General features: G+C 32.9%; 2 protein-coding genes and 1 pseudogene across 4 annotated transcripts in view; 1 reads left to right on the plus strand and 2 right to left on the minus strand.

Annotated features, from left to right (window-relative positions):
- The first annotated feature begins 42,142 nt into the window (after positions 1 to 42,142).
- On the plus strand, positions 42,143 to 47,569 carry LOC132301415 (protein NLP6-like). The gene is made up of 7 exons (XM_059798667.1): positions 42,143 to 42,164; positions 43,040 to 43,524; positions 43,659 to 43,703; positions 43,831 to 44,572; positions 44,696 to 45,076; positions 46,871 to 46,936; positions 47,523 to 47,569. Exons 1-7 carry the CDS (start codon positions 42,143 to 42,145, stop codon positions 47,567 to 47,569), a joined length of 1,788 nt encoding a protein of 595 aa, XP_059654650.1.
- A 14,784-nt stretch (positions 47,570 to 62,353) lies between these two features.
- Positions 62,354 to 66,100, minus strand: LOC132301416 (disease resistance protein RPV1-like; annotated as a pseudogene).
- Positions 66,101 to 71,340: 5,240 nt separating this feature from the next.
- Positions 71,341 to 72,089, minus strand: part of LOC132300223 (disease resistance protein RPV1-like) — a 12,117-nt gene continuing 11,368 nt past the window's right edge. For all 3 annotated transcript variants that reach the window (XM_059797228.1, XM_059797225.1, XM_059797227.1), the window contains one exon: positions 71,341 to 72,089. This exon is cut by the window's right edge and continues 737 nt beyond it. The gene's annotated coding sequence lies outside the window, so the exon portion shown is untranslated.

The raw sequence follows: 72,089 nt of genomic DNA on the forward strand, positions 1-72,089 counted from the left end.
AATGCTTCTTTTGCTTTGAAAGTGAAGAATTTGGAACATTTCTCACATCCCATGTTGAACAACCATTATGAAGAAGCCATTTCTCCTATAATGAATGTTGAACAACCATTATGAAGAAGCCATTTCTCCTATAATGAATCTTAACCTTGGAGTTGCTCAAGGTGCAAAGCTTCCTTGGTAATCCTTTAATGAAGAGGATGTCATCAAGCAATCCTACAAGACAAATTCAAGTATTCTTCTTTTGGTACCCAAATTTTCTTGGGTCCATAAGAGTTAGATAATGGAACATAAGTTCCTTTTGGAACCCAAATCTTCTTTGTTCTAGCCTTCTTTCTAAAAGGACAACTATAAATTTTATGTCCCAAATTTTTACAATAATTGCATGTAAAAGATTTCTTCACAAATGAATGCTTTTCTTTTGTGAACTTTGCTAAAGTATCATTTTGATCATCAATGATTTTTTTTAAAGACTCATTTTTGGACATAAGATCAATTGATGATGATTCTTTAGAAGATACACATTCATTTTCCTTTTTCAAGGACTCATTCTCAATTTGAATCTTTTCAAGTTTTTGCACTAGATTATGATTTTCCTTTCAAAACTGTTTTTACTAGTACATGATGCAATTCTTTAAAAGAGTCAAGTAATTCATTGTGTGCATCAACTAGTTCATTATAGGAAACATCTTCATCACATAATGAATCAAGGTTAGAGTTTACCTTATCTTCGTTAGCCATGAGACAAAGAGCAACATCTTCATGATAATTAACCATATATTTGATGTCACTTGCTTCTTTGCTAGAACCATGGAGAGTTTTACTCTTCTTTTGAATTGCTTCATTTTCTTCACTATAAGAAGATAAATAAGTTCTAGCAAGATCATTCACATGATTAGTAATATTAGAAGAAGTAAATTGCCTCTCATTAATCGATTCATTTTCATTTATGCTAGAAGATACATTTTTACCAACAAGCATATGCATATTAGAATCCTTACTATGAATTGTTCCAACATAGGCTAATTTAAGTGAGTTCCAAATTTCTTTAGCCGTTTTACAAAAGATAATCTTATTGAACTCATTTTGCTCAATGCACAATAAAGACAGCATATGGCTAAAACATTGCATTCAATTAATCTATGATCATTTTCAGCCCATTCTCCTATTGATTTAGGAATTTCATTTCCTTCAATAACTTTGGTTGTGATATGATCACCATTTTCTATAACTTTCCATACATCAATATCAACACTCTCTAGAAATACCCTCATTCTAATTTTCCAATAGATATAATCATTTCCATCAAAACAAGGAGGCATATAAATGGATTGTCCTACTAAGAGTGTGATACTACCATTATTGGCTATGATCGTACTCTAAGACGGTTAAGTCCTTTTAATTAGAGTTAGGCTCTGATATCAATTGTTGCCCAAGTATTGACTCTAGAGGGGGGTGAATAGAGTCTATGACAAATAATAGCCAATTTTCTGATTTGCAAATTTTACTTAAAACCTTCTAACAATTATGTAATAATCAATATATAGGCATAAGTAATTAATAACATAAATGTAAAGAAGATAAGGGAAGAAAGATTTGCAAACATTCACAAGGCGATTTTAGCGAGGTTCGGAAACTCCTACTTCTTGGCTCAAGATCCATCTTGAGACTTCTTAATCCACTATGGCACCTCCTTACGAGTGGAGAGCAAACCTTGATTAGAAACAACTCCTTGCTTCTCCTTGCTAAGAGACAAGCTCTCTTAGTCTTCTTTTGGGTCACACCAACCCTTACAAATATGAAGCTAGCTTGCTTCTTCTTCCTTGGGCCACACCAGCCCTTACAAATTGAAGATCAAATTTGTTGCATACAAATGTATCTCTCAAAGATTGATATGCAAATAGTAGCTCACAACTTTCAGCTCACTCTAGAGTATATATATGAATAGATTGAAGCTCAATACTCTTCTAATGATATGGGATGTATGAATGGAAGAACAAAAGTTCTTTGGATGCTAGAAGATGTCTCTCAAGTGTAGCACCATTAAATCCCGAAGTCCCCTTACTCTAATTATAGAGTTTCAGCAGCTAATTCAAAAATATAGCTGTTGTGCACACTGCCCGAGAGGAAATAGCAGTTCAGATTCAAATCTGGGCAGGTTCGGTTGACCGAAATGAAACACCATTGTGTTTCAGTCATCCGAAATGGTTAAGGTTGGCCATCATTCTTTGTTTCGGTAGGCCGAAGTAATTTTCCATTTGTTTCGGTCGACCGAAACTCCTTCATCCTTTGTTCCAAACCATTCTGTGAGAATCGGACGAGCTAATGCATTTGGCTTCTTAGTTTTGGTCGTCTGAAACTCCTAGAGTAACTTTTCATTTTCTTAGTTCGGTAGACCGAACTGAGTTGGTCCTGTATTTCGGTAGACCAAAATAGAACTGCTGTTTCTGAATTTTGTTCTAAGTTAACAGATGAAACAGTCTGTGCACAGGACATCTGCACATAATAGATGAAACAGTCCATTTACTTTAAGTTTACAATGTAAATAAGGAAGTATCCCCCATTTGGATTCAATAAAAAATATTAGAAAATTGAAATTCAACTAAATCAAAATGTAGAAATTCAGTTTTAGTTTAAATTTAGATTTCCGACAGTTTTGGTAAAAATGAATCCTTATGTAGACCAATGTAGACTTGGTCAAAAATTTTGATAAAATCAATTTAGGCTAGTTGAAGTATAAAGAGTTATTACCAGGAAAAATTATTTTGAAATAATCATTATTTCAAAAATTCATTTTTCACACTTAGCCAAAAACACAGTTTTTCATGACGTACATTCTGGGGTCCTAATGTCTGTTATTAACTCATGATAATGAAGGCTTCTCATGCCTTAATTATTGACCAATATGAATTATATGATTGATGTGCATGGTCTTAACATTTCTAGCACAAGTGATGAGTTCTTTCAAAACTTATACAAGCTTGAACTAACTCACTCTTTAGCAAAGACTCCATATGTCAATTGTATATGAATGAAGTGCATAGTTTATTGCTAATGGATATAGGAGCATATGAATGATGATATGATATGCATGGTCCTATAGAGATGAGCTTCAAATGGATTCATAAATACTTTGACATTGAATCATAAATACTCACCATCCTATCTACCCATTTCTTCATGCTTTGTCTATGATCGTGTAGGCTTTTAGGTAGACTTGCTTTCTTCATTTCTTTGAGTTGCTTTCTTGCTCATTGTAGTCCAAGTTATCTTTGGATGGACTTTGCATTTGGTTCCTTGCAACTTCATGTCCTTTTGTCCCCTTTGCTTTCCATAGATGTGATCTTAAGTAATGAAATACTTGGAATGATCTTTTGTGCTTCATTGAGGTCATCCTTTGAATGTGAATAATCTATAACACTCAATGTAAACATTAGTCCTTAAACACCATTAATGGTTTGTTATCATCAAAACCTCTAAAGTGTCCTTAGATGGAATCTTTAAAGTCAACAACATGAAATGAAGTAATTGAAGGTGTTGTATTGCTATGTGATTTGAACATGATTAGCAAGTTAAGCCTAAGTGCCCTATTTATAGACTTTTTTCATGCAACAATTTGATGTGAGGCAGTTTCAGCAGCTTCTACATGGCCTTTCCTCAAACTGTTAAGTGTCCCATGATCTTCTAGCCTTCTCTCAATTTGAAAAGTGTAAAATCATATTCTCCCATGATGTACAACTGATAAATAATGCTCTTGGTGGTTGAATGCATGCTTGCAAGCCTTTACCCACATTTTGGAAATGCCTAGAAAGACGACGATTTTCAACAACAGTTGAGAACTTCCATCGGATGGTCCAGATTGTGCCACGTGTCCCATGTCTTCCTTAGTCTTCTCCCTCATGCATGGTCTTCTCCTTTATTTCAAACCATGATTTCATTAATTTAGCCCTGTCATACATCATCTTTAACAACTTCCCTCATTTAGTGGTAGTTACTATATGAAGCTGAACCACTTTCAACTAACTTATTTGTGTTGAGCCAAGTGTCCCATGATCCAAGAAGCCTTTCCATTCACAGAGACCTTCTTCCCACGTTTCCCTTAGCTTTTGGTAACTTCTTTCACGCAGACTTTCATTCCTTTCATGGCATCGCGGCCCCTTCTTTCAGCGATTTCTCTTTTATGGGTAATATCTGATATATAAATATATATACATAAATATATATCCATAAATATAGACTATTCCCCACGTCCCTTTTTCTTCTGTAAATCATGTTTCCCTGACTTTGGTAACTTCCTTCTAAATGGACTTTCTTGTTTGGTCTTGGCTTTCATGGCCCCATGATTTCAGCGACTTCTTCATCATGGGTAATATATATATATGTGTGTGTGTGTATATATATATATATTACTTACCATTTTAAAACATCACCCAACTTCCCTCTTCTTTAGCAAACGTTGTTGACTTAGCAAAAATATATGTTGAAGCCTCCTAAAAATAAGGAGAAAATCCATCCCCACGTTCTCCTTCATCTGACTTGGTCTACTTCAATCTTACCAATTTTGGTAACTCTTCATTTATTTGGAATTTTTTTGGAAGCACAATAACAATTCCTAAAAGAATTGATAAGCCGTGGAAAGTCCCATAGAACTCGCCATGTGTCGAAAAACAATTGGTTGGATGAACCTTGTCTTGGATGATTGCATGAGATTGCATTCATATTAGTATTTTCATGTAATAATTCCTTCATTCCAAATAAGAAAAATGTGGGCCATCACTTTAAAGATGGCAAGTTCTAATAGGACTCACCTCTTCTTTTTAAAATAGAAAACCCCACATGGTAGGATTATACTGCCCACTTGTCTTTGATTTCAATTACTACGTAATATTACATAACTTCCAGTAATAACTTATTAGAGTTGCGATCCATCATGGTAAGTTCCATTGGAACTCGCCACATACTCTTCCTTATTGGTGGACAACACGAAATCAATCTTCAGGAATTTCATACTATGCTTCCTCTTTTGGACATTAAAGTGTTGAATGTGTGCAGCGGAATGGTTGTGGAATATAATATGGATATATAGATAACCTAGAGGATGGTGAATAGATTTAACTTGTTCTCTTATCTAATTTGTACTTATTTTAATTTTACTGAAATAAAACTAAAATCAAATCACAAAGCAAAAATAAAGTGCAAGTAAAGTAAATCGAGTTTGAGAGATGACACCAGGTTTTTAACGAGGAAACCCCAATTGGTTGAATAGACCAATTGTAACAGGAAAAACCTCGTTGGACTTTGTAGTCATGAGATAAACGATCCATTATGTTTAAAGCAAAATATACCAAACTTTGACTCAGTCTCACACCTTATCGTTCTACCAAAAACTAATTGCTGACGATTACTGACTTTGCGACTCCTCGTCCAATAGCTCTCGATCTCAGGCTTACTATTGATCTTCGTAGAAGAGTTGTAGGTAGATCAGACAACACTCCATGAATGCTCTGACCCCTTCAAAGTGTGATCGCTTCACCCCTTTTCTTTTGGATCTGAATTTGACAAAGAACGAATAAATTCTGCTTTTCTGGAATTTCTGAATCTTCAATTATATATGCTTCAATTCCGATGAGATAGAGAACAACACTCCTAAATCACTCTAGAAAATTTTGTCCATAAGATTTGGTACAATTCTAAACCAACTTGGAAATAATTTAGGAAAAGGAAATTGAAGTTGGAACCTGATCAGGACACCTTGAACCGGTTTAGAGGGGCTGAACTGGTTCAAGATTGGCAGAACTTTTTCGAAGCCAATCTTGAGCATCTTGAATCGGTTCAGAGAGGCTGAACCGGTTTAAGTTTGACAGACTTGAGTTGTTTGGTTCATTCAGCCTAAAAACACTATATGGTAAGTTCTGAAATAAATACCAAGTGTAGAATGTGTCCTAACCTGTTTAGAATCCTTCCTAAAGTGTTATTCTTACCTTTCTCAAATGATCTCAGTCATAGTAACTTTAAACAACCTTCCAATTCCGCAGTCGCTGTCGATCCCGATATAGTAACTTGAAATTACAATTCGACTAGGACTTGTTTTGACACCAAAAGTTGTCAATTACAAAATATATATTTTTCATAATCTTCCCAAAAATATATATATATATCTCACAATCTCCCCCTTTGGCAATTTTGTGACAAAACCCTAAAAACAACATGTAATCTACCCAAGCAGAAAAAATAAATTATAATGATTGTCAAAGAAATAAAACAGAACTTTTCTTGAACATCATGAAGCTTCAACACATGTAGCAACCTGTAATCTGCACAGTAGTTCAACAAAACTACCCGTGAAGCTTAATTTAGAAAGATAAACAATCAACATATATCAATATGTAAATATCAATATATATATATATATATATATATCCCCCTTAATTCTAAAAACTCTCCCCCTTCAATATGCACATTTCTCCCCCTTTTCGTTACAAATTGACAAATAAAGCTCAATAAAGAAGGAAAAGAAATAATGTGGGAGAATTAACAAGAAGAGAGATCAAAATTATCATCCATGCATAAGAGATTGCAGTAAGCACAAAAACATGATGATATATAGTAATAGTGGAACCAAAGACAAGTACTCAAGATAACACATGTTCCATCCACAAAATATATAATACCAATCATACTCAAACTCACACACACGATATCTCCATCCAATCAAAAACGAAAATTCCTAATAAAAACTAAAAGGAAAATCTTTTTGGATTTTTTTTCATTTTTCAATTTTTTTTTTTTTCATTTTTCTGATATTTGAACAAAAATAATGATATAGCAATTTCTATGAATTTCAAGCATACATTGTTAGAAATTTATCACTTTAGTGGCCTTTACATGATCATACATATGATATTATGATATACTAGATACTTCATAAAGAGGGTTATAAGAAATTAATTGGAAGGTGATCTAATATTAAGTGCACCTAGTGTATTGAAGACCAAAAGTGTAAAGTTTTGTAAACACTTATGACGCCATTTTTTGAGTTACATACACTTCTATAAACTTAAGTGACACTAATGGAATTAAAGTTAATGTTCACTTAATGAAGAGTTAAGTGAACATAACATTTGGTAACTCTTGAAATTAGTGTTCACTTAATGAATAGTTAATGAAAAGTTAAACTATTTCTTGTAACTCTTGGTGTTCTAATGAAAATATAAAAGTCTTTGATGGGAAGACTAACTTTAATGAACTAATGCTATATAAAAGGGTCCCAAACTATACTATCTCATTACATGATTTGTGAAATGAAACACCACAATTAGGACCCACTAACTATAGAGAGAGAAGTGGTTTGAAAATCTTATAATTTTACATTGATTATTCAGAATAGACAGAACCTAGCTTTTGGCTCAGTTTGAAGTTTAGTCAGTATTAATAACTAAGGTTCAAAATCTCTTACTCATAATGGATCAAGGTAAGATATGTACCACTTCTAAATTTTATAACTCATAGTGTTTTTTTGCATCAAAGTTGAATCCTAATAGACGCCACAAATTATTCAATCAAATCAATTCTCAAGCATGCAATCACAACATGAAATTCAACTTGCAATTTTTATAAAAATTTATAAATTTGTCTAGCAAGTTCACATATGTGTGTGTGCAACCCAATCTCATCAATTTCAATTAAATCACATTAATCAACTGTCCAAACCATATTGATCGAAAAGCATCAAGATAAGATTGTTTTGAGTAAACTTTTCTAAGCAAGGCGGCTTTCACTCTAAAGAGTAGACAACAATTCCTTATTTTGACTTGTCTCCTCCTTTCTTTTTACTCAATTAGCTCATCTTCAAAATCTAGTAAGAGCTTTCGAACTAGTCTCAATAGGTAGTATTTTCCTTAGCAAAGATTTTCAGCATTCTTTTGATTTTTCTTTTCTTTTCATGCTGAAATTTCATCTTTTTTTTTCTTTTTTCTTTTTTCTTTTTTTTTTTTTTTTTTTAAAAAAAAAAAAAAAAAAAAAACAAATACCTTTATAACTTTTATAAGCAATATGACCTAGTCAACTTCACAATAATTTTCAATTAAATTTTCAAAGTTGGACTAGTGTACATGAAAAATATGAACTCAAGAGACTCATCTCTAAAAAGAAATAAATAAAGTAAATTGTCTTTCAACATATAGATTACACATCAAGAATCTTTTTATCAAATAATCATGTGTCCCTAATTTGTATTCAAAAATAATTAATTCAAGAGAAATAATTATCACTCATGCATTGACAAAAAAAAACATGATCATCACTTTCTCATGAAAGAAAAAGAACCTAAATCCTAAATTACAAGATATGGTCCAATGGAAACAAGATATTCATCAAAGCATAGTCCACGACCATAAAACTTCTTTAGGAATTAGTTAAGGGTTTTTGCACCCATAGACCTAATAGGAACAAGTCCCGTAGCATCAACGTGCACATAATTAACCAAGTCTTCCTTTTTGATCCATAGAGTCTTTACATTCAACTTTTGAAAAGACTTTTCAATTCTAACCTTTTTCTTGTTGGAGTAATTTTTAGCATGAGATCGAATTTTTGGGTTGATTCACAAAATTTTGCTTTCTAGCATGAACCCTATTCTTGGCATAAGAACCATAAGCATGAAATTCAGAAAAAGATTATCTTCTCTTCCTAAAACAATAATATTGGCTATATCCATTCCTACCACAATAAGTGCAATACAAAATAGCAGGCACATAAGATATATTAGCATGTGATGAATCAATAACCTTAAATTTATTTTTAGACACATTTAAGTTATTGGGTTTCACAAAAATAGTTTTACCCTCTTTACTACATAAAGCCTCATTAAAACCTAAGTCAGTTTTGTCATTCACATTCTACCAACATTAATCATATCATCAAGTTTAATCTACGCAGAAGTAAATCCAATCAATTTTTCTTATGACTTTTTCAATTCAATTTCAAGAAATTTCAATTTAGAAACAAGAGATTCATTTGCAGAATTAACTTGACTTACCTCACCTTTTAGGAATCTTACCTTTCCATGAAGATTCTGAATCTCCTTCTTTTTCTGTTCACTTTCCTTCTATAGAGCATCTCTTTGCTTCTCAAGTTCTTTCAATTCTCTACCTTGATTATTAAAGTCTTTCTTCGTTTGAACATATGTAATATACAATTCATTGAAGGCTTTATCATAATTCTCCTTTGTTGCTTCCTTATAACAATTTTCATCATTAGGTTTTGTAATATCCTCAAAATCCGAGTCATCTGTATCATATAAAGAAAATCTTTTAGAAGTATCATTATTCATAATAGCAACAAAAGCAAGAGAATTATCAATATCATAAGAAGAATCATCATCAGAAAAAGAAGTATTATTATCCTTAGAAACTTAAACTTTCATTGCATTACCCTTCTTTTTATCTTTGGATTCTTTCCTTGCAACAAAGCTATTTTTAGGACTTAGGCAAACTGTTGATGTATGACCTATACCACCACATGTCCAACATTTAATCTCAGTTCCTTTAGACTTCTTTTCTCTCCTTTTATCTTGTCTCTCACTTCCCCTAGATGAAAACTCTCTATTCCTAAATCTTGACTCTCCCCCTTTCTTAAATGCATTCATCTTTTCAAACTTGATCAAATTTCTGAACTTTCTAGTAATGAGAGCAATTTCTTCATCAGACTCACCATCATACCTAACCTCAGACTTGGAAGAGTTAGACTATGAAGCTTTTAGGGCTAAGACTTTAGGTTTTTGGGAATTTCTATAGTACTTCATCTCATAGTTCTTAATATGACCTACAACATCATCAACTTGCATGGTAGTGATGTTTTGAGTTACTTGCAGTGTTTCAACTTTGATTCTGAACCTTTCAGGTAAAGACCTAAGAATTTTCTTGTTAATCTTCTTATCAGTTACTTTCTTTCCTTGGTTTCGAAGGCCAGACACAATATGATTGAGTTTCATATAAAACTCAAAAAAGGTTTCATCTTCTTCCATCTTAAGATTTTCAAATTGAAACATAAGCATCTCAATTTTTGAAAATTTGACTTCATCTGTACCCTCATGGGTAAGTTGAAGTACATCCCATGCTTCCTTTGCAATTTTACAATGAGCAATACGAGCTAACCAGATTGGATAACAGATTTGAATAAAGAAAACAAAGCTTTGGTGTTTCCTTCTAGAGCATTATTCTCAGCTTGAGTCCACTCAGACTCTTCCTTTTTAATGGTAACACCATCCTTTGTGAATTTTTAATTGCAGCCCAAACATATTTACCGTGAGTCATAAGGAAAACTGTCATGTTAAGTTTCCCAAAAGCATAGTTATAACCATCAAACAAAGGAATACGTTGAATAGATCCACCTTCTTTAAGAACACTATCCATATCAAATTTTGAAAACAAAAATAGGATTTTTTTTTTAAAAAAAAAAATTTCATAAGGAACAACTCAATGTATAGAGGATGGCTCTGATACCACTTGTTGAGTGTGCGCAGCGGAATGGTTGTGAAATATAATATGGATAAATAACCTAGAGGATGGTGAATAGATTTAACTTGCTCTTTTATCTAATTTTTACTTATTTTAATTTTACTGAAATAAAACTAAAATCAAATCACAAAGCAAAAATAAAGTGTAAGTAAAGTAAATAGAGTTTGAGAGAAAATTTCATGCATAGGATTTGGTACAATTCTAGGCCAACTTGGAAACAATTTAGGAAATGGAAACTGAAGTTGGAACCTGATCAGGACAATTTGAACTGGTTCAGAGGGGTTGAACCGTTTCAAGATTAGCAGAACTTTTTCGAAGCCAATCTTGAGCATCTTGAACCGGTTCAAGTTTGACAGACTTGAATTGTTTGGTTCATTCAGCATAAAAACACTTTATGATAAGTTCTGAAATAAATACCAATTGTTGAATGTGTCCTAACCTATTTAGAATTCTTCCTAAAGTGTTGTTCTTACCTTTCTCAAATGATCTCAGTCATAGTAACTTTGAACAACCTTTCAATTCTGCAGTCGCAGTCGATCCCGATATAGTAACTTGAAATTACAGCTCGACTTGGACTTGTTTTGACACCAAAAGTTGCCAATTACAAAATATATATTTTTCATAATCTTCCCAAAAGATATATATCTCACATAAAATACCAATCCAATGTGGCAAGCTCATTGGAACTCGTCACATGTCGCCTTTCCATTAGACCAAAAATAATAGGATAAACATATTTATATATCATATGTAGAACTATGATGACTGCACCATTTATTTTGGTTAGTATAAGCCAATTTAACAAGTCGATCTAAACCTTTTGTATCCATCCCAACTCAACAATTTGTGAAGCTCAGCTAGATTTTTCACAATCATGTCACAAAGTTATTGATCTCAAAAAGTTTAGTGGACTTGTTACCACTTTAGTGACCTGCACCAATATAAATAAAAGTACCATGCATTAGATTATCTTAAAATTTCACTTAGTGATAAATAAAACAATATACACACAAATAAGACATGATTTGCGTGGTTTAATAAATTGCTTACATCACCGGCAAAGAAAGACTATTTTTCTTTTCAATAAAAACTACTCTTTCTCACCCTATAACTGTAACAACTTTCTCCCTTACAACTCTCTCTCTTCCACTTCACTTTTTTATCACACCTTGTTCTCTCAACCTCACCTCTATTTATACTGTCTTCAATTACCAATTTCTTATCCGACAAGAATTCCCACAACTTCCTACCAAGGAGTTATAAAACACAATCTCAAACTCTATAATAGAAGCATCCCAATGAAAAATAATTTCCATTCCACCACAAGTCAGGTCTTTTGAAAAGTCCCAAACTAAAAAAGAAACTAATTCTCATACATATCAAGCAAATGTGACCAGTTGGACTTCTCTAGTATCTCGATCTTCAGCACTTCAACAATAAGAATTTGACCCATGCTCTAAACACCGTAGTCTCACCGAAAGCTCTCAAGATTGGAGGCTTGTGCAATGCTCTCTATCAGGGCGGATCTAGAAGTGGGCTCAAGCCCACCAAAAAAAAAAAAATCTATTAAAACAGCCAATTTTAGCCCAATACGAAAATAAAAAATTATTACTAATATTAGCCCACCCAAATAATAGGCCACCTAAACAAGCTCAAGTCAGCTAAATATATGTTTAGTATTAGTTTACCCCATCGACAATTTATGGATCTGCCCTTGCTCTCTATTACTAAGTGATTGCAGCACACAACCAGTAATCTTAGGCAACTCGTTGAGCTTTAGGCAGACAAAAAGAATGAGTTTTTTTTTTAAAGAGAATTTAACGAACTTGAATTTATTAGCAGCTTTGCAACCTTCTCGATTCGACAAAACAAGTCTATTTCGTTCCCTACTGCATTCATAAACCTAAATAAAATTAGGGATAAATTACACTTACAGTTACCTCACATGGGTGGAGCGTAGAACAACATGACTTATATACACGAAGGGATAGGCATGGTTGTGCAAGACTAAATGACAAAGGGATCCGAATAGAAATCGAGTCTCTTAAGTCTTTTTTTCTCAAAAGTGCATCAACTTATGTACTTTTTAGGCGTCATGGTGACTAGAGTCAGACAACTTTTACAACTAAAACACACGCATAAATTAGTTTGATGCACAAGTATATATATATACTGGAATTGAAAATGTACACGGACATGAGTTTGCTCTATGGACATTTAGCCATTCCTTCCAATTATCATGGTTGCTACCCCAAACTTAAAATGTGAAATCTATACATTATCTTGCAAAATGGCACAAAACATTGGTTGCTTGTAGATGATAATACATAATTGATTTGTGATGATTTGGTTTTTTTTTTTTATTATTATTTTTTTATATATATTTTTTCTTTTAATGTCATTTTTATGTTTCATCATGGGTAGTATAGGAAATTGATGTTACTTGAGTATTTTGGTAATTTGGGAAAAGTTAGATGGGCAATTGGGTCATTGGCCATGGTCATACAATTGATTACTCTTGTTATTACATGACACCTAAGGCCACACTTGGCAGCATATTGAGTAAGTGACTTACTCTTATTTTGCATCTGAAGGAGTCGTACACGAAGTGGGTTTCTACAGAATTTCGTCCTCTTTTTCCCTCTTCTATTATCACTCTCTGTAAATTCTATTTTGAAGCTCTTTTGATGAGAATTTGAAGTTGGTTTATAAATGAAAAATATCCCAGTGATAGAGGGCTTCCTTTTGGTATAGAGTTTACAATTATTTCATCACTACGGGAATTACAAGAAGGGTTTTAAGAAGAGGTTTTGGGTGTACTACAAAGAGGTGTTCTTTAATTTTCCCTTTTTGGTGACTCTGATTCTCCATTTTTGGTGAAGTTCGGTTGTGGGTAGTAAAGTATTCAAGTTTCTTGGAGATAGGATTGTTTAAATTTTACAATCTTTACCCTTGGTGAGTCAATTCTATTGATTTTCTGCTGAAACTTAAATTTTTTAAACTGAAAGTGTGAATTACTTAACTATTAATTTGATGGCTTGCTGGATAATATCAAATTAGCTATGTGTTACTTGTTATGAGTAGACTGGCATGCTGGAATTTAATTTGCATTATATGAAAAATGTTAAGCATGAGATGATGTGCTTTTATGCAAATTATTTCTTCAAATTAAGCATGCTATGATATCCAGAGAAACTACAATAATAATGGTGATGATGTAAAATGTTGAAATTGAAAGCTGATATTTAAATGTGGTTATAGTGTATTATTATTAAAATTATACATTCATCTCGCATGACTTGGGATGAATATGAGACTAAAAGGAAAGGTTGGAAAAGTTGTTGAATGGCTTTTGAGAAAGAGATTTAGAAAGGTGAATAATCTGAAAGTCGGATAATGGGGATTACCTCGTGTCCAAGTCGTTAATGGATCTAGAGAAGACGTAGGAATATACGTACCCTACATATTATTGAGTCACTGGGCCCCAAATGGCGGTGGGGATTACCCTGGGTCAGGGACAGATGATTAGTCTTTTTCTCGTGGTGCTAGGGATTACCCTGGGCCGGATACATTAACCGTTGAGATGTGTGTGGTTGGTTGAGGTTTGGGAAGTGGAAAGTGTAGGTGGCATTGGCATTAGCATTGCATTTCATTTTTATTATCTCACGTAATATTATTTTCTCGAGCCTGTATGATCTCTTATCTTATATCTGTTCTTTGTTTGGATTCACGGGGGTATTAAGGAGTGCACTTTAGGCAACTCCTACTGAGCTATTGTTGCTCATTTCTATTTTATACACATATTTTCAGGTCATGGCATGGATGGTGTTGAGGATGTTCCTCCTTAGTTGTAGATGAGGCTTGTGGTGTTGTGGTGTTTCCTTCTATATAGCAAACAATGTATAATAGTGAGACAATGTGTTGTATAATGTGGTTCAGTACGGTACATCCCTGTTGTGTAATAAACTCTATTACAGACCCTGAGATTTTAAAGTTGTAAATGAATAATGATGTATTTTACTTGTATACTTTCTTGTATGGGACTGTAATGGAATGAATAGGTGGATGTTGTGTATGTAAGACAGGTTACAGGAATGTTAGTATTTGAGATGGTGGTTTATTAGTTTGGTCTGTTCACAATCCGGGATTTAGATCTCGGGGCATGACATGATCCATGTGGATAAATGTTACTAGTGAACTTGTCCATTCTAAGATTTTTTTTTTTTTTTTTTTCCTCGTAGAAATAGAGAGAAAAAACAAGTAACGTGTTAAGAGGGGCATTTTCTGTACACAAATATGGATTATGTAAAGTTTCAAAATAAAAGCGGTATAGAAGCAATCTTAAACGGATTCTAAGTGATAGTGCATTCACTTATCACTCAATGCTGAATAACTAAAATTTAAGAAGGTAAGAAGAAATTCTAATTTTTAATTACCATTTAAAAACTTTCAATGTTTTACCCTAATTTTTTTTTTTTTATTATTATTGAAATTGAAGCTGATAAAGGAGAGGTGGCTTTTTCAGCAAACATGGGGCGAGCGAAGCTGTGTAACAGAGGAATTGAGAGAAGACATCATGGGTTTTATGTGGAGAAAATTAAGGGTTTGCAAGGTTAGGAAGTTCCGTGTATGAACTAGATGGGCTTTTGGAGAGCTCTGAACAAGAGATTGAGAAAGTTAGGGCGAGAGAACGAACCCGATTTAATTGACGAAGGTTGTGGCGTTGATCTCTTGGGCCAACAAACAACGACCAAAACTTTTAGATTGAACAAACACAACATGGATCCCAAAAAAAATTACCTCCTACAAATTAAAGCCTTGAAACATATTGAAGATCCCATGCTCTTCATGCTGAACCAGCCTGGAACTTCACTACCAGGGTGAGAAGTGCTAAATATACCCGATTCATACCGTCCCTACACCATGGAAATCATTAATGTTAACCTCTTACACTTTTCATTACACTTCTCATGAAATCTCTATCTTTTTATCATGATCATGTATAAGTATTTTTTTAATTTTTTTTCAAGGCAAGAAGTGTTAGGAGTTAGATTAGTCGATGCAGAGCCGAAACATATCACTCCAAAATCCACTGGAGGCACTAACTCACTGGATTATTGAGGCATTTGCATTACGTATAAGTATAGAAGGGCGAATCTAACTGTTTAAAAAAGAATTGTATAAGAATTATATAGTCAAAAATTTCATACTAAAATTCATTTACACCATATCATAAGGACAATACTAGGAAGTACATGCTTACCCCTAATGTGACGTAAAAGTAACGTGACAAGTATCCCTAAAATAGAAAATAATAAAAATTAAAAAAATTGAATGCTTACCGGGTCAACCCAAATGGATACAATCAAACCCTAATTTAACTCTCCTTCTTTTTCTCTCTCAAACTATTCCGTTGAAACCCTAATATACTAATAGTGGAAATTTTGACTTTTATCTTCCATGATTTAATGTGTAATCCTTATATATATACTTATCAATTATTTTGATCTAAAGTACACCAAATTACATAAAATCTAGTTCACGTGATTTGATAGATAATTTGTTGATTGCAGAATAGATTGTTATTACTTAAATCTGATTTTTTTTTTTTTCTAGTGGAAAACAAATATCTATGTATCATTCTATTTATAATTATTCTTTCTATTCATCATCCAGAGTTTTGTTTGTATCTTGTAATATTATTTTATTTAAGAATTTTAGTTTAAAATGTTTTTTTTTTTTTTTTTTCCCGATAAGATCCCCTTCTCATTCACTACCTGGACAAAAAGAGTAACGTGAGAGAGGGGAAGAAAGTTAGGTTTAGATCATATTGAGTTTAATCAGAATAACCTCTCAAATCTTTTAATTTTTATTATTTTATATTGTAGGGACACGTGTTCCACTAATTTTGCACCACATCAAGGTAAGCGTATACTTTATACTCACTGGTGAGTAAGCAAGTATTGTCCATCATACAAATCAATCAAAATTTTACACTCTTCCTTTTGATCAATTTATACTATATAATTTTAATATTACTTTAATATTGGTATAGTGATGGTATAATATGTACATTATTTTCTTTGTCTAAAGTATGCTATAATATAAAGGTGAACTCACAATAAGTATCATGAGGTAGACCACATGATAACGTTACTCGGTGAAAATTTCAAAAATGTCTTTAAATATGCAATATATTAATATCAAATAATAATTATTATTATTTATGTTTATTTAAAAATTATATTTCTTGCTTTTGAAATGCAAAAGTAATAATTAAATTATTGTATTTAAGTTTTGCTAAAGTTTTCATTATATATAATATAATTAGTCTAGATAATTAGATGTATATTAAATCATTAACACAATTGTAGGTCGGCCGCAATTCAATTTCTCTTCTAATTTCAATTTTTAAAAGGACATAAAAGTTCTTTCTCTTTCTTTTTTTAGAAGGTGGGATCCCCTTTTTTGGTAACTAATAAAGACTTTTTTTTCCATAAATATTGATTCAGGGCAATCTCACTTTATGCGTGCGTATATGTAGTAGTGGTGTGGTGGGGGAGGTGGCAGTGGAAGGCCACGGTTAATCCAAATTAAAGATATATTTTATTTTATGTCTTTTTAAAAAACTATCTATTATAGTTATTTTATAATTAATATTTAATTAAAAATTAAAAAATTATTCTTTCAATTAACCGTTGGATTGGATCTAAGGTCACTATAAAACAATTATGTTTAATTTTGGTCATCAAAATATAATTTTTCCTAATATTTATATACATAATTTTATAGTATTAACATTGTAAGTTTTAGTAAAATTATGCTTTTAATGTGAATATTTAATATTGTAAGTTTTAATTGAATGTAAAATTATGGTATTAACTATTAAGTTTTAGTAAAATAAAATTGTGAATTGAATTTAGAGATAAGAAAAAAAGGTTATATGTACACATGTGAATACACGTGTGAGAAAAGACTCTAAAGGAGCAAAGTGGATGTGTGAGTGATGTAAAAAAAAAAATCATGTGATAGATTTTAAAAATAAAAAATAAAAATAAAAACCATAGAGATAAGAAAATTTTGAAAGAAAAAAAAAAAAAAAAAAAAAAATCAAGGCCGGAAAGAGAATAGCGTTGTGTTTGGAACTTAGGAATTTAATGGGAATTGGATTTAGTGGGATTTGAAAAGAAAATTTGTAATTAGAAAATTATGTGGAAGTGTGGTAGGATTTGAAGGGATTTGGTATATAATACCAAAATTATCCTTCTTTTGACAATTTTTAGAGGGAAAATTAGATGGTGGTGACCAAACATAAACAAAATTGTTAAAAAGTGACCTTAAAATCAAGAAAAGATGGTTAGTGGCCAATTTTTAAACTTAATTACTAATAACAATTTGGTCAAAAACTACTTGTTTATAAAATATTCTAAAAATAAAATTTAAATGACAAATTTGTGGATTAATTCTACTCTCTCTTTCTTGTTCTATTTTTCCTTTTTTAGTTTGCAACTTACCAATTAAAAAATTAGGATTTCTTTAATAACCTTATATCTTAAATTTAGAATTTCTTTATTAACTTTTTTTTTCCACTGCTCTCCACCATGATCGAAAAACATATTGAGCTCAGAACTAAGAATAGTATATCCATAATTATAATTTATATGAATTTATATACTTTCAAGTTTGATCTAATTACATATATATATATATATATATATATATATATATATATATAGATCTTGTTCACAAAATAAAAGATTAAAAATCACAACACCATTCAAATACACCTCCATTCCCTTCCCTCTTCATCTTATCCTCTGATTGGGACAACAAAAGTGTTTAATGTTGATAATAAATTTGTTCAATTAAAAATATGTATATTACAATAAGGATATTTATGTAATAAACCATCACATGGTCATTTATTAGTAATTAAGTTTCAAAATTGATGACTATCTCTCTTTTCTAGATTTTAAGGTCACTTTACAATAATTTTGTTTAGGTTTGGTCACCAAATTATTATTACAAATTCGTTTTTACAAATTTTAGTGTAAATTACAATTCAATTTGTTTTCTAATATCAATTTTTAAAAGGATATATTTGTCTTTAAAATATACAGTATATTTTTAGTGTCCCGTTTATAAAAGAAATAAGTACGGAGTAATTAACAAGCCTAAAAAGTACTCCGTAACCAAGAAGAACAGCGACTCTAAAAAGAAAGTCGTGTTTCCTTAGTCGTCCTCTCTATTATGTATATCAATATTTATACTATTATTAAATTTAAATCTATATCTATACTATTATTAAATGTGCAAAGTGTTTCAGTATTTCAATATTTCAGTATTTATTTATTTTAATATAAAAAAAGAGTTCTTATAAACAAAAAATTACCTAAAAATTATTTAAATAGTTTAATTCAAGTTACAAATTACCTAATAAAATTTATAAAATTAATTTAAAGAGTTTAATTCAAATTACAAATTATCTAATAAAATTCATATTTATTGTCCGATATTGGTTTAAAGTAAAAAAGATTACATGGAAGCCTCTTATAAAACTATAGACCTAAAGAAATAATAATCACACCTTTCTCGGCCTTTGGGCTAAGATCAAGTGTAGTACTAAATTTTTTTTGGTCGGCCTTTTGGCTAACCTTTCTAAGTCTTTTGACTAACATAAAGTGTAGTACTACTTTCTCGGCCTTTTGGCTTTCAGTATTTATTTATTAATATAAAAATTAACATAAAAAAAGAGTTTGTCCCACATTGGTTTAAAGTAAAAAAATTACATGGAAGCCTCTTATAAAACTATAGACTTAATGAAATAATAATTATACCTTTCTCGGCCTTTGGGCTAAGATCAAGTGTAGTACTAATTTTTTTTTGGTCGTCCTTTTGGCTAACCTTTCTAAGTCTTTTGGCTAAGATCAAGTGTAGTTCCTTTTGGCTAACCTTTCTAAGTCTTTTGGCTAAAATCAAGTGTAGTACCACTTTATCGACCTTTTGGTTTTCAGTATTTATTTATTAATATAAAAATTAATATAAAAAAAAAGTTTTTATAAACAAAAAATTACCTAAAATTATTTAAAGAATTTAATTCAAATTACAAATTACCTAATAAAATTCATATTTCTTGTCCCACATTGGTTTAAAGTAAAAAAGATTTATATGGAAGCCTCTTATAAAACTATAAACCTAAAGAAATAATAATTACACTTTTCTCCGCTTAATAAAATTTATAAAATCAATTTAAAGAGTTTAATTCAAATTACAAATTATCTAATAAAATTCATTTTTCTTTCCCACTCCCTGTTAGTACAGTAATTTATTAATTTTTTATTATATATATACCATCCCATTGATGTCCGCGGCCTGACCACCGTGATTTTGGTAGCAAAGCTTCTTTCTCCACAAATGGATGGGTGGCCACCCCACCACACCATCTTCATCTCCAATATCACATCTGTTCCATAAAATTATTATATTTTAGGAGTTAAATTACTATCAATTTAATTCCATGTACTATTTAATTTACAATATCTATCTTTATATATGCATCAGTTTTCTCAATCATCATATACAAGTGTGTGCGTTAGTATATATATATATTTGATTTGTAATTATAAATTTTATTGTTTTATAATATATATTGCTGACGGTAGTAAAGTAAGAAGTGCCACCACCAGAATTTATAAAAGTTGTAGAACATCTTTCCATAACTATGTTACATAGCAGAGAGTTTCAATATTTATAAAAAAAATTTAATTCAAATTACAAAGTTCCACATTGATTTTATGTAAAAATGATTATATGAAAGACTCTTATAAAACTATAGAGCTAAAAAAATAATAATCACACCTTCTCGGCCTTTTGGCTAACATCAAGTGTAGTACTAAATTTTTTTGGGTTGGTCTTTTGGCTAACCTTTCTTGGTCTTTTGTCTAAGATCAAGTGTAGTACTACTTTATCGGCCTTTGTGCAGAAAGTTTCAGTATTTATTTATTAATTGATGATATAAATTCTATAAAACTCAAAATTACCTAATAAAATTCAAAACTCAAAATTACCTAATAAAATTAAAATTAATTCAAATTAACAAAATATAAAAAGAGTTTAATTCAAATTACAAAGTCCCACATTATTCTAATTAACAAATTATAAAAAGAATTTAATTCTCAATAAAGAACTCTTATTAATTATTCACAATTCAACCCAAAATACAAAAATGCCAAACCAGAGACACATTATTAAATTAAAAATGGATTATCAATCACTATTGTAGCAAAACACTCCCAGGCGATAGAAGCCAATAATTATCACCAATGTTTAAAATAAATCAAATAAACCTTCACTAGAACCCAACGAACTAATAACACAAAATCAGAAACACTTAAATAACTAATAAAGAGCTCTTATTAATTATTCACAATTCACAACCTATTCAAATTATAAAAAGTGTTTAATTCTCAATAAAGGGCTCTTATTAATTATTCACAATTCAAAACCTATTCAAATTAGTTTAATTAACAATTCAAATTATACTATACTACTCTCATTAATTAAATCTATATTTTAATAATAGTATAGATATATACAAGTCTTTTTTTGCCTTCATCTAATCACATTATAAATTCTATAAAACTCAAAATTACCTAATAAAATTAAAATTAATTCAAATTAACAAAATATAAAAAGAGTTTAATTTAAATTACAATTACCTAATAAAATTCAAATGAATTCAAATTAACAAAATATAAAAAGAGTTCAGTTCACGATAAAAAGTTCTATAAAACTCAAAATTACCTAATAAAATTAAAATTAATTCAAATTAACAAAATATAAAAAGAGTTTAATTCAAATTACAAAGTCCCACATTATTCTAATTAACAAATTATAAAAAGAATTTAATTCTCAATAAAGAACTCTTATTAATTATTCACAATTCAACCCAAAATACAAAAATGCCAAACCAGAGACACATTATTAAATTAAAAATGGATTATCAATCACTATTACAGCAAAACACTCCCAGGCTATAGAAGCCAATAATTATCACCAATGATTAAAATAAATAAATAAATCAAATAAACCTTCACCAGAACAACGAACTAATAACACAAAATCAGAAACACTTCAAAACCTATTCAAATTATAAAAAGAGTTTAATTCTCAATAAAGGGCTCTTATTAATTATTCACAATTCAAAACCTATTCAAATTAGTTTAATTAACAATTCAAATTATACTATACTACTCTCATTAATTAAATCTATATTCTCTCTATATATACAAGTCTTTTTTTGCCTTCATCTAATCACATCAATTTTTAAGGTACGTGCATTGTTTTATTATTTGCTCATGCATTGTTTTATTATTAATCTTATGTTTTGATCATGCATTATTTTATTATATATATTGTTACATTTGATGTATAAAAAAATTTTAGAAAAAAAAAAAAAAAAAACCTAATTAATTGTCTTTCTCTTCTTATTAGTCCAAGTTTTACCAAGATCGCAGCCTTTTTTTGCGAGGTACGAGTCACCCCAACTCCCTATTGGTACAGTAATTCATTAATTTTTTATTATATATATACCATCCCATTGATGTCCGCCGCCTGACCACCATGATTTTGGTAGCAAAGCTTCTTTCTCCACGAATGGATGGGTGGCCACCCCACCACACCATCTTCATCTCCAATATCACATCTGTTTCATCAATTTATTATATTTTAGGAGTTAAATTACTACCAATTTAATTCCATGCACTATTTAATTTACAATATGCATGTATCTTTATATATGCATCAGTTTTCTCAATCATCATATACAAGTGTATGCGTTAGTATATATATATATATATATCTGGTTTGTAATTATAAATTTTATTGTTTTATTATATATATTGCTGATGGTAGTAAACTAAGAAGTGCCACCACCAGAATTTATAGAAGTGTGTACATCAATGCAGAGCGGTAGAACGCAGAACCACCAGTGATACTTGAAACATCTTTCCTGCCATGCTGCATAACTATGTTATATCTTAAGGCCTTCCATTACCATAAGCTTTTAATTCACTTATTTGCGTTGGTAATGTGTGGCTTGGTATCTGATATTCCCACTGCTGGTATAATATTTCAAAAAGGAAAGAAAATAAAATGTATGATATGATTATTAGTATAACAAAATATTAATTTATGGTCTTTCTATATATGTAAGTCTTTTTTTTGTCTTGATCTAACCACATCAATTTGCTATGTCCCTTCATTTACACACCAATTTTCTATTTTTTTATACTCTTTCTATATATAAGTCTGTTTTTCCCTTCATCTAATCACATAATCACACCAATTTTCTGTTTTACACCAATTTTTTGTTTTTTTTATACTCTTTCTATATATAAGTCTTTTTTTTCCCTTCATCTAATCACATCAATTTTCTGTCCAGAGATTGCGCTTTGAAATATATATTCTTTCTATATATATGTCTTTTTTTTTTTCCTTCATCTAATCACATAAATTTTTTATTTTTTTCCAAGGTACGTGTCACCTCCACCACCTATTGGTAGGGTAACTCATTAGCTATGTCTTCATCATGCATTGTTTTATTATTTGCTCATGCATTATTTTATTATTAATCTTATGTTTTAATCATGGATTGTTTTATTATATATATTGCTACATTTAATGTATATATAAAAAAAAAAAAATCATAGGATATAAGAATTTTCATTATTAGCTTTTGAATTTTATTAAGTAATGGACTATTTTTATATTTTATGTCTAGCCCTTCCGTGAATTTTAATTACTAGGTTTTGAAGTCTATATTCTTTCTATATATATCTATACTATTATTAAATGTGCAAAGTGTTTCAGTATTTCAGTATTTATTTATTTATATAAAAAAAATCTATTAATTGATATAAAAATAGTTTTTGTAAAAATAGTTTCTATAAAACTCTAAAAATTACCTAATAAAATCAATCACATTCTATATAAAACTCTTATTTTTAGTTTAATATAAAAAGAATAGTTATTTTTTATGGATAATTATCCCAATATAATCACAATATAACCGGCTCGGCCCAATTATGATTATGTCATTATCAGAAAAGGACACATGTCATTATCCTATTAATCCAGTTATGATTATGGGTTAGTTTTCGTTTAATTCTCAACTCTCCATATATATGTTCTCTCTTGTACACATATAAAATTAAAATTAAAATTTCTTATTTTTTATTTTATTTTTAATCTGGCTAGATGCTTTGGGAATTGTTATTAAGGTATCTCCTACATCGAAAATATGTAAGAAGAACAATAAAGGCACAGCCAAAAAGCGGGAAGTCATTATAATGGATATGAGGTACGACATTATTATATTACATATATGATCATAATTATGCCAATATAATATAATGACTAAAGTAATTAATCTTTATTATAGTTCAAGGACAACTACTTTGACGTTATGGGAGGATCTTGCTGAGAATAAAAGAAACTTTATCATGGAACTAATACAAGAAAGACCTATTATCATAGTTACATATGTGGCAATCAACACCTACAAAGGTAAATTATCATACAAATTGATATTATTTACATTATATATTATTAAGTAAATCTATAATAACAAACTTTTACAAATAATATTGTTAAATTCCAGGTTTGTCTCTTCAAATGCAAAAAAGATCTACATTGCAAATCAATATGGATATTGAAAGTGTCAAAGCATTAAGACATTGGTTCGTTATTTATTCCAACTTCTTTTACATTATATATATATTCATAAAGCTATATGTAATCTTTTTCTTTGAGCATGTTCATATATAACTAAACATATATGCCAGATGATATTTGTTTTTATATTTTTATATTGCAGACTTCTTGGTGCAAAATATACACTATTTGTAGGAAGAGAACATGTTTTTCTGTTTTATTTATTTAATTATTTTACAAGATAATTTATATGTGGACAGGTCCAAAGAGAATATAAATAACAAAGATATAAGAAATTTGATTTCCAGTATAAAAGATCAAAAATTCAATGGTGTTGAAAAAGTCAAACTTCAAGACATAATAGGAAAATCTACAATGTCCTTTAAGGTATTAAATTTCAGTATATTTCTTAATCTTTCTTAATTGTATATCACATTTTTATAGTCGATTCATATATTGAGAAGTTATATTCTGTTGCACAACCTGCAGAAAACAAATTACTGTTTCAAAGCAACAATTCAAAAAGTCGTTAATGACCGCAAACCGTGGTACGACGCCTGTGAGAAATGCAACAAGAAAATAAAAGTTGAAAAAGATAGAGTATACTGTCCTCGATGCAACACAACAGACCCAAAATGCATTCAAAAGTATTATTATATCCTAAAACCTTATTATTGTATTTATTTCAATGGTTTAATAATATTACAAATACATAATTCTTTGTCTTTACTCATATGCAGATTCATGATGATAATTAAAGTGCAAAGTATGGAACATATTGCAACACTTGTAACCCTAACAGTGTTCAATGATTGCCAAACCATGGATGAATTCAGCAACAAAGTGACAAGCTGCAAAGGGAAATCTTTTCTTTTTGTGGTGAAGATAGATAATACTCAACAACAAGTCGTGAAAACTTATTTTGCGGAAGAAGAATTAAAAGAATTGACACTTGACAATGATTTATTTCATGAAGAAATGAGATGTGCAAAAAAGATAAAGATTGAGAAATAAATAATTTAGGAATACCTTTATTTTCAAACAGTTATAGTTTTGGATTTTCTAATGTATTTTGTTTCTTTTGAGGTGACAATTATTATAATCTAAACATTGTTGATACCCTTTCAGATTTTATAATATATAGAATTTTTATCTATTTATTATTATGAATTTTTTAATAAAATAAAATCTAATTAGACAAGAATTATTAATATAAAAATTATTTATTAATTGATATATAAAATAATTTTTTTATTTTATAAAACTCTATCACAAATTACCTATTTTATTTTCAATAAAACTCTATCACACAAGACAAAGATATATTTAAAGAGTTTCTATAAAACTCTAACACAAATTACCTATTTATTTTGAATTTTTTAACAAAAGGAAATCTAATTAGACAACTATTATTAATATAAAAAATATTTATTAATTGATATAAAAAGTGGTTTTAAAAAAGTTTCTATAAGACTCTAACACAAATTACCTATTTATCTATTTATAATGGGTTTTTTTTAATAAAAGTAAATCTACTTGGACAAGAATTATTAAAATAAAAAATATTTATTAATTGACATAAATAGAGTTTTTAAAAGAGTTTATATTAAACTCTAAAACAAATTAACAATTTATTTATTTATTATAAGTTTTTTAATAAAAGAAAATCTAATTAGACAATAATTATTAATATAAAAAAAATTAATTGATATAAAAAAATAAAATAATTTTTCTAAAATCTTCCACAAATTACATTTTATTATGAGTTTTTCTAATAAAAGCTAATCAAATTAGACAAGAATTATTAAAATACAAAAAATATTTATTAATTCATATAAAAAGAGTTTTAAAAATATTTTATACAAAACTCTAACACTTATTACCTATTTATCTATTTATTATAATTTTTTTAATAAAAAAATATAATTAAACAATAATATATTTAATGAAAATAAAAATTTTCTACAAAATTTATCACAGATTAGCTAACTCTATTAATAAAAAAATATAATTAAACAATAATATATTTAATGAAAAGAAAATTTTTCTATAAATTCTATCACAAATTAGCTAACTCTAAAATTTAACTAATAAAATTCAAATTAACTTATTTTTCAATTTATTATAATGAATTTTTTAATAAAAGAAAATCTAATTAGACAAGAATTATTTATATAAAAAACTATTTGTTAATTTATATTAAAAATAAATTAAGTTTTCTAAAATTCTACCACAAATTAGCTATTATTACGAGTTTATTAATAAAATGAAATTAAACTAGACAACGATATATTTAACGAAAAAAAAAATAATTTCGATAAAACTCTATCACAAAGTACCTATGTTTTTTTTTTTTTTTTTTAAACTATACCACAAATTAGCTTTTATTATGAGTTTTTCATAAAAGGAAATCTAATTAGACAAATATTATGAATATAGAAAATTATTTATTAATTAATATAAAAAGAGGCTTTGAAAGAGTTTTTGTAAAACTCTAACACAAATTTCCTATTTATCTATTTATTATGAGTTTTTTAATAGAAAGAAATATAATTAGAGAAGAAATATTCATACAAAAAATATTTATCAATTGATATAAAATGAGATTTTAAAAGATTTTTTATTAAACTTTAACACAAATTACCTATTTATTTATTTATTTATTATAAAATATTTATTAATTGATATAAAGAAAGTAATTCAGACAGGCATAGACCTAGAATTACAGAAGCTCCACCAATGAGTTTCAATATTTATTTATATAAAAAATATTTATTAATTGATATGAAAAGAGTTTTTATAAATAAAAAAATCTAAAAAAATCTAAAATCTTCCTAATAAAATTCAAATTAACCTATTTATCTATATATTATTACGAATTTTTTAATTAAAAAATCTAAAGTTTCAGTATTTATTTATTTATATGAAAAATATTTATTAAATTTGCAAAGAGTTTTAGTATTTATTTATTTATCTAAACAAATATTTATTAATTGATATGAAAAAAGTTTTTATAAAAAAAAACTCTGTTAAACTCTAAAATCTATCTAATAAAATTCAAATTAACCTATTTATCTATTTATTATTATGAATTTTTTAATAAAAGAAAATATAATTTTCAGAGTAAAATACAGGTGCTTTGCCAAAGTGTTTTATTATTTATTTATTTATATAAAAATATATTTATTAATTGATCTAAAAGAGTTTTTTCTATACTATTATTAAATGTGCAAAGAGTTTCTGTATTTAAGTATCTATTTATATAAAAAAATATTTATTAATTGATATGAAAAGAGCTTTTATAAATAAATAAATAAAAACTCTATCAAACTCTAAAATCTATCTAATAAAATTTAAATTAACCAAATCATCTATTTATTATTATGAATTTTTTAATAAAAGAAAATCTAATTATACAATAATTATTAATATATAAAATATTTATTAATTGATATATAAAATAAAATAATTTTTCTAAAACTTTACGAAAAATTAACGTTTATTATGAGTTTCTTAGTAAAATTAAAACTAATTTGACAAAGATATATTTAAAGAAAATAAAATAATTTGTATAAAACTCAATCATAAATTACATATTTTATTTGCAATAAAACTCTATCGTAGTAGGCAAAGATATAATATTTAAGGATTTTTATAAAATTCTAACACAAATTACCTATTTATATAATTATTAAGAGTTTTTTAATAAAATAAAATCTAATTAGACAATTATTATTAATATAAAAAATTATTTATTAATTGATCTAAAAAGATATTTTAAAAGAGTTTCTATAAAACTATAATACAAATTACCTATTTATCTATTTATTATGAGTTTTTTAATAAAAGGAAATCTAATTAGACAAGAAATTTTAATATAAAAAATATTTATTAATTGATATAAAAAGAGTTTCTATTAAACTCTAACACAAATTACCTATTTATTTATTTATTATAAGTTTTTTAATAAATGAAAATCTAATTTGACTAGACAAGAATTTTTAGTATAAAAAATATTTATTAATTGATATATAAAAGAAAATTATTTTTCTAAAATTCTATCACAAATTACCTTTTATAATGATTTTTTAATAAAAGGAAATCTAATTAGATAATGATATATTTAAAGAAAATAAAATAATATCTATAAAAAATTACCTTCTTTTTTTTTTCCAAGAAAACTCAATCATATTAGACAAAGATATATTTAAAGAGTTTCTATAAAACTCTAACACAAATTAACTATTTATCTATTTATTATTTTGAGTTTTTTTTTTAATAAAAGAAAATTTAATTAGACAACAATTATCAATATAAAAAATATTTATTAATTGATATATAAAAGAAAATAATTTTTCTAAAATTCTATTACAAATTACCTTTTATTATAATTTTTTAATAAAAGAAAATCTAATTAGACAAGGATATATTTGAACAAAATAAAATAATTTCTATAAAACTTTATCACTAACTATTTTTTTTTCAATAAAACTCAATCACATTAGATAAAGATATATTTAAAGAGTTTCTATATAACTCTAACATAAATTACCTATTTATCTATTTATTATGATATTTTTTAATAAAAGAAAATCTAATTATACACTATTATTAATTTAAAAAAATATTTATTAATTGATATAAAAAAGAGGTCTTAAAAGTGTTTCTATAAAAATCTAAAACAATTTACCTATTTATCTATTTATCATGAGTTTTTTAAGAAAAGAAAATGTAATTAGACAAGAATTATTAACATAAAAAAATATTTATTAATTGATTTAAACAGAATTTTTAAATGAGTTTTTATATAAAACTCTAACACAATTACCTATTTATTTATTTATTATGAATTTTTAATAAAATAAAATATAATTAGACAAGAATTATTAATATAAAAAATATTTATTAATTGATATAAAAAATAAAATAATTTTTCTAAAACTGCAACACAAATTACCTTTTATTATTAGTTTTTTAGTAAAAGAAAATCTAATTAGACAAGGATATATATATTTTAAAAAAATAAATAATTTTTATAAAATTTTACCACAGACTCTATCACATTAGTCAGAGATATATTAAAAGTGTTTCTATAAAACACTGACACAAATTACCTAAAATTAACACAAATTAACTAATTTATTTTAATTAAAACTCTATCACATGTAACATATATTTATCTATTTATTTTGATTTTTTTAATAAAAGAAAATCTAATTAGATAAGGATGCACTTAAAAAAAATAAAATAATTTCTGTAAAACTCTAGCAGAAATTACCTATTTTATTTTCTATAAAACTCTGTGACAAATTATTCTATAAAACTTTACCACAAATTACCTATTTTATTTTCTATAAATCTCTATCACATTATAGAAGGATATATTTAAATAAAATATATAATAATACATATAAATATAAATAAAATATAAAAGTGTAAAGAGTTTTAGCATTTTAGTATTTATTTTTTAATGTAAAAAATATTTATTAATTAATATAAAAAGAGAACTTTATCACATATAACCTCTGTATTTATCTATTTATTATGAGTTTTTTTAATAAAAGAAAATTTAATTAGAGAAGGATATATTTAAATACAATAAAATAATTTTTATAAAATAATTCAAAAAATATGAAAAGAAAATTTTAGTAAGTTATAAAACATTTATAACGTGCATCGCACGTGCCTTTTCCTTGTGTAATTAAATGTGTAAGGAGTTTCATTTCAGTATTTATTTACTAATATAAAAAAAATATTTATTAATTGATAAAAAGAGTTTCTATTAGAGAAAGATATATTCAAAAAATAATAATAATAATTTCCATAAAACTCTACCACAAATTACCTATTTTATTTTCTATAAAATTCTGTCACATATAACATATTAGATTAGGCTTGTGGTGTGCATATTTTTCCTTTTCTCTTTATAATTGGTCTAGTAAGTTTTTTCTTTACTTTTTCTTTTTATAAGCATTATTATTATGTTATTTTACTTTTGTTTTATTTTTATTTTTTTATTTCTAATTGATGTTTAGAAGTAGTTGATTTGTTTTATTTTTATTTTCTCTTTCTAATTGATATTTCTAATAAATGTTTAGAAGTGGTTGATTTTTTTTCTTCATTTTATTATTTTATTATTTTTGGTTCATTCTTAATTTATTATTATTTTGAGTCATTATTGTTATTTTTTTTTCTTTTTTCAAAAGTATCATTCTTCTTTTTTTTTTTTTTTTTACTCTTTGCAAGTTTTTTGTTGTATTGGGAAGGTTGGATTGTTATTATTATTTTTTTTATTTTTCCTTTTTAGAAGTATTATTAGTATTTTTTTCTCTTGTTTTATTTTTACTTTTTTCTTTCTAATTGATGTTTAGAAGTAGTTGGTTTGTTTTATTTAATTTTTCTCCTTCTAATTGATGTTTAGAAGTAGTTGATTTGCTAAGTTTACTTTGAATTGTGATTTTTTTTCTTTTATTTTATTATTTTTTATTTTTGGTTCATTCATAATTTATTATTATTTTGAGTCAATATTGTCATTTATTTTTCTTTACTTTTTATTTTTCAAAAGTATCATTATTCTTTTTTTCTTTAGTTTTTATTTTTATCTTACTCTTTCTAAGTTTACTTTGGATTGTAATTTTTTTTTTTTCTCGAGTTTTTATTCTTTATATATTATTTTGAGTTGGGTTTCAATGCTTTTTGATTTTCGGTTATACTTGATTTTGAATTGAATTTGTTGCTGAAGATTTTTTATATGTTATTTTTTTCAATTTTTATTATTTTTTATTTTTGGTTCATTCTTAATATATTATTTTGAGTAGGGTTTCAATATTTTTTGATTTTCGGTTGGACTTAATTTTGAATTGATTTTGAATTACCTATTTATTATGACTTATTTAATAAAGAAATTCTAATTAGACAATAATTATTAATTTTCTTTTATGAATTAATAGAGTTTTTTTTTTTTTTTTTTTTTTTTTTTGTTAATACATAATAAAATATTTAATAAATTAATTGGTGCATAAATAATTAATTCACCACATATTATCCTCATACATTTTTTTTTTTTTCACAAATTACCTTTTATTATGAATTTTTTAAGAAAATCTAATTAGACAGGATATATTTAAAGAAAATAAAATAATTTTCCTATTTTATTAGACAATGATATATTTAAATTTTTTTTATTAATTCTAACATAAATTACCTATTTATCTATTTATTATAAATTTTTTAATAAAAAAAATCTAATTAGATAAAAAATTATTAATATAAAAAATAGTTATTAATTGGTATAAAAAATAAAATAATTTCTTTAAAACTCTATTACAAATTATTTTTTATTATGAATTTTTTAATAAAAAAAATGTAATTAGATAAAAATATATTTAAATAAAATAAAATAATTTTTTTAAAATTCTATCACAAATTATTCATTTTATTTTTAATAAAACATTAGACAACGATGTAGAATTTCTATAAAACTCTTTAACACAAATTACCTATAAAATATAGATGTGATAGATCCAATCCTTCTGTGTAGGTCAGCCGTAACGGTGGAGATGGCAGATCTAGACGAAGAAAACGTAATCAATAATTTCATCAAAAATATGGCCAGTGCACTATCCTGTCGGTGCCTGATGTTGGAAAGCGAGATGTGGGCATTTTGGAGCGAGCCAACTCTCTCTCCTTACAGTAAGTGCCTCCTCCTTTATATGTGTGTGTGTGTTTGTCTCCTTTAATTTCTCACTTCAATTTTTTATTTTTTATTTTATTAGAGTTAAAATTATCAATTAACGGAAAAGTATCTATTTGGCATGTGAAAGTACAAGGAATTTCCCCTTCTTACAGAGAGAGAACTTCTTCACTCCAATTCTCTTTTTCCCTCTCGATTTCCCTTATTTATAAAAGGTTACAACCTCCTTTGGCCTGGGCCTTATCTACTTCCCTTTGCCTGGACTCAACTTCCCTCATTTTAACATGGGTATCTGAAATGACTTTATGGACCTGGGCCCATCCCGCGCGAACTTGCTCCATCTCGTTTGTCCACACCCGACCCGTCCTCTGCAATGAGGATCACACCAAACCCGGGTCATTTTGGTGTCCTCATCTGCCCCCAATAATCTCTTCCCTCATTAATGAGGGTGAGGTTATTGAAAGGACATGATCTTGGTCTGACAGCTTGGAGCAATGACTCAAGGAATCGAACGGCTGGCACAAAAACCCAAGTTTTGAGATCTGCATCGCCACTTTTTGCCTTGACCTTTTGAATTCCATGTCGCCTTTACTTCTCCTCTTTATAAATTCTGGTCTTTCAACCTTCACCCTTCCTCTTATCTCTCGCTTCTACTCTCTGCTGCTTTCCTGCACATTCCGGCGATCCTTTTCAATTTCCCCAATAAGTCCTTCCGGCAAGTCCTTCCTTTTCGATTTTTAGCTACTGTGCCGTTGCTGAGTTCATCACAAACTTTCAAGGTTAGTTTTTTTTTTTTAAATCTCTCCTTAAAAGACGCATTTACTGCCTAGGACTCTTCCCCTTATTTATGGCTCCCCCTAACCTGAACGCCATTCGATCCAAGAATTACATTCCTCGCGACGTTTCTCTCAGAGTCTACCCAATAAACTTAGACGAGAGATCTGGTGAGGGTCTTCTTCTTGGGGAAGTTTTATTCTCCACCGTTCACTTAAACGTCATTAGGTTCCCCCTACACCCGTTCTTTTGTTATGCTTTCAACAAATAGGGGCTCTGCCCCTTACAAGTTAACCTAAACTTTCTTAGGGTAATTTCAGTCCTCCTGCTCTTGAATCGTGATAGGGGTCTCAATCTTGACATTATTGACCTTCTCCTCTGCTATCGGATTAACAAGATTTCACAAAATGACTTGTACTATCACTTCTTTCCTATCGACAAACGGTCGATCTGCACTGATAAAAACTCATTTGAAAAAGGTTGGAGACGAAATTTAATCGTGGTTGGTGGGAATTGGAAGACTCCGCTCGGCCAATCCTTCTCTATCCCTTCTTCCTTTGGAGCATGTTCTGTCTCTGGCTACAAAAAGCTGAAAACACATCCTACTGAATGCCACTGTGAAAGCTGTCTTCCCCGTTTTTGCACTTTTCTTTGTAAATGCCTTCAAATTCCCCATGATGAACTAGTTTATAGCGTCTGCAGGGCTAGGCTAGATACCTTGCAAAAAAGTGTGCTGAACGATGTCCCTTCAGCTACTGATTTGCTTAAATCTGATAATCTCTCTGACATATCTCTTTTAGGGTCTATAATGGAGAACATTCAGATCCCATTGTTCAGCAGGAGGAGGCGTCCTGCTCCCACCCCTTCTAACGCTCCTGCTATCATATTATCATCATCTACACTTGCTTCCACATCATCTTTCCTTGCTGTCTCTGCCCCAGAGCAAGTTGCGATTGCCCCAGCTGTGATTCAAGTCTCAAACCGTTCTGCTGATGCGCCCTCTGAGCTCACCCATGCTGAGAACCCTAGTGTGGGCCATACTGCTGAAATCTGTCCTGCTGCCCCCGTCATTATGCCTTCAAACATCTTGTCCGACACTTCCTCAGAGAGCACTCAGGATGCTGGAAATTTTGAAGACAATGGAGGGCCAGCTAATGCTGGTCTGTCAAAAAAGAGTTTAGGAAAAAGGCCAATGCCTGAGGGCGGTCATGATCAAAGTGATATCCCACCGACCCGAAGGATCAGGACGGCTTCCTTCAGGGTTACTGAACCATTGCCCCCTGCTTGGTTCTTCATTCCTGAAGGCGAGTCGGCCAGAACCTCTGGTCCGATTCCATCCGTTATTCCATGGCGACCTTTGCTCAACCGTGAAGATGGATCAACCATTGGCTCCACTGACTCAATATACAAGGACCCCCTCACCTCATTTGCTTTCTATAAAGGTTTCTGGACCCCCAAAGACCTTAAAATCCAGAACAAGCTATCCTTTGGTGAGATGTTCCAACGGTTCCCAACCGCTGCTATGGAGGTGACTCTTCTTTTTACTGAAATGCATTTCTGTTATGACTCCTTAGTAGTTAGTCTGACCTGAATTTCTTTTTCGTCATGCAGACTTTATTCGGGATGTTCACTTTTCAAAAAACCATTGAAACTCTGAACAAAAAGCTTAAATCCCTCTCTGTGGGCCTTAAAAGGTCTGTTGAAGCAGAGAATCTTCTTGAGGCTAGAGTTGCTGAGCTGGGGTCTAAGCTTAGGGAGTCAGAGAAGGGAGTTGCTGACTTAAAGGCAGAGAGAGACGGTCTGGCAAACGAGAGGGATTCCCTCAGAGTTGAACGGGATTCCCTGAAGACCGAACGGGATTCTCTTCATGATGAGGTTGATATCTTGAAAACTGAGAAGAGTGTGGCTCTGACAGAAAGGGACTTTCTCAAAGCCGAAAAGGGAGACCTTCAGCGCTCATTCATTGCTGAACGGTTGTCTCATGCGAACTCCCAGGAAAAACTCCTAAACGAACGGTCTTCCCTGATGAACATGATCGGCAGAGTCGAAGGGGGTATGAAAGCTCTCCTTGCTCGCTTTACCAGGACCAGTGCCATCCGGTATGCTGAAGGGTACAGAGACGGTTTTGTTGACCGTTCTCCCCCTGAAGGTGAATCAAGCTCTTGTGCTGGTCCTGATGAACTAGATGCTTCTCTGGACATCCACCCCCCAAATAATTATCAAAATCCACCATGCGACCCAGCTGAGAATATTTTTATTGAGTGCATAGAGGTCGCATCCTCAGGAATTGTCCTACCCTTTCATCCCCTGAACATTCTTCCCCTTTCTACTATTGTGCCCTCTTCCTCAGTTACTGCCGACAGACCTATGCCTGCCGAGGGGGTGATTCATCTTGACTCCCCTTCTAAGGATGATAGGGCAGATGAGAATGGAGAAGACCTCAATGGTCCAGAGGAAGATGGTGGCGAGAATGACAGGTTACAGCCTGGAGAAGATCATCAAAACTGACACCCAGTAACAGTTTTTTTTTTCTTTTTCTTCTTCTTTTTTTTTTTTTTTAAAAAAAAAAAAATCTGCATGTATCGTACTATGTACCTTGGGGCCTTTTTGGTAATGAATGATAATGCTTTTGCTCAGCATCACTTTCCTCCTTTGAGTTTTCTATTTTCAGCTTTGCAGTGTATTTTCACAAGTGCTTAACGTTCGGCCATGTCACCATTCTGTCCTTTTCTTACTCATTTTTTAGCAAGTGTTTGGCGTTCGGCATTAAGTGCCAGCTGATACTAACTTTGCTGAATGCCTGGCGCTCAGCTTGAACACCTCTTGCCACTTGGCTTTTTCATTTTTTGAGCAAGTGTTTGGCGTTCAGCTTTTAGTGCCAGCTGCCATTAACTTGCTGAATGCCTGGTGCTCGGCTTGAACGCCTCTTGGCACTTGGCTTTTTCATTTTTTGAGCAAGTGTTTGGCGTTCGGCTTTAAGTGCCAGCTGCCACTAACTTGCTGAATGCCTAGCGCTCGGCTTGAACGCCTCTTGCCACTTGGCTTTATTTTTTGAGCAAGTGTTTAACGTTCAGCTTTAAGTGCCAGCTGCCACTAACTTGCTGAATGCCTGGCGCTCGGCTTGAACGCCTCTTGCCACTTGGCTTTTTCATTTTTTGAGCAAGTGTTTGGCGTTCGGCTTTAAGTGCCAGCTGCCACTAACTTGCTGAATGCCTGACGCTCGGCTTGAACGCCTCTTGCCACTTGGCTTTTTCATTTTTTGAGCAAGTGTTTGGCGTTCGGCTTTAAGTGCCAGCTGCCACTAACTTTGCTGAATGGGAAGAGCTGAATGGGAAGAGTGTCAATTAAATTTTTAACAAAGAAGAGACTTTTTACAAAGTTTGAAATTTCGTACACTTACAAGCATGCAATTTAGAGCGTATATATTGCTTGAAATTAAACTCTGCTTTTACTGGTAGTACCTTTTCAGAGACGTAGCATTCTATGGCTTATTGACCACCCTTCTTGTCATAGTTTCTAGGACGTATGCCCCCTTCCCTATGACCTCTGCTATTCTGTATGGACCTTCCCATGGGGAGAACATCTTTTTGACTATTCCCACCTTCCTTTTCAGAACCAGATCGCCAAGAGCGAAACCCCTGTGCCTCACCTTCTTGTTATGGCTATTCACAAGCGTCTGTTGATAAGAGGCAAGCCTCACTGCAGCCGCATCCCTTTTTTCCTCCAGCAAATCAAGATTGAACCTCAGCATTCTATCATTCTGCTCTTGATCCCACGCCAAACTTCTTACAGTTGGAACCAAATGCTCGACTGGTATCACCGCCTCGGTGCCATAGGCCATAGCGAATGGGCTCTCTCCAGTTGGCCGTCTTGGGGTTGTTCTGTAAGCCCATAAGACGTTCGGTAGCTCATCTAACCATTTGCCTTTTTTATTATCCAGCTTTTTCTTAATACAAGCAAATATTGTCCTGTTTGTGATTTCGGCTTGACCATTAGCCTGGGGATGACTGACTGCTGCTAACTTCTGGTTGATTCCATATTCTTCCAACAGCTCTTTCACTTACTTGCTATCGAGGTTGGTTCCATTGTCCATCACGATTGACCTTGGTACGCCAAAACGACAGATAATATTATTCTAGATGAAGCGTCTTACTTAAGTTTGGGTGACACTAGGGTACGACTCTGCTTCTATCCATTTGGTGAAGTAATCAGTAGCTAACAGAACGTACTTATTCTGCGATCTTGCAGTCGGCAAAGGGCCAACCATGTCCATCCCCCACTGCGTGAAAGGCCATGGGGTGGCCATTACGTGCAGGTCTTCAGGTGGTTGATGTATCAATGACCCGAACCTCTGGCATTTATCACATCTGCTAGAGAATTCTTCTACATCTCGTGCCATGTTTGGCCAGAAGTATCCCTGTGTCATTGCTTTGTGTGCTAAAGATCTTCTTCCCGAATGATTTCCGCATACTCCCTCGTGAATGGTTCGCATAATCTGTCTAGCTTATGCAGGGGTAGCACACTTCAAATATAGACCGGAGAAGGAGCGTCTATACAACTGATCATGCACAATGGCATACTTTGCCGCGTTAGACCTAATTTTTCTTGCCTCGTCCTTACGCTCGGGGAGTGCACCATTACGTATGTAAGCCATGATTGGATCAATCCAGCTCGGCTCATATGGTATAACATTAATATGTTGAGTGCTCGGATTAGGTAGCTCTTCAAAAATGGAAGGTTGGATCAGTATGTCGACCGGGATGACCCTAGCCAAACTATCTCCAAAACTAGATGCACTACAAGCCAAGCGGTCAGCATCTTCGTTATACTCTCTCGGCAATTGGATAAACCTGATCTGATCAAAGGCTTTCGCCTTACGCAGAACCGCAATTCGGTATGCTTCCATGGTCTTATCCTTGGCCCCATAGTCCTCATTGACTTGTCGAATGACTAGTTGTGAATCACTATAAGCAATCAGATTCTTAATCTTCAATTATTTAGCCAACTTCAGCCCAGCTATCAACGCCTCGTATTCTGCCTCATTGTTGGTTGCGTTGAACTCTAGTCTTATCACTTGGCTCAGCATAGTTCCTTCTGGTGTTTGCAATTGAATTCCAATCCCAGCCCCCATTTGATTCGAGGAGCCGTCCACGAAGAGCTTCCACCAGGAACAATTATAATCATCCACCACATCTTCAGCATCACAGTCAAGTAGGAAATCCGCCACCACTTGACCTTTGATTGCCGTCCTGGGCTCGTATACGATATCAAATGAACTCAATTCAATGGCCCACTTGGTCATTCTCCTCGATAGGTTCGGTTTGTGCAGGATCATTCTCAAAGAGAAAGTTATTAAAACGACGATTGGATGAGATTCAAAATAATGTCTAAGCTTCATTTTTGCGTTGACCAGCGACAAGATCATTCGTTCGGCCCTAAAGTACCTTCTTTTCGGTTCAGACATTGTTTTGCTAACATAAAACACCGGGAACTACTTGCCTTCTTTGCAACAGATCAGAACAGCTCTAGTTGCTATACTGGATACCCCGAGATATAGAAAGAGTTTCTCATTCGGTTCTGGAGCAGACAGAACTGGAGGATTACGCATGTACTCCTTCAGGCTGGTTAGCGCCTGCTGTTACTCATCCCCCCAGGTTTGTCTTTCGTGCCCTCGAATTGTATCAAAGAAAGGTTTACAGCGGTCCGAAAGCTTGGAAATAAATTGGCTCAGTGCAGCTATCCGGCCTGTGAGTGCCTGCACCTCCTTAATTGTCTTTGGCTCTGCATTTCTGAGCAAGGCTTCTGCCTGCGCTGGGTTGACCTCAATTCCTCTATGATTGACTATATGTCCCAGGAATTGACCGGAGCTTACGCCGAATGAGCATTTGGCCGGATTAAGCTTCATCCCATACTGGCGTAACACACCGAACACATCTTACAGGTGCGATAAATTAATGCTCTTCTTCTTACTCTTGACCACCATATCATCAATATAAGCCTCGATAGTGCTTCCCATTTGGCCCTTAAAAATCTTGCTGATCAGCCTCTGATAAGTAGCTCCAGCGTTTTTTAATCCGAATGGCATGACTTTGTAGCAATAAGTCCCTCGTTCAATAACAAATGAAGTTTTCTCTTCATCAACTGGGTCCATAGGAATTTGATTATAACCGGAATAAGCATCCAGGAAGGTTAACCGCTCATATCCTATGGTGGCATCTACTATTTGATCAATCCTAGGCAATGGGAAACTATCCTTTGGGCAGGCTTTATTCAGGTTAGTGAAGTCGATGCATACTCTCCATTTCCCATTCTTTTTCTGCACTACAACAACGTTAGAGAGCCAGGCCGGATACTGAACTTCTCTGATGAATCCGGCTTCAAACAGCCGATCAACCTCAGCTATAATCTGATTTCGTTCTGGAGCAAATCTTATTTACTTCTGCTTCACTGGCTTTGCATTCGGATCCACATTGAGGGAATGACAGGATACAACAGGATTTATCCCTGGCATATCTAAATGGCTCCATGCGAATACATCCGCATTCCGAATCAAGAAATTAGTCAACTCTAGTCTCTCTTCTTCAGTGAGTCTGGTTCCCACCCTTGTTGTTCGGTCTGGTTTCTCATGGTCAATCTTCACTTCATGAAGGGGTTTTATGGTCAGAACTGGTGGCTCCTCCTCCCCATCCTTGCTGGGAGGAGGGTTCTGTAATTGCTATTTTGGACTGGCTGAACGGATGGGATTTTTTCCTTTTCCAGCAGATTTCAAAGTTACTAAATAACATTCTTTAGCCGCAACCTGGTCCCCGTGTATATCTATTACCTTGGTCCCATCTGGACCCAAACATCGCATCACTTGATGCAAGGTTGACGGGACGCCCTGAATTCTGTGAATTCATCCTCTGCCCATCAAGAGGTTGTAGGATGGATGAATTTCTACGACCACAAAACTTTCAGTCAAAACTCGCTCAGCAGTTTGTACTGTCAATTCCACCATTCCAATGGGTTCCACTCGCTTCCCATCAAATCCGAGCAACAGATTTCCTGTGGGTTTGAGTTTTTCGGGTTCGATCTCCAGTCGGTCGAACGTCACCCTGGGCATGACATTCGCACTACTTCTTGGATCAATCAGGACTCTCCGAACCAGGCATTCTGCAACCGTCAGACTGACGACTAGTGGATCTTCATGAGGAATCTGAACGCGTAACATGTCCATTTTATCAAACTTTATCGATGTGGACGCATTCTGCTGGTGCAAAACATGCACACTGCCAATTCTTCTTTTCAGCTGGGCCTGGCGTAACCTCATTCTGAGCAACTCTTCTGACTCCGTCGTTTGTTCAGGCCGGCCATGAATTGCGTTTATAATCCGGACGGGCTGAGAGTTGTGTTGGTTCGGCCTCTGGTTCCGCTTGATTTGCTCAGTCGGGCAGTTATGCTCTTGCGCCGGACCTTGAACATAGCTTGCAAATTCCCCCTTTACGATTAGCATCTCTACCTGCCTCCTTAGGTTCCTGCATTCGTTAGTCTGATGTCCAAAATCACTATGGAAAGCACAATGTTTAGTCTGATCCCTCTGTTCAAGAGGTTGCCTGATTGGCAGAGGAGGACGAAACTTATCTTTGTTCTCCTGATATAGCCTTGCTAAGGTGACTCTGAGTGGAGTGACTGATTCCTCCTCCCTAGGCCTCTTCTCCGCCTTCCATGAGGGGTGACGTTGCGGTTGAGCTTGTTTTTGCCGGATCTTGGCTTTGGACTTCTCCTCTATCGAAATAATTGACGTCTTCCTTGAATTAGCTGCTTCTTCCTCTTCAAGACGAACAAAACCGTCAGCTCTCTCGTTCAGCTCATCCATTGTCTTTGGCGTATTAACCACCAAGCTGGTGTGGAACGGCGTCCCCCGGTTCATTGCGAGTTTAAATGCTTGGACTGCTGTTGACGGGTGACACTCCATTACCATGCTTTTAACGAGGTTGAACAGGGTGAGAAAAGCTTGGAGCCGTTCATCCTCATGCTGCTTCATTGTGAAAAGGCTCGATACATCCTTAGCCGGACGTTTATTCCCGTAGTACTGGCTTATGAACTTATCGCATAAGTCCTGGAAACTGGCGATTGAGCCCTGAGCCATATTCTTGAACCAATTGAGAGCTGGTCCAGCCAAGCTCGTAGGGAAACATTTGCACATCAAAGGATCATTATTAGTATTCAAAGCCATTTTCAACTGAATATGGTATATGTGATCGACCGGATTGGTTGTTCCGTCAAACAGAATGAAGATCGGCATGGAAAACTTCTTCGGATTCGGCGCGTTCATAATTTCATCAGTGAACGGCGATGCGACCGTCCTTGCTGATGAAAGCAATGCTTCGTTTTCCCTTGAAAACCGTGACGGAAATCCCCGATCGGCAGATCTCCTTTCTGAGCTATGGTAATCAACTGTTGCTAATGAAGGTCGGTATGGCGGATCGAACGACCTGTCTTTAGCAAATTCACTCCGCCATGGTGACGCAATCCTATGTTCATATGCCGGTGCTTCTTCCCTCATAATCCGTTTGTGATGCGGTTCCAGACGAACAGATCCTTCTCGATCCTCTACTCGACCGACATTCGGAGGCAGATTACCGATTATAACTTCATCACGACGTGGACCACCACGATTGACATCTTCTGGATCACCTTGACGATCAGCTTCGGACGGTAAAGCTCCCTCTCCTTCAGGAGGTAGCCTCGGAATTGCAGGAGCCTCACGATGCTCCATTCCAGCTCGTAGCTCTGCATTTTCTTTCCTCAAAGCATCGATCATGTTCATTAGCTCATCGAGCTTTGTCTGCTGGCCGTTCTCCAAAGGATTCGAGTTCGCCTCTCCGATCATCATTCCAGATCGGAGCAAAGTCATCAACTGCAGACTTCTTGACCAAATTAGAGTTCTGCTAATGCGCACACACCAGATCTGAACTTACACTTGCTGAATTCAGTCCACTACTGGCCGGATTCAATAATCACAACAGATTGCAATCGCGCAGTTCACCGGATCAAGCACGGATCTGATCTGCTTGGATCGGACGCCAATTTTTCGAAATCAACCGGAGCCTGGACTCGTCAAGACAGATCGTATTATTACCAATGTTGATTCAGCTTTCGCAGATTAATCGTCTTCCTCGCAGAATGCGTTGAATCGATCCGATTTGGAATGATACCAATCAATCCTTACAAGGAATTTCCCCTTCTTACAGAGAGAGAACTTCTTCACTCCAATTCTCTTTTTCCCTCTCAATTTCCCTTATTTATAGACGGTTACAACCTCCTTTGGCCTGGGCCTTATCTACTTCCCTTTGCCTGGACTCAACTTCCCCCATTTTAACATGGGCTTCTGAAATGACTTTATGGACCTGGGCCCATCCCGCGCGAACTTGCTCCATCTCGTTTGTCCACACCCGACCCGTCCTCTGCAATGCGGATCACACCAAACCCGGGTCATTTTGGTGTCCTCAGCATGCAAATTTAATTCACTCTCATGCTTACCGAAAAGTATCTATTTGTATGTACTATATATATGAGGTTCTTCGATTTCTCTCTCTCTCTCTCTCTCTCTCTCTTTGTCTACCTCAATTTCTCACATCAAATTGTTTTTTTTTTTTGGGTTTAAAATTTAGGAAAATATGTATTTGGTATGAGATTTTAATTATATCGCAAGCTTACTGGAAAACCAATATATATTTGTGTATCTAATTTGTATGAGGTTCTTCGATTTCTGTCTCACTTAAATTTTTTTTTGGGTGGTTTAAAATTTCAATTAACAGAAAAATATCTAAAATTTAATTCACTCACAAGCTTACTGGAAAACAAATATATGTATATATATATATATATTTGATAATGAAATTAATTAATTTCCAAAAAAATTCAATTAACAGAAAAATATCATATATATTTGTGTATCTACTTTATATGAGGTTCTTCGATTTCTGTCTCTATGTGTCTCCCTTAATTTCTCACTTAAATTTTTTTTTGGGTGGTTTAAAATTTTAACAGAAAAATATCTAAAATTTAATTCAATCGCAAGCTTACTGGAAAACAAATATATAAATATTTGATAATGAAATTAATTAATTTCCAAAAAATTTCAATTAACAGAAAAATATCTACTATATATGAAGTTCTTCGATTTCTCTCTCTCTGTCTCCCTCAATTTTTCCCAAGCTGTATCTACTATATATAAGGTTCCCTGTGTCTCCCCTTAATTTCTCACTTAATTATTTAGATTAGATATTTTATTCAATCGCAAGCTTACTGGAAAACACAAATATTTGATATTGAAATTAATTAATTTCAAACAACCTACATGTAGGTACCACCAATCAAGGAATTACAAAGAAGATCAAATCTGCGCTTCTACACTTGAATACATATTACCACAATGATCAAGTTCTAATTCAGTTTTGGGTACCCATCAGAACAGAAACTGGGTGTTTTCTTTTAACTTCAGACCAACCTTTTGGTCTTACTTATCTTGATGAAGGACTTCTCGAGTATAGGAAGCACTGTTTGAATTATAAAATTAACGTGGATGGGGAAGAAGAACAGCTTGGACTCCCTGGTCGTGTGTTCCGGAAAAAATTGCACGAGTACATCCCAGATGTGCAATATTACTCTATCCAAGAGTACCCACAACGCAGTTTTGCTCTAACTTGTGGTATTTCATCGTCTTCTGCTTTGCCGGTGTTTCACTCCTCTTCCCCAGAATGTGTTGGAGTACTCGAGTTCGTAACTAATGCAGCAGATTTCGATGTTTATGACATTATGTTTGATCCGTTTTTGATGCACGCAGTTGAGGTTTGTTGAAACCCCTTAAATTTTTATTTATATTTTTCTAATTAATTTGCTTTTTTCAGCATCAAATAATATGATTTTTCCTAATTTTCATTAATTTAAACCTTACAAGATTATTCACTTCACTTCTCTTGCAGAATGCAGATTTGAGAAGGTCGGCATGTGATTGTTTAATTTCTTCGGTAAGTTACAGCTGTAATATGCAAATGTGATATATATATGTATATATATATATGGTGCTATATCTTCCAAATTTATATGTTTTCAGTGCAATCTGTTCTCATCAACGAAACAACACTCGCAATGCAGGTTGCAGATGAAAATGATTCAGATGATGTGTTTCCACATATATTGGTTGAAATCTACTTTGGGTTGAAAGTTGTGTGCAGAACATACAAGCTACCTTTGGCTCTGGTGTGGGTTCCGTGCAAGCGTTTCAATACCATGGACAATAGCTCCGATGCTTTTGATGTAAGCTGTATGGGACAAGTCTTGCACGCTGATAACAGAGCATCCTATCTTCTAGTAGATAATCTGGAGGAATTCTTGGGGTTTAGTGGGTGGAATAACTTACAAAAGGGGCAGGGAGTTGTTGGGAGCGCACATCGGTCACATAAACTATGTTTTTGCCGCGATATATCTCAGTTCAGCCTAACTGAGTACCCCTTACTGCCCATTGCAGGCCTTTTTGGGTTGACTAGTTGTTTCGCGATTTACTTGCAGAGTACTTGCGCTGAAAATTCTGATTACATACTAGAGTTTTTTCTACCTCTTGAAACCACATATGTTGAAGACCCGACTACCTTCTTATCCTCTCTATTAGAAACAATGAGGCAACATTTCCCAAGCTTTAAGCTTCCTTCAGGAGAAGAACTCGGGGTTGAATTTATTAAACCTCGCATGAATCAGGAACCTGCTTCTTTTCAATGCCAAAGTACTCCATCTCCATCTGGGTTTGGAGTCTTACATAATAGACAAGAGGCAAACTCAATTACTTTAGAGGAACTCAAGAAACATTTCGAAAAGAAACTTGGAGAAGTTGCACGGAAAGGTTACACACTAAACTTGGTCTTACTTATTTCAACTTTTGAATGTCTTGTTGTAGGACTGATATATTTTTCTTTTGCATTTACAAACTATATGAGTTTTTGTTATAGAATTTTTATTTTTGCAGTGAGCGGACCAAAGTGTAAGCGTAAATGTAGAGAAAAGGGAACCCCCTGCTGGCCACCGGGCAAGAGAAATAAGGCCAATGACTCTCTCTCTAGATGGGACCCTCTCTGTTCTGATTTGCCTGCTGAGACACTCGCGGCTATTGTTTCCCACATGACTCCACTGGTAACACCACCACCACCAGAAGCAAGGATGGTAATTATAATTGCAACCTACGGCAATGATATGATAAAGTTTAGATTATCTTTGTCGTCAAGAATTGTGGAGTTGGAAGAAGCAGTCTCCAAAAGGTTGAAGTTAAATGCTGGAACCTATGAGATCAAATATATGGATGATGCTGGGGATTGGATTTTAATAGCCCGTGACAAGGACTTGGAGGATTGTATAAGTGCTTCTAATTCATTGGGCATGAAAGAAATCAAAATGTCCATTGAGGGGCGGAGCCAAGATTTCATTTTAGGGGGGCTTGCCTGCGAAAAAAAAAAAAACCCGTAGCAAAATCACAAAATTCTCTTTTGATTCTGTTGCCGACGATGTAGTTTAGAAGAATCAGAACCAAATTCGTGAGTAGCGATGCCTTTTTCGGGGTGTAATGTAAAGACAGTTTCCCCCAAACAACAAAACAACAAAAAGAACCATGCCGATCTCTTATGCTTCAAAATGATATTGAATGAGTGGAATGACTGAATGACCCCTCAACATGTGAAATTTTTTTTTTTTTTGAGGTGGGCAAATTTGAAAATTTTAAAATATATATATATATATATATATAATAATATTCTTTTTTAAAAAATCAGAATTTCAGGGGGGCATGCGCCCTCCGCACTAGGTCCCTCCGCCCCTGGAGCCAATTGCCAAAGTCTCTCCACGCACTAGGTCCCGCCCTCTCCACCAACTTGACTAATTATGCATGTATGTTCCTAAACTATGTGTTGATGAAATCAATCAATTATCTCAGTTTCTATTTACTAGCTACCACTTTTGTTCTCTAAGATTGTTAGTCTTCTACTTGTTCAGTTTGGTGTTTCAAAGAGAAGGCCTTATTGGGATGTAATATGAAGCAACTTCTGATTTTGTTGTGTTTGTGGCCATGACATAAATGCAGTTGTTTGGCCTAGACTTGTCATGACATAAATGAACCTCAAACGATTCATTTGTTTCTTGTATTTTGATTAGGCATGTCAATCAAGTTTGTTTCTTGTATTTTGATTAGGCATGTCAATCAAGTATAAAATTTAAATGTTTGCAGTTCCAAAGGCTCTCTTGTCAAAACCGCAAGAACTGTTAGGCAATGCAACAACTTCAAGAATCCACTAGGTTGTACAAACACGCCATGTTCCTTGGTAAAATTCCTACCTACTAGAGGGATATTTTCTACTCGAGTGTAAGTGAAGTTTCCACTAATGATTGACCGATCACACATACACATGTATATTTTTCCCCCAACTATTGATTGACCGATCACACGTACATATGTATATTATTTCCCATAATAAACGGGACGCACCCGCTTAACAAGGTCCTCCCCTTATTTGGTCGATAATGGAGCAATAAAAATACTAAAATGTTCTTCCTACAATTAAAATAAAAAATAATAAAAATTCAGTTAATATAAAATGACTATCATGACCTTTATTAAACAAATTCAATTAAAGAAGTGCATTTTCGTATTTAAATAATAAAAAATAGTAAACAAAATTTAGTTAATGTAAAAATTCAGTTAAAAATAGTAAAAAATTAAGTCAAAGAAGGGCATTTTCAGTATTTAATATAATTAATTAGTCATGTGCGAGACACGTGATTTGTTAACTGTACTTTTCTAACTGTTGACTACTGAAAAACCTTAGTTTGTAACATTTTTAAATTTTTTTAAAAAAAAATTTGTTATTTGCTCAAAAAGTAAACCTTAGGGGTGTTTTAGATATTTAGCCCTTGATTAATTGACAGATCATGCATGTATATATATTTTTTCCCGGCAAACCCACACGCCTACTTTTGTCCCTATAGAAACTTGAATCTTTAACCTTCCATTTCAGAAGGTGAGGGTGATCCGACTAGGTTATTGACACTTTGAAATGCGATTGAACTAATATAGGAAAAAATGTGTAGACACGTATAAGTTTTGAACCTTTGACCTTTCGTTTGTATCTTTTTGCTCCAATGTGATTTCATTCAGGTAAGATAGATTGTGGATTGATGATTGGATGGTCGGAGACGACCGGTGAAGTGAGGATGCATTCTTGTAAGCTTTGCCTGGCTTCTCTGACTCCCCATTTTTTTTGGCACCCCTGGTATTTTTGTCATGTAGAAGGATAATGGCAACGCCATTTCTGGCAAGCATTATAAGCAGTGCTGCAATTGAAGATATATATATATATATATATATATATATATATATATATATATATATATATATATATATATAGATTACGTAGAGAATTGAGAAGGGCAGTTTGGACCCTAAGATAGATTGGTGGCGAGTTCTTGTTCATCCGATGCGGCTGTGAGTGCTTGTTCATATGTTGATTTTTTGGAATGTTTTAGAATTTGACTTCACGGAAAGTTTTCATGAGTTGAGTATAGGCATTTTTTGATTTATGCAGGCTGATTTTGTTATATAAATTGAATTGTATAAATTGATTTTGATATTGAATTGTATAGAGATCCTGTCAGTTTAATATGTTAATTTCTGAAAAACCCAACTTTCTCTTATTTTTTCACTATTCCTTGCTGTAATTGTAATCTCTCTCAGTATACGTGTATAAATGTGTATGTATGTGTATACAGGTATCTGATAATCTGTGAATGGGTTTTTGATTTGGTAATAGGGTTTTGGTGTGGAAAGCTCACCAAAGGAAGTGCCAACTGGACCTGACCCTCTTCACCACCACAACAGTCCTTCCAGACCTTGATGGATCATCATCACCTCTCTGTATGTCTGAAGTAGGGTTGCAAGTTGGGCTAGCCCAACCCAGTCCAGTCCTAACCCAATCTCAACCTCAACCTGAATCGGGTTGGGTTGGGTCAGCCCGAATTGTTCCCAACATGGGTTATGGTTATAACCCACGTCAAATATTTTCGAGCGGATCAAGTCATGTTAGGTTGGGTCGACGGGTTAATTTTTTTAATTTTTTTTTTTTCGGGAATTTATATATTATATATATTTGATTATATTATTATTAAAAAACAAATTATATATATATATATATATATATATATATATATTATTTGTTTATTTTTAGGGCAAATCATTTTAGCCTCCCCATTGACCTCCATCTCTTTTCTCTCTGAACTCGCCCCCCCTCTCTCTTTCTCTCCAACTGCAAACTACAAAATCTACAAAAATCAAAAGTTCAAAACCCATATATTTCAGTTTTATCTATCTGCCTGCAAGAATCAAAATTTTAAAACCCATATCGGCATATCATTTCAGATTGTTCAAAAAATCAAAACCTAGATCTTTCAGTTTCCATCGCCCGCTGTTTTAGTTCGAGTTCGCTGTTCGCAACTTCAGCTTCTATCTCTCAACTCTCAAGCTCGCCCCCTTCTTTCTCTGCATACGGGGACGGCGGTAGAGAGAGAAAGAAGAGACAGGAGAGAGAAAGGAGAAAAAAAAAATGAATTTTTTAAAAAAAATTTATTTTGGGTTTTGGGTTGGGTTCAGATTGAGCCTGAGCTCAACCTGAATATGTCTGGGTTTTGACAAAACTCAACCTGAACATGAACTCGATTTGTGAACTTAAAGCCCAAATTTCAAAATTTCGGGTTGGGCTTGGATTGGGCTGGGCTAGCCCGCCCAAGTTGCAACTCTACCCATCACCCAACACCTCCACCGCCCCACCCATCACCACCACTCCCACCCAATACCTTTATCACTACCAAAGACTTTAGGCAAACGGAGGCGAAAGCCAGAGTGCGCTAGCAGCAAACTCATGCTTGAAAGCAGAAAACAGACCCAATCTATATAAACCATGTATTCTACATATACATAGGTGTCTAATACCTTGTCATGTATAATCAGACATTTAAATCAATTAATCAAGTTTCTTAGATTATATGGATATCGATAAACATAAGGAAATACCGGATTGGGCTAGAACTTTAAAAGGAAGAAATGTTGGGTTGGGCTGGTCTGGACTTTGGTGAGGTAAAGAATTTGGATAAAAAGGTTGAGTCGATATAGATTGCTCACTATACTGATTTTGTTGTTTATTTATTTTTTATTATTGATTGTTAATGAAGGAGAGGTGTTGGAGTCTCTGTAACTAGGCTTTGGATCGGAACTTCTCATTCTCTCTCTCACCTCACTGTTTCTCTCACTAGATCGTCCCTCCACCCTACTCAATTCATCCTCCACCTCACTCTTTCTCTCTCTAAAAATGAATTTTCTTTTTTTAATCAGGAACAAGAACGAAAGAAAGGATCTAATAGACCCATCACAATTTTAGTTTGGCTCCCCTGTTTGGCTGTTTTGTACGTGTGTCTATATTTTGTGTATATATATCTATATATATATATAGATATATGTGTATATATTTACTACATACATGTTTGGCTGTTTTATATATTTATATAGATATATATGTATGTGTGTGTGTAATTTTGAGGAGTTGGTTTTTGTGTGGAGGTGGTGCGAATGGCGATTGGGGTGATGATGGTATGAAAAAGTAGAAGAGGAAGGTGTATGTTGGGGTAGTTTTGGTCACAAAAATAGTCAACAGAAGGTCAAAGGGTAGCGGTCATTTAACACCTCAAAAGTACTATGGTCCTAAAAATTGACATTTGAGATGTAAGTGAAATGTTAAATAACTAATTCAAATATAAGTGAAATCTAAAATGACCTAACCTCATGGGATCTGTAATTTACCCTAATTTATATTGAGATATGTATTAATAAATAAATAAATAAAAAAACACACACACACACAAATATATCTTAATATTTTTATATATATATTTTTATAATTTGAACTGAAATAGTTCCATATTCTTGTTTGAGTAAGGATTTTGTAGCTTCTTGCTTCGTTGGCGGCAAAAGAGAGAGAAATAACACATTCATACATTTTAAAGGCACCTTAATTTCATAATTGAACAGAATGAAGAAGATATATTCATACATTCTCTGCACCAATTACTTTGGTTAGTGTAAAGCAATTTAACAAGTCCACCTAAACCTTTCGATCCTAAACTCCACAAAGCCCAAAACGCTAATCAATTTTACGTCAATTTTCTCCACAGGTTTAACTTGAAAATCCTTGGAGCTCAACTAGTTTTTTACAACCATGCTGTTGATCTCAATAGGTTTGGCGGCGTACTCAGTTACCACTTCTAGTGACCTGCACAAGTATATATTCAAGTACCATAGACTCACTCAAAGCTCTTAAATTTTTTATTTTTTATTTTTATATATTTTTTTGTCATTCCAAAGGCACAAAGGCCATCTTGAAGCAAAATAATAAAATGAAGATTAGCCTCCAGATTTGTGGAGAAAACAGAGCTAAAACTCTGTAACGGAACCATCATGGGAGAAACGCAGCAAACAGGAGTGACCCAGAGGTCTGGCCATCATCAAGGAAACAGCTCCAAAGCTACAACCACAAGGCGCTCTGACATCCAAAATCCCGCACAAGATCAAATCAAGGAGAAAAAGATCAAATCTAGGAGGGGCAAAACCAAAATTGATATAGATCAGAGATCTAGTTAGAGAAAAACAACAGATCCGTCCATGTGACTATGTGAGCCGAAAACGAACTAAATATGAGTAAAAAAAAAACATACCCACGGAGTGCACTTATTAAAATACGCAGAGTTTATTACAGCCGTGGGACCGTGGGAGGCAGCTATCACCTCCCCACCCCTATGGAAGGGAGAAACCAGAGCCAGAGGGAAGAAGATGAACTGGGTGGGTCACTGAGTTCAATTCGGTCACTTTTCCTGGTCGTTATGGGTCACTTCGGTGGAAATTTTGAGTAACAAATAGCGACCCAAGGCTTGAGAGAAGGACGAGGATGGTCCCCATCCATGGAGGATCCAAATTGCTGCTGGCGACTCGTTTTGGGTCAATTCATGGTTCAAGGTGGTCAATATATGCATGGTTCCAAGCCGCTTCCTTGTGCAAAAATAGATTTTCTATTCAATCCGGTGACTCTACGCCGGTGACTCCACATCGGCAGTAAGGTTGGGCAAGGAAGAAGAACAGTAAAAGAAAAAAAAAAAAGAAAAAGAAAAAAGAAGAAGGTATTTTTGTAATTTAAAAAATAACAATTTTTAGTATTTAATTTAACATTAAATAGTAAGGTCAAATTTGTCATTTCACAGCCCGATTAATGGGTCAGACTTGAATATTGGGGTAATGTGATAACTTTATAATAGTGTTGGGGTTTTTAAAAACAGGTGGGGATTTAATGATTATTTTTTTAAAATAATGGAGTTTTTAGATTTAAACCCTAATTTTTACTGGAAACACAAATGCAGTAACCCTCTGTAATAATAAATTAATAAGTCATTCCATTAGAGGTACAGAAGCCACACCTTCAGAGACACCAAAAAAATTTACCTCCGCATTTCAATATTATAAAATCAAGATACTCTCACACAACAATTTTTAGTTTTTAATTTAACATTAAATAGTAAGGTCAAATTTGTTATTTCATAGCCCGGTTAACGGGTAGGACTCTGATATTGGGGTAATGTGATAACTTTATAATAGTGTTGGGGTTTTTAAAAATAGGTGAGAGTTTAATGATCATTTTTTGAAAGTAGCAGGAGTTTTTAGATTTAAACCCTAATTTTTACTGGAAACACAAATGCAGTAACAGTAACCCTCTATAATAATAAATTAATAAGTCATTCCATTAGAGGTACAGGAGCCACACCTTCAGAGTCACCAAATAAGTTGTCATACCGCCAACTTTGGGTACGTGCACTGATGCCAACAGGATGATGGCAGAGGAAGTAGGCACCTGGCCTCATCACCTGATACATTGACAAATCACAAGAAGGATAGGTACCCTTCTCTTCTTCCTCAAACACAACATGGATTCCAAACTCCTTTACCTTAACACTCCCCGAATACTCAAAACTGCTCACTGAAACATTCACTTCGTCGCCAGCTTCCATAAATTGATTCACAATATTCCAATGGCTTAACCGTACCATCTCCTCGCCAACATCTGGAATGCCCATGACTGTTGGGCAGTATGTCCACTTAAGATTCTTTGTCCTATTACTCACTTTAATAATTAAAAGTCGTCGCTCCAATAGTCAAGGAACCGAAAAAAACATCCATGGGAAAATGCATAGACAACACATACATTCAATCCTTGGATCTTTAAATTAGGAAATGAAGAAGGTACCTTAAAACATATTGAAGATCCCATGCTCTTCGTGCTGAACCATCCTGAAACTTCACTACCAGGGAGAAAAGTGCTAAATATACCCAATTCATACAGTCCCTGCAGCATGGAAATCATAATTTTTAACTCTTACCAGTATGTGTGTCAGTGTGAGTGTGTGTGTGAGAGAGAGAGAGACGGAAGAGGGAGTGCTCTCACTTGCAGGGGAACTTTTCTCTCAGTAAACGTTATGTTATTCAACAAAGTAACTTCAATATTTCTTAGGAATTCCAAGTTGGACAAGCCCAAATTGCTGATCATTGCATCATCAAAGTTTCCAATGGGTTCTAACTTGAACATCCCCTGAACCTCAGTTAGTTTGTCACATCTATATGCAGACAAATCCAATGAATTCAACAGGTTTGGGAAGATTTGTCATCATTTCGAATGAACTGCATTTGTATAAATGCAAGTCCCTTGAACTCATTGGAAGCTCCGGAAGTAACTGGAGTGTTTTGCACTTGCCTAACTTGAGTTCCTCGAGCATAATGAGACACTTGATGCTCTCTGGAAGGCTACAGATTGGATTTCCACTTGGATCCAAGTACTGCAAGACTCAACCTTGATAATGAGCATGGTAAAGAACACTGCTATGAAAAATAAATAAATAAATAAATAAAGGATCGAATAGGATTCTATGAGAACAAGAAAAAATAATGACAAGAAAAATAAAATGGGCACACACACAAACGAGACAAGGATTTACGTGGTTCGGCTATGCCTACATCCACGGGGAGAAGAGCATCGACTTGAGGAGGCTTCTTGGGCTCCCATAGCAGCATTGAGCAACAATCTAAGAGATCGATGAACAAGGAATATATGCAATCTGTACAGCCACAAATAGTATTTGTGTAAGATGTCAAAAAAATTAAATCAACGATATTGTGTACTCAAATAAGCAAAGTCAACTAAATCCTACATATGAACCAATGTGCATATGGAAAATGCTAAAAAGAGTGATGCTTTAATGAATTATACTCGAGGCAAGGGTTAAATGGAAACACACATAACCAAAAATCCAGACACAAAATGCTTCAAAGTGGTTGCATAATGGTTTTATCACAACTTAACTAAACAAATTTCATCTCAATTATTTGGCGTATTCTACGTGAATCTTACTTATTTCACCATTCGCTCTTTCTAGTGTTAATTATAACTTCAATGAAACTACACACTATCACGTCTTCTTTACTACATGAACTTGTGTTAGTTTTATCTTCTTTTGTCTATCATTGACATCAAGGAGAACAAATTACTTTTCCTCAGTCCTCACTAATGCAGTAGTTGGTTTTCCTGCACGTTACCAAAACCATGTTAGAAGATTTTCCTCCAATTGATGTTATTTTCATCTTATCGTGAATGTGTTAATTTCTAATTGTGTCCTCCTTTGTCTTAACATACAGCCATCTCAAGATTCTCAGCATACACATCTCAACAATGATCATTTTATGAGCATTTTATTTCTTAATTGACAAATATTATATCCCATAAATCATGACTAGGTAATAAATGTAAAAATAAAATAAAAATTTCAAATTTTTAGACTGAATTGAACACACAATACACCATAAGCACTCTTCTACTTTTTACATGTCCATATATATTTTCGGTTTTACTATACTTATATATTCAGTTTTAATCATACTTACTTAGAGTCCATATTATTTTCTTTTGGGAAATTAACAATATTTACATTCTATACATATTTTAAATTTATGCATGGTTAATTCCCACTAGCTTAAACTTTTAGAATAAATATTTATTATTTGGTTGTTTGTTTTATCTTCTGACAGAGAAACACGTATAGACCAAGACATCAACCTACATCAAGAACAAAGAAACCAGAGCCAGTGGCAAGTTTTATTACTACAACAAAACAGAAACAAAGTTGAAATACATGGTTGTTCAATGGTAAAAGGGTTACCTGTAATTAGCAAAATCCCCCAAGGATTAACTATATTGATCACTCCACTGAAAGATTGAGCAATGGGTGTTCAATGTTATGTTGACTTATGAAGAGAGAGGAAAGGAGCAAACAGGAGAAGTGAGAAAGAGAGGAGGAAAAAACTCAAATGACAAAAGGGGAGGAAAGGAAAGGAAAGGAAAGAACCATTGTTGAGATCACAGATGAATCTTCCCTGCATGTGGGCGACCAAACAGTGGACTTTGAATCCGTTAATTGATTCTGAAAGGCATAATCCAACATGCTCTTCAGCTTGCTACTATAATATTCCGGCTGGCTACCAAACAGAGGAATCTTCCCTGCATGGGCAACCAAACAGTGGACTTTGAATCTGTCAATTCTGAAATGCATAATCCAATACGCTCTGGTGAGATTGTACAATCTAATTTTTGTATCTGTTTGTCTCCGTTAAATATTTTCTGAGAAGTGTTTTTTTGGCACTTTCCGGAGTCTGGTTTTGAAATCTCTCCATCTCTCTCTACCTCCCTCACATCCACTCCTGACATGCACTCTCCTCCCTCTACACTAAAACAAGCTCACCTGCTTCAACAATCAATCAATGAAACCTATTAGAATTACAAAATAAGGCGAACACAAAGTATTCGACAAAATGCTCCAATAGAGAACGATGTGTGTGTGTGTGTGTGTGTGTGAGATACATGTTTAGGAACACGTGAGAGTTGAAGATAAAAAAAGGTTCCACAATTATTTCAAAGTTTAATTGGGCCAAGATGATCCAAATTAGTATATAGGATCATTATGGGTTATTTCCATGGCCCAATTTTTAAAGCATAATAGGAACAAAGTTTTTATTTATTTATTTATTTATTTATTTATTTTGGGTAATGTTTGGCTAATTCAATTGTATACTCATGTTCATACTTTGATCAAATATATGATACTAAAATGCTCAATAATATTATATATATATATGTGTGTGTGTGTGTGGTGCCTGTTTTAAACAAATATGAAGAATTGTCGGGGCAATTGGTTAACTTTGATACAACATGTGTTTTCTTAGTCCCAATATTAACCCTCGGTTGAAGCAGCAGTTGAGACTTTTGCTAGGACTGCACGAGGATGGGTGGAGCAACAATTACCTGGGGTTGCCACACACTGAACATGTGAATACAAACTTCTTTTCAAGTGTTGTTATATATTTATTTATTTTTTAAAAACATAATTTTTGCACCGAATAGTAAATTATTAGGCCTACTGCTTTTAATTAGATATTTATATTAACAAATAAAGTAGTGGAGTCCCCACTCACTATCAGGCACGGACCTAGCATAGGACCAGTGGGGGGGATGCCCCTGGATTTTTTATATTTCTATTTTAGACCTCAATTTTTTTAGAATTTATGAAGATACCCCTACTAAAATTATAATTCACCCCTACTGAATTCTTTTTTTTATATATTTTATACTTTAAATTTTTGAGAACTTATGAAGACGACCCCATTAAAATTACAATTTGCCCTACTGAATTATTATTTTTTGCATTTTATACTTTAAATTTTTAAAAATTTATGAAGAAAACTCCATTGAAATTACAAAAATAGACCCACCATATAAGTTTGTCCCACAAATTAAAAGGGCACCTCCCTCACAAAATTTTCTGGTCCGTCATTGCTCACTGCATATCTTTTTGTTTTTTGAAAGTTGAAAGATTTAAAGATGTATACTGTAAAATTCTTCATCCATATTCATGCATTTTGTGCATTAATTACTTTTACTACCATAAATCAATTTAACAAGTCCGCCTAAACCTTTCGATCTCTGTTGTGACCACATTTCAACAAAATGGTGTTGTACAAAGTGGAAGTCCACTGAAGGAGAAAAACAATAGCTCAAGACCTAGGCCCAACAGCAACAAGAAGTCTTCAGCGTGCATATCATTATTGGAAGGAAGAACAAAATTATACAAGAAATGGGGAGGACAGTGCTAATTCGATCCCCAACTTAACAAAGCCCAAACCATTAATCATTTTTACGCCAATTTTCTCCATAGGTTTAAGTTGAAATTCCTTGGAGCCCAACTAGCTTTTTACAACCATGTCACTTCCACTGACCTGCACAAGTATAAATCCAAGTACCACAGACTTATTGGAGGCTTGTATAATCCTCAGGTGTTTTTTCATAACCTAATTAAGTACTTAATTTTATAAATACGAAACAATAAAGTACATGGAGAAGAAGAAGGATCACAAAGAAAGCAAAGAAACAAGAAAAAGAAACCAGTAGGTCAGGGCATACCCCAATCCACTACAGGACTGACTGGGAAGAAAGAAAAGAAAATAAATATTCGAGATTGAGAGGCCCAAAGCTATCTAAGCCTTCAAAACATGCCTCCATAGCCAAGACAACACATCAGAGAAGAGGAGCAGCAGCCCCAATAGATCATATATTAGAAAACCAGAATAAATGATCCCGAGAGTCGGTGTAATACCTTGATATTTTAAAGGATTTATTAATTGAAATTAATTACTTTTATTTTATTTTTAAATGATTTGTTTGATTTATTTGGGTTTAATTGCTTTTATTTTTTTTTTAAATAATTTATTTTTTTTAATTGAGTGCTTAGACTAATTGTCTTATTTTAATTAAATTATATTTCGTGATTATATATGATGATTGTTTGTATGTGTGCTTAATTATTGATTAAATGGTTGGTGTGTTGATTTTATTGGTATGATGTGACTTAGTTGTAATTTACTACTTTATTTATGTGCTTTATGTAATTAGTTATTTTAATTTAAGCGTTTAGTTAATTATTTGTAATTTATTAGATTTAATTTAATTATTTTTATTTTATTTGGATTGGGCTTAAGAGGAGTGGGACCAATGGATATGGTCTTGGGCTTGAAGGAAGCCTTGATGGGTTAATAAATAAAAGCCCATGGTATGTGATTATGTAAATGGTCATTTTTACACACACACACACACACACACACACATATATATATATATATATATATATATATATATATATAGGTATATATATGATCTAATTAATTAACTAATGATTAATTATGGAAGGTATATATATATATATATTATTTATGGATAATTATGATGTCTTTTACTTAGTAGTCATACTAGGAATAGGAATAAGTTATTAAGGTGTATAAAAATACCCATAATGTTTTATCGTGAAAAGGTTTTCGCATTAGAAAAATAAGTGAGACAGCGAGAGAAGAAGAAGGGTTGATAAAGAGGAGGCCGGATTAATTTGGAAGAGACAGGCGAGTTCTTCTCTATTTCTACTATTGTGACTCATAAGCCTATCACCTTAATTATCAAAATTATAGTTTTATTGTTATTTTGTTGATTAATATAATTTATTAATCGGATTATAAAAGCACGTTTATTCTTCGCAAAAAAAAAAAAAAAATTATAGATTTAGACATGTGATATATGTTTGTATTGTTATGATAATTTAAATTTTGTATGTGAGGTTATGTTAATTAAGTTTTATAGTTTGTTTTAATTTAGTTTAACATGATTAATTAAATTAAATAGATCTTAATATAATTATATATGTCAATTATGCCCAAAAATAATAAATTAATCTTTCGGGATTTTTCTGGAAATTTTCTGGATCGGTTTAGTAATTTACAGAATTTTATTTAGAATTTGTGTTATTTATTTTTGGGGCAAAATATATTATATACATATATACAGGCGCGAATCACCTGCAATGAGGCTCCTATGCAGTTTCCTGCTGTAATTTTTAAGTTGTCCATATTTGGCCACATCATTCTTCAGCTAACGGACAATAAGGCCGTGTTTGGCCAATTACACCACTATTTATAAGAAATATTTCACCACCATTTATAAGTAATATCACATAGTCTAAAAAGCAATGTCACATATAAACATAACTCAATTCAATATATTATTTATGTTATTATTTGAAATTAAAAGTGGTGATGTTTCCTTTTACAAATGGTGATGTTACTTATAAATGGTGGTGAAATGTAAAAATAGTCTAAAAAGTAACATCACCACCATTTATAAGTAACATCACAGAAGTCTAAAAGTAATATCACATAGTCTAAAAAGTAACATCACCACGTTTTGAGGGTGAAAGATACTTATAAATGGTGGTGATGTTACTTTTTAGACTATGTGATATTACTTTTAGACTTCTATGACGTTACTTAAAAATGGTGATGCAATTGCCAAACACAGTGTTAGTGTCTATTAAGTGGAGTAAAACGTGGCCAAACCAAGGCCACTTGCTGCTCACTGTAGGAAACAACATGGGAATTGTATAGCAGGTGATTTGCGCCCCATATATACTATGTACATTGGAGGCTATATTTCGGCGCATCAAAAGGGGCTTTTGATTAAGTGTAGCGCGGCATAGCATAGCTTGGTGTCCTTATGAATTAGAGCCATTAATATAATAGATTGATTTAGTGTAGTACGGTGCATAAAGCTTTGGTGTGCCACAGGTCAAAGGCCATAGGATGAGTTTGGATCAATGAAATGGATCAGGTGTGTTGCGGATCAAAATAGTATGGTGCGCATAAGGTTTGGAGGGATGAGATGCGCTGATGGGGAGCCGTTGATCCAGTGCAGGTGCGGTCATGCAGCAGAGAGAATGGTAACCAACCAGAGTGCGCCACATCAACCAAAAGGAGAAGCAGGGGCATGGCAGCGCGTGTGGGCGCGTGTAGCCACCTGCCAGTGTGTGGTGGCGCGTGAAAGGGCGTGAAAGATGTTTGGGCTCAGGTGGTGGCGCGTGGGAGCATGTATAGAGGTGTTTGAGGTCCCGGGAAGTTGCTGTGGAGTCCGGTGATGTCCTAGAACTGATTTTAAGCTTGTTAGGGTTGAAAGCAAACACTAGAAGAGATATTTTTAGGGTTTTGAGAACCGTAGAGTGTTACTAAGATATTTAGTAACATTTATTTGTACAAGATAATTAATTAAATATTTTGCTATAGAAGGAGGTGTGTGTGTGTATATATATATATATAGTTATACATGTATATATATATGGTTGATTTAATTTATGATTCGAATAGAAGGATATATATATATATATATATATATATATATTTATTTATTTATTTATTTATTTATTTATTTATTTATTTGTATATATGATTTTATATAATCAAAGATTATAAAGGAATGTGTTATATGTATATTAAATAATATATGTGTATAGATATATATTATTTAAGATGATTATTATTGTTATTCTTATTTAATATATCTGGATAGGCTAGTTATTAAATTAATGATATGCTAATAATTTGCATGAGATGTCTATGTATGAATTAGCTATTGTCAATTCTAAAGTTGGTACATGGTTGAAGTGTAGGTATGGATGAGTTACCATAGGCGTAAATATATTGCCTAAGTATTTGTATGAATAAAATACATACATAGGAACTATGGATGAGTTTCTAGTTTAAAAGTATAAATTTACATATATGAAGGCATGGTTGAATTGCCAATGTATAAATAAATATACTTGTGAAAGGATGGTTGAGTTGTCAATATATAAATAAATATATTTATAATGGCATGGTTGATTTGTCAAAGCGTAACTAAATTGCTAAGTGTTAGATGATTTAAAATTTATCTATGGATATTGTACGTATAAATTAATTAGGATTGGATATTCTTATTAGAATAGTCTAGTACCTAAATGTTAGTTGTTATTTTATTATATTAGTAAAATAATAGTGGTAGAAACATGGACTAATTGTCAAAACATAGACATTAACTATGTGATAAAGACAATTAAAATTATTATTTGTTTTGGATTAAATGTGGTATTCTTTTATTTTAAAATTTGTTGTTTAATTAAGTTACTGTCTAGATTGGTATTAAGGTTGGAGGAGTTTCTTTTTAAAAGAAATATATATTGGTGGATTGGTTTAGGTATGATTATTTTATTAATCATTGGTTAGTGATTTTACAATTTAATGAACCTATTAATGGATAGGATTATTTTATATATATATAATTAAATATATGTGTATCATCGTACATTAAAGTTAAAACTTTCTTAGGGTTGGTTTTGGTATAGATGATTTGTTTATTGGTTTCCAGAGGCTTGGTAGAGAGAGTATGCTCGTAGGGTTTAACCCGCGATTTGTTTTCAGGTTATTAGAAGTTCAAGTCTAAAGGTTGAGGATCCGCAGCTGGAGGACTTATTCATTCTTTCGGTTTATTTAAAAGTAGGATATTATTATTATTTCGTTTGATATTAGTATTTATTTTTGAAATTCTGGATAGTAACTTTTGGTTTGAGGGGTCCACATATTATGGATTCCTGAGTTGTATTTTAAATTGGAGGATTATTTATGTCAGAGAAACTTTTTAATGGAAGTTTATTCTAAGGAATTGTTGGATTTTCATTTAGTTTCTTTTCAATAGTTTATTTATTCGTATTAATCATATTTGTATTCTGTGTTCGATTATTGCCGATTCGTTTTGATATCCTCGGATATTCGGACGTGGGCCTGACCAACCCGCATCAGGAAATCCGGAGGGTATTAAAGTCGTCTTCTTCAAAACAATTATGAAACCTCTCTTTCTGAGGTTACCAAAAAAAAAAAAAAAAAAAAGGAGGAGTTGTGTAAAATAAGAACTGCCTGAACTGATATTCTTGGTCTGTTGTAGCTCCAAATTAAATTATGCCATAGAAGAGGAGCCACACGTTCCAGATAGTACGTATTCTCTATCTGGTAGACCTCTAGAGGTAGAGGAGCCACACGTTCAGTCACCAAAACAAGGTTGTTAAAATCGAGATCTACGCAGAATCGTTTTGGGTTCCGTAGAATCGGATCGTGAATTGTAAGAATCTACCAAATTGTGAAAAAATAATTGAAACTATCTTCTTAAACAATAAGATCTGTAAAATATAACGAAAATAAGGCTAAAACACACAATATTACATATCCATAAATTCACAAATCTCAAATCCTAACAATATTCCAAAGTCCGAATATAAATAAAAGAGAATATTCTAAAGCCTGAATATAAATAAAAGAGAATGTAGCTCAAAATAACATAAAGTTCACAAATTTCAAATCCTAACTCATCCATCTCCAAAGTTAGAAACTAAAATTACATATCCATAAAGTCATCATTGAACTCTTCACCATCAGCATCATCATCACCATCTTCCTCATTAGCATCATCAATGGGATGTAATGGCTCCACGTCTTCATTATCATCAATTGCAAAAATTTCCACAACTATAAAACATAAAGAAAGGAAAAAAATTAATATAATTTAATAATTTGTACAATATTATAATAAAAATTTAAAGTTTAAGTTCTTACATGTCCTAATCATCCTTTCTACTTCATCTTCTTCATCGATATCATCTTCTTCATCTTTTTTTTCGGTAATCCATTCATCATCGAAAGAGACATCCTCAAAATATAGATCATACAACCAACTTTTGGTATAACCAAAATATAGATCATACAACCTACTTTTGGTATCCCAATTACCATCAGGAAAGCTGCATAGATAGACGTCAAAACGATGATGGCAGAGGAAGTAAGCACCTGTGCTCACCTGATACGCTGACAAGTCAAAGTTATTAACATTTTGACAAGAAGGATAGGTGTTGTGTGGGGTATCCTTCTCTTCCTCCACAACATGGATCCCAAACTCCTTTACCTGAAGATTACCTTTATGCCAAAAATCCACTGAAATATTCACTTCATCGCCATCTTCCATTAATTGATTCACAATATTCCAATGGCTTAACCATACCATCTCATTGCCCTCATCTGGATAGCCCATGAATGTTGGGCAGTATGTCCACTTCACATCCTTTGTTCTATTACTCACTTTAATCATGCATAACGCATCCAAAATTTCCAAATAACCATCACTCAGATTATCAGTTTATGCATAGACAACACATACATTCAAGCCTTGGATCTTCAAATTAGGATATGAAGGTACCTCAAAAGATATTGAAGATATCATACTCTTAATGATGAACCAGTCTGGAACTTCACTACCAGGGAGAAAAGTGCTAAATATACCCAATTCATACAGTCCCTACAGCATCAAAATCATAATTTTTTACTCGTACCAATATGTGTGTGTGGGAGTGTGTGTGTGAGAAAGAGAGAGAGAGAGAGCTCACCTGAAGGGGAAGTTTTCCTATAGTAAACGTCATTTTATTGACCAACCACACTTCAATATTTCTCAGGAATTCCTAGTTGGACAAGCCCAAATTACTGATCATTACTTCATCAAAGTTTCCATTTGGTTCTAACTTGAACAATCTCTGAACCTCAGTTAGTTTCTCACAGTCATTTATCATCAAATCCAATGAATTCAGGTTTGGTAGATTTGTTATCATTTCCAGTGACCTGCAACTGGATAAATACAAGTCCCTTAAACTCATTGGAAGCTCTGGAAGTAACTGGAATGTTTCGCAGTTGCTTAAATAGAGTTCGTCGAGTATAGTAAGACACCTGATGCTCTCTGGAAGGCTACAGATTGGATTTCCACATAGATAAAAGTACTACAACAGGGATAGGCTACCAAGATTGTTTGGAATAGCATCATCTGATAGGTTGCAGCTAGCAAGACTCAACCTTGATAATGAGTGTGGTAAAGAGCACAACGAAAAGTTGATCGATTCTGGAATTCTTCTTGGTCCCAATAGCCAATCCCGGAAGTGCGAAGTCCATAATCTTACCCCAGTATTCATGGAGGGTAATTGATTTATGCCAATCTTGTATGCAATGAGCATTTTCAGAGACTCCAGGTTGACCAGCTCTTCAGGCAACTTCTCGAGCTTGAAACAACAAGATAAAATGAGTATTTCAAGAGATTTTAGTTGACCAATTTCCGATGGAAGATTGGGAAGATTTTTGCAACCTTTTAGATTCAACACAACTAGTCTCCCTAATTCCCCAATTGATCCACAAATCTTAATTAAAGTTATGCAATTTTTTAGAATCAATCTTTCAAAATTCGAGACTTGTGAGAAATCGGGCATATTGGTAAGGCCATGGGAATGACTGAGATTGAGGATTTTTAACAATCTGATTAACTATATAAAAAACATAAAAGATATTAGCATAACACACTCAGCCAAGCATTTTACCAATGCACCATGCAATGGCCCATTTAGAAATTAGTATATATGATATTCATAGTAATCACTAAAAAAAAAAAAAAAAAAAAAAAAAAAGTTAGAATGGGACCTTGTTTCCAGTCCAAACTTGTTTCAAGCTACTATTGTGCATGTCAAGAGCAACCACACTCTCTAGAGGAAAGCAATTGGGTATAGATTCTAAAGGGAACCCACACCAACACAACCATCTTAACTTCCTGGGGAATTCTTCATAGTCTCCGGTGAGGTTTGTATAATTCAGATGGAGCAGTCTTAATTTGTACATGCTTGAAAATGCATCAGTTTGTAATTCTACTTCATTGATGTGGAATGTGATCCTATTGTGGCAGAATTTTTGGGACCCAAGAGAAGAAGCCTAGCCGCTGCTTCAATGCATTCCTTTTAGAATGTAATGTTGATTGTGAGATATATTTTTGTAATTGGCAAATTTCGGTAACAAAACAAGTCCTAGTCGAGTTGTAATTTTAGTTACCATATCAGACTCAACATCGACCGCGGAATTCAGAGGTTGTTCAGATGAGGAAAGTATTGTTGATCATCGAAAAGGAAAGAACAATACATTAGAACATCGTTTCCCACTTAGGACACAAATACCTATATGTTATATTTTTCAGAATTTCCAAAAACAGAAAATCTAAGTTTAAAGTGGATTCTGTCAAGTAGAAACTGGTACCTGAATTTGGGAACCAGTTCCAGAAGCTATGATTCGAAGAACTTCATTCTGTCCTTTGGGAACCGGTTCCAGAAGTCCTGTTTGCAAAAGGTTTTCAGTTATCTTATTCTGTTTGATTCCTTTTTTATCCAACTTTCCTTCCAAGTCCTATGCACGAAATTTCCTTTATTTTCAAAAGGAATAGGACTTTGCAAATCTCTATATAAATCATGTCATACACATAGGTTTATTCAAGGCTTTTGATCTACAAATTCATTATTCTTAAAAGCCTTAGGAAGATTATTTTTACAGAAAATAAGAGTTGATTTTTTCCGTCATCTTTCTAGAATACATACACATAAACACATAAAGAGTTTAGAGTTGTGGTGTTCAAATCCTAATCGTGATCATACAGTTGCATCTACATCGATCAGACGAAATCAAATCTACTTCTATATTGAATTCAGACGATTGAAGAACAGAAGTAAAAGCGATCACACTTTGAAAGGGTTAGAGCATTTGAGAAGTGCTGTCTAATCTACCTGCTACTCTTCTATAAATACCAAACATAAGTCTGAGGTCAAGTTGATGTTGGACAGGGAGTTGCAAAGCCAGAGGATTATCAGCAGTTGGTATTTGGTAGAAGGATTAGGTGTGAGCCAGAGTCAAAATTCAGTATACTTTGTTTCAAGCATAGTGGATCGGTTTACTTTGGACTACACAGTCCTCTAGGTTTTTCCCATACAAACAGTTGATGTATTTTATCAACTGGAGTTTCCTCGCTAAAATCCTGGTGTCATCTCTAACTTTACTTTGCTTTATTTTATATTACATGATATTGATTTATTAATTGCAAAAATAAAGAAAGTTGGTAAAGACACAGATCTGTTTTAAACTAATCAAAACTTTCTAAGTATTTGCCACTGAGTACAACTTACATTGATTTTTCAAGAAAACCTTCAGAATGGTGTCTATTTGCATTATCTAAACCAAGGAATTCCTTGGTTGACCTATCTTCCTTAGGCACATTCAAGTTGAGGATTAGACCTTCAATGGAATTTGATCCCTGATTAGAGGACTTGAAAAATAAGCACACCTATTTAAAGATATATAATAAATTAAAAACAAATGAGGCAATGTTTATTTATTGCGGCTTTCCCTCACATCTACAGGTCTGCCAGCAAGAGAAGAACCCAACACTTCAAGAGCTAAAGGAAGCCCTACACAGTAGCGTACAACCCTTTCTGAGTGCTCCAAGTAAAATTCAATCGAATGATCTTGTCCAAAGGCATGCCAACAAAAGAGCTCAAACGATTCATCATTGTTTAATTCCTCAACTCTGTGCATCTTATACAATTCATGTGCCTTCAACAATTGCTCATTTCTAGTTGTTATGATAATTTTACTTCCTCGATAAAACCAATCTCGCATTATGAGTACTGCTTTTAGTTCGTCTGATTGCTCCACATTATCAAGAACAACTAAAACTCTTTTACAACAAATAACATCTCTAATCTTGATGATTCCTTCATCCATACTGCTGATTTTTTCTTCTCTCCCCTTTAGAATATCATAAAGAAGTAGTTTTTGTAAACTAACCAAACCATTTGGTTGTTATGATATTTCTCTAATATTTGCAAGGAAGTTGCTACCTTCAAATCTTTCAAAGTTTAGGTTATACACAGTTTTAGCGATGGTTGTCTTCCTAATTCCACCTATTCCACAGATTGTCAGTATGCCAACATCAATTGATCCATCTTGTATCCACGAATTTATGCCTTCTACACAGAGTATCTATTCCAATTGGGTATGGACCAACACTCAAGACCGTGTGTTGATGGTGGTTCGTGAGTAGGATGAGGAGATCGTTCCACGTAAGTCAAGAAATCTGAGATCAGTATCCAAGTGGAGATCCAAGCGATACAAGGGACTCTTTGTACAGTAAAGATTAAGAAAGAGAAGGCCGACCTCGGTACCCAATGAACTCAAGCTCGGCAATGTTTGGTGGTTAGGGTCCTTCTCCTTTTTAAAGGCTGATTAATTCGCCTATTTATAGTGCTCATTCCCTCAGTCAATGTCTCTCAGTCCTTTGGGTGAGCCCGCTCTTGCCCAAGGGTTCGAGGGTCTCCCCTCCCGACTGATGGGACATTAACGGATGAACCGCGGTGTTTTGCCCCCCGGTCCAAAGAGGTAACGGCGCTCCTTAATTAATACAGGTCTTGTCAAATGTCTTTCGTAATTAATGCACTTTTTATCGTTCATAGCTTGAGCTCGGATACCGAATGTCCTTTCCCCCTTGCATCGGCCTCGGACTGAGGCAGTACCTTGGATCTCAGCCACCTGTCCACATGCCCTCAGATTCCCGAACCCACCATAGGAATGAGCCTACTCCAAGGTTCTGCCTTCTTGACCTCGTGAGGCCACATCCCGAGTCTATATTTCGAGGTCCCTCTATCCAAAAAGAGGGGATCTCACAAAGCAGAAAGCTCGAGGTCACTCCAGCAAGAAGCGACCTCGGAAGAGCAGGAATGATGGTTGCTTCGGACGAGTGCGAGTGAGTTTTAGCACAAGCGAGTGCAAGGTGCTAGTGAGAGCGAGTGCGAGGCGCTAGCGCGAGCGAGTGCGGGGCGCTAGCGTGAACGAGCAAGCGTGAGCGAGTGTGAGGCGCTAGCGCGAGCGAGTGAGCGCGAGGGAGCTAGCGTGAGCGAGTGCGGGGCGCTAGCGTAAGCGAGGTGCTAGCGCGAAGGAGCGCGAGGTGGTAGCGCGAGCGAGCTAGCGCGAGATGGTAGCGCGAGCGAGCGCGAGGGAGTGCGGGGCGGTAGCGCGAGGGTACTTGGTCATTTCAGGAGCACGCCAGATAAGTACTGGCCAGGTGTGCTTATTTTCAGAGGTAGCGCCACTTGGACAGCTAGTGTGGCACGATTATCAACACCATGCGATTCATTTTGTTGCTAATCTCTTTAACAATATTTTGAATAAAACTTGATTCTTTCCTACAAATTGAAAGGACAATGGATAAGTACACTTAAAACAACTTCCGTTAAATTAAACAACAAATGATGATTATATATATATATAACAAATTACATGGGGTTCAATTTTGGCCATTACGATTCATATACAATAATATAGACTGTTGAATATTATGACAATCTCGAATCGACAGAATTACATAGATTATACAATGTTAAAGATATCTGACAGAAAGAAAATAAGAAAATACAAGAACATTCACAAAATTCAGATTCTAAGTCAAATAAGCAAGTTTATGAAAAGAGCCATGTTGTTCAGAATTTCAATGATATTTCCGGTCTTTAGGCCTCATCTACTTATTTCCAAAAAAATTTAGAATCTTTATTCTTTCAGATTGCTTTTATATAATTTTATACACCTTAAAGTTTAAGATACTGAAGCACTTTTAACTCATATCCAGCTTTTCTTCTTTTTATTTTGATTCCAGATATGTTTATAATTTGTTTTATACATATTATGACCTTCATAATCCTTGAGTTGAAAATAAAAAAGATTGAACATGTTGTTCGTTTTACCCTTTCATGTTCGATCCATCTTTTGTTTTTCCTCCTTTTTCTTTCCTTCTAAATAGAAATCTTCTAATGATCAAATCTCTATATCAATGGTGAAGTACATTCAATAAAGTCAAATTCTTAATAATGTAAGAAATCTCATATAATAAGTTTCTAGACTCAACATACAGTATTTGGACACCACTATACCATAAACTCTGAAATAAGACAGTAATAAAACATCACATTATATATCAAGTCTTCTGCATCTACTTTAACTATTCTATCAATTTTTGGATGGTGTCAAACTTTCTAATTTATAGGTACTTTGACTAAAAGTATTTATATTGTGTGTGAATTAAAAAAATAATAATAATAAATAATATATAGATTATATTTATAGTGTTTCAATATAAATTCGACTAGTTTAAAACATTAGCATTAAGAAATCATGTGGATAATGGGTACTATTAGCATCTAATGGCATAAATAATTTGGAAGTATTCAATCAATACTATTAACTCTTCAAGGAAATTACCCATCTATTAAAACCATCCCTGCCAAATCTGCTACTTCTCTAAGAGCTGCCTTCCATCTCTTTATCTTGTCCAACCACTCCTTTTATTTCTACTTTCTCTGCCTTAACTCGCTGTTCGTGTGTAGTAAATGCATTTGCAAAACTCCCTGTCTGCTCTCTTACATTTGATGGATCCACGTGATAGAAGACGGGCAGAATCATATGACCAACAGTCTTCTTGTGCTCAAGGATATTCAGAAGCTTATCATCTTGAAGATGCACAGTCTTTTGAGAAGATAATTATTGAAATCATCGACTCTTGGATTGCCTTATTTAGTTCTAAATCGATATTCTGACCTCTCTATAGTCCTTCATCATCCCTACACGTGCGTATTCTTGCACATTGTAGCGCTGTGTAAACGTGATCAGTGAAGATATTCTGGGTGTCTTCACCTCTAAAACTCAAGAACACGTGATAAGAACATGCAGTTGGTGAGGCTTCTATGGCTCCTATAGCAGCCATTGGACAACACTGTAAGAGATCAATGAACAACAGATAAATATGCAATCTGCAGTTTTTGTGTAAGATGTCAATAAATAAATAAAAAAGTAAAGTAAATTAAATCCCATATACAATCCAAAGTACATAAGGAAAATGCTTAAGGAGAGAAATTAAACCTGAGTCAAGGGTTAAATGGAAACACACGTAACCAAATATCAAGACACAAAATGCTTCAAAGTGGCTTCACAAAGGTTTTAGCACAACTCAACTCAACAAAATTTCATCTCAATTATAACTTCAAAGTGGCTTTCACAAAATGCTTCAAAGTGGCTACACAAGAATCTTATTTTACCATTTGGCTCTTTCTAAGGTTAGTTAGTTTTGTCTTCTTTTCAATATCATTGCCATCGACGGCGATACTTGATCTGACAGAAAGATAAAAAAACCAAACCCAGTGGCTTGTTTCACATACAACAACAAAATAAAATTGATTAATGATCCATGTAATAAACTTGAAATATTAGGCAACATGAGTGTTCAATTGTAAAATGTTACCTGTAATTAGCAAAATCCCCCAAGAAATGGATTGATCGCTCCACTGAAAGATTGAATTTGTTATGCTCACTGAATCAAGAGAGAGGAAAGAGCAAAAAAGAAGAGTGAGAAAGAAGGGAAAGTGTGGAATGATAAAAGGGAAGGAAATACCCATTCGTGGGATCCACATGACTCAAATGGTTCTTGTTTTTATGCCCATAAACATCTCAACTATTTTTTTTGTATTATATATTACTTATATTACAAGACTTTTATCATAAGACACAACCTGTTTCTAAAACCCCAAACACTGTTAAGGTTATCAGTGAAATGATAAATTTAATTTTATTATTTAATATTAAATTAAAAATTAAAAATTATTATTTTTTAAATTATAAAAATCCCCTCTCACTTTTTTAGTACTGTGTTTGCAATAACCATTGACACCCACCTCTGTATTAGAACTCGACGGATGTTCAAACAACAATTGCCTACATGTTGGACATGATGAGTGTGACACTAACCATGTGTTTATGCACTTTACATGAAAACTGTGATTGCATTTGGGCAGGACTCTGACCTTCTCTCCTTCACCAAATTCTCCAAGGCAAATTATACACCGCCACCGGAATCTAACCCACCGCATCCTTCTTCAGCCCCGCCGAGGCTAAACGCCCACCAACATGATCTGGAGTCTCAAACCCAAACCTTGGGCTACACCGTAGAGCACAACGCACAATTGAGTTCAATTCGGTCACTTTTCCTGGTAGTTGTGTGTCACTTTGGTGGAAATCTTGAGTCGCAAACAGCGACCTAAGGCTTGAGAGAAGGACGGGGATGGTCCCTGTCCATGGAGAATCCAGATCGCTGTCGTTGCTGCCGGAGACCCGTTTTGGGTCAATTCATGGTTCAAGTGGTTGATTCATGGTTCAAGGTGGTCAATTCATGGTTCCAGGTCGCTTCCTTGTGCAACAATACATTTTCTATTCAGTTGGGTGACTCCACGCCGGCGGCGAGGTTGGCGGCAAGGAAGAAGAACATAAAATAAAAAAAGTTATTTTTGTAATTTAAAAAATAATACTTTTTAATTTTAATTTAATATTAAATAATAAGATTAAATTTGTTATTTTACGATTCAATTAAATTCAGATATTCAAACAATGTATAATAACGATTTTTAAAAATAGATTAAGATTTTATAATTAAAAATTAAAAATAACGAAATTTTATGATTTAAGCACTATATTATATTCAGAGTCACACCTTCAGAGTCGCCCAATCAGAAGTCATGGTGCCAACTGGCCCATTATCACTATTTGAGTAATGGTCATCAAAATGGGCCTAATCAAATTCAAGAGAAAGTGGGTTGACAGAAAATTTCAAGTCTTTGGACGTACTTTACCAAAAGGATAGAGCTGTGTTGGCCATTATACAATAAAATAGAAGATTGAAACCATATCATCTGAGTTTTGTATTAAATTTTCATTATCAGTTGGATGAGTTCGTTTTTCTAATCATAATGGAGTAATTTTTTTATTTATTTATTTTTGTTTGGAACTCATTGACCAAAACTAGTTAGTGGGCCATATTAATTTTTTACTGAAAATCTTCACTTAAGGCTGTGAAAGTCTTTTCTTGTCTTATAAAAGGCTTGTTAATTATTTCGAATTTTTTTCATGACCTAAATCATGTCGGATTGTTTTAAATTTTTTACTCATTGGGTTTCTTATTCTATATTTTGAGATTTTTTAGAAAGAATTTATTTTTGGACTTATTTTTTCTTAGAGGATTGTTTTAGTTTCTTTACAATATTAGGGTTTTCTTTATTATAAATATGCATATATTTTAAGAGCAAAATTTAACTTTTCATTAATAATATTTCAGATTGACTTGCAATTTTTCTTCAATTTTGTGAATTCAAAGTTGTCATGTTCTTTTGTGAACATTTCATAGCTTTGGCTACTTCATTTTTTTTTTCTCTCTCTTTGTTTTTTTTTCTCTGTCTTTTTTCCCTTTTATTTTTGTAATTTGGAACAGTGAGTGTTATCTGTTTATTAAAGATAAATCACAAAATTAAGTATTTTCTAGGACTTGCAGCCCATTGGTATCTAACACTCCCTTGTTTTGAAAAATCAACTAAAGATATAATTTTCATGGCAATAAGTTGCTTCTTCATTTTGCACAGAATTCACCCTGGATTGTGAGTTTCTTTCCCTCTTCATCATCTCTTTGTTCTTACTTTCATGTGCTTATCAATTTCTTCTTTGAATTATTATTTTTTAAAGCAGGCTCGCTTTATGCTCTGTTAGGTAGGAAAAAAAAAAAAAAATTGAATGGAAGAGAAAGTATAAGAGATGGATAAGACAATCTTAAGAAAGAGATTGTGTTGTTTTCTGAACTTGACTTGACTTTGTTTTTTCATTCGAGTTATGGAGTTTTAAGAAATAAAAATAAATAAAAGGATAAAGTTAAAAATATTTATGGCTGGGGAGGTTTCCGTTTCTAAAATTTCTTTTTCTCTCATTTTTCTTTTTTTTTTCACAATTTTTTTCTTTCCAAAACTAATGATTAATGCCACTTTTGTGGCCGATTGGCATTCAATTTTATTATTATTATTTTTTTATCTATCTAAATCTATATTTATATTCATTTATTTTATCTTAATAACGCATTTTTCTTTTAACTCTTAAACCCGATTCTATTTATTCTTTCTCACACCCCTAACAAAATAAAGAATTGTGATAGGAGGTTAAACGAGGTTATGTGCCCCGAGTTGAATTTCCATGACAGAAAAATGTTGTAATTGTCACTTTTGTCCCTGTCTACCGTGAATGTAAGTATAATTATCCAAATTTAATTTGCACCTATTACACTACTTATTGTCTTCTCTTGCACCCTTTTTTATTTATTTTTATTTTTTATTTTTTTTTGTATTAACGCATTTCCATTATTTTCTCGCTCCGTTAACAGAAAAATGAAAGGTTGTCCTGATTTAGCGATATTAAATAGTTTGGGATATTTTTCAACTTCAGGTAATTTCTTCATAATTTTGTATAAAAATTTGTTGATTTTTTAATTAGTTTACTTTTTCCGTTTTATAAAGAAACAGCCAGCGGAGATTATACATTTTCACAAAATGTAGAAGCACGTTAAAAGTTGGTTATTGAATTATAT

The sequence above is a fragment of the Cornus florida genome, unplaced genomic scaffold (genome assembly GCF_030987335.1).
Source record: "Cornus florida cultivar Cherokee Brave unplaced genomic scaffold, ASM3098733v1 CherokeeBrave_3.0.0_Hap2_Chr03, whole genome shotgun sequence".
Lineage (NCBI taxonomy): Eukaryota > Viridiplantae > Streptophyta > Magnoliopsida > Cornales > Cornaceae > Cornus > Cornus florida.

Excerpts from the sequence above, each read along its gene's own strand:
- LOC132301415 (XM_059798667.1), top strand. The coding sequence starts at position 42,143 with ATGCGGATCACACCAAACCCGG. Across the intron at positions 44,573-44,695 it reads TGGAGAAGTTGCACGGAAAG|TGAGCGGACCAAAGTGTAAG; the intron begins GTTACACACTAA and ends TTATTTTTGCAG. Across the intron at positions 45,077-46,870 it reads TGACAAGGACTTGGAGGATT|GTAAGATAGATTGTGGATTG; the intron begins GTATAAGTGCTT and ends GATTTCATTCAG.